Below are 72,089 nucleotides of genomic sequence, written 5' to 3'. Positions count from 1 at the left end.
CCACTAATCTTTTTTATATAGGTGTGATTGGTTACCTAATTGAATTTGTCCCATTTTTAAAAAATGCCCTAAGCTTGACTTAGGTATCTTTAAAAGGTAGATTCATATCTATGAAACCATGACTAGGTCTAGAAGTACAATTACATGAGATGAAGGTTATAGTAGCACCACATTGCCTACCTAAAGGATGGTACCAGTTTGATTTCGTGTTATCCAAAAGCTTTAAAATGTGTTTGTAATTTACTTAGTAAATTTAATATTGAAAGTTGTTCTTAAAATTACCCCAATTATTTGGTAGTAATTTGAGATAATTTTCTCACCTCTAGACCATTTATGGAGACTCATGTTCCACTTTAAAAAGGCTCCATTGTTTGATTCATTAATATAATTATTTTGAAAATAATTAATAAAATCCTCTAATCATTTGGTAGGATTTTTATTTGCATATCCCCCAATCGTTTGGTGAGAACTTAATTTGAAAACCTTATTTATAGAAATTTTAAAAATAAAGGTCATTAAATCCTTCAATAGTTTGGTAAAATTTAATAGAATTTGAATTCTCCAAACATTTGATAAGATTGAAAAATTATTTTTTCTTTAAAATTCATTATGAAATTCTCCAATCGTTCGGTAGAATTCATAATTTGATATTTAAATACTATAATTATTTGACATGATGAAAAATTATTTTTTAAAATTCAATATCAAATTCTCCAATAGTTTGGTAGAATTTTTAATTTAAAGATTTCTAAACCTATAAAAATCCTCCAATCATTTGGTAAGATATCATGAATTAATTTTTTTAAAAATTATATTATTATTATGTTATATATTTTAAAACATCCAAAACCAATAGCATAAAATAAAATAGAAGTAAATAAATATTATACCAATTGGACTAGGTCAAAGTCGAAATCCAAAATAAATTGAGCTTGGAATGGCCTAACAAAATTTTGACCAAGCTTGAAAGAGGAAGGCCTACTAGATGATTTGGACTTTACTATTGAGCTTGAATTTTCTTTAAGATGGTGAATGGGCTAGGCACTGCTGCAATTGAGCTCTTGCAGTGGAGTGTAGATGGTGGTGAGATAGTGCAATGGTTTTGCTTTTATCAATTACTTTTTCTTTCTTTTCTAATTATTGTGTTCCTCAACACAGAACTCCCAAAAAACAATCTTAATTATCTAAACCCAAAACACAAGAAATGGTTATAAAAAAAACTCTTAATTTTTTTGCTTTTTTTTTACTCTTTCTCTCTTGATATTTCTAATTGATTCTTAATTGTTTTTAATTGATCCTAATGGGGTTTTTTTACAAGCCTCTAATCCCAATTACAATAGGAAAATGAGTTTTCTTGGTTTGAATCTCCTAATCAACTTTAAACATGGATTTTAATTCAAATCTACCTCTCAAACCAATTCTCTTTTACTATTTTTTTTTTAATTAGAACACTTTCAATTCAATAACCCAATTAGAATTAAACCATTTTCAAGTTTCAGCAAAATAATTCTTTCCCCTATTTTTTAAATAATAATAATAACTCTAAATGAAATATAATACCAAAAATAAATTAAAAAAATTTAAAACCTAATTCAAAGATATAAATTAACCCTGGACTAAATAAGGTGTCTACAGCAATAATACCCGAAACATGTAATAGAAAATGATAAAAGGATTATCAGAAGCCTAGCTATGGGTTTTTTTTACGGAGATATTCTTTATAAAAAGGGTCAAGATTAGGTGCTTTTAAGGTATATGAATGCAGCTGAAGCAAAGATGATTCTTAAGAAGTGCTTGATGATGTTTGTGGGGCACAAGCAAATGGTTATATGATGGTTATATAAATTATAAGGGTTGGCTATTATTGGTTGACAATGGAGAGTAATTGTATTGATCATGAAAGAAGATACCATAATGTTAGATTTATGCTGATAAGATTTATGCTCTTTCATCTGCTTTATACGTTTTCGCTCTTTTATGGCCATTCTTTATGTGAGGCATAGATATCATCGGTCCCATCACTCCAAAAGTCTCAAATAGGTATAGATTCATCATTGTAATGATTGATTATTTCATTAAATGGGTAGAAGCTGTATTGTACGTTAACATGACCCAATTGGTGGTATGGAAGTTCATAAAAAAAGAGATAATATGTAGATATGGGCTTTCAAAGATGATTATTTTTAGTAATGCCAGTAAAATGATGAAACAAGTGTGCCCTCAATTCAATATCCATCATCGTAATTCGACACCATATTATCCAAAGATGAATGAGGTAGTTGAAGCTACAAATAAGATATCAAAAAGATCCTATAAAAGATTACTAATACTTACAAAGATTAGCATAAAAAGCTGCATTTCGCCTTGCATGCTTACACAACATCAGTTTGAACATTTATTGAGGCCACCCTATTTTCATTAGTTTATTGAACAGAAGCTATGTTGCTAGTTGAAGTGAAAATTCCTTAATTGAGAGCTTGATGGAAGTTGAGCTAAAAAAAACTTAATGGGTTCAAAATAGCTATGAGCAGTTTAACCTCATTAAAGAAAAAATACTTACAATACTTTGCCATTGCCAACTGCATCTAAAGATAATGATTAGGGTGATGATAAGAAAATTCACCCTCATCACTTTTGAGAAGAAGACTTAGTACAGAAAAGGATCTTTTTAAATCAATACAATAATCAAGAAAAATGGACATCAAATTGAGAAAGCCCATATATGGTGAAGAAGGCATTTTTTGATAGGGCATTAATTTTGGTAGAAATAGATGAAAATGATTTTCCTACTCCAATAAATTTAGATGCTATGAAAAGACACTTTGCTTAAAAAATAAAAAAATAAAAAAATAAAAAATAAGAGAAAATATGGATATATCTAAGCTAAAAACCTAAAAAGACAGCTTGGATATAAAAAAAAAGTATCATTAGGAGATGACCTCACAACACAAGGGCAAATGTAGTTTGATGAATTTTGAAGAATCAAGGATATCATTTGGTTGAGTTTTGGAGAAAGAATTTGGGAATAATATGTTCACGATTATCTTGTAATCATTATTTTGGTGCTTTTGTTCCTATCCAAACACTTTTATTGCCATGCACTTTATCTATTTGATAAAATGTGTTTTTTTTTCTTTAGAAGTATGTCGATCTATTCCTCTATCTCATTCGTTATCTTCATTTATCTCACAAATGAATAGGAGAAACCTATGATTGTGTTTTTGTTTGTCTTGAACTTAAAATGATGAAAAACTAGTAACATGAAATATGTGAGTATTACTTTTTAAAAGTTGATAAAGGTAGAAAATGACGAGAAAAGCATGACAAGACGTTGATATCACAGACTTCGGGAAAAATATTGTTGAGGAAGAATGCAATGGTCAAACATTAAGAACAGATTGGTCCTATGGCAATTATTAAGAATTTTGATGATCAAAACAAAAAGGCAAGAAATTTTAAGAACCTTTTTACCATAATTAGAAGTGAATAACTCTGATTACATTACATGTATTACATCTAGAGCATTCAATACATGCATCCATGAATAGTTAAGATCATAAGTTATGATAAGGATAGGGATTTTTTACTCCCTAATAAAAAATAAAATTTTGGTTTTCGGGTAAGGATAATAATCAAAGAAGAGACTTCAATCCTCAACAAAAAGAAATTTGCTTTTTCAAAAATGAGATCTCAATTTCAAAAAAAGATAAAAAATTTTAAAGTCATTGAACCTCTACTTTAATAAGCCTTTTTCAAAATGAAAATGTTTAAAATCATTGAGCCTCTACTTAGAGAAGCCTTTTTTAAGATGAGATTTTCAAAATGATTGAACCTCTGCTTAGATGGGCTTTTTTCAATATGAAAATTTTAAAGTCGTAAAACCTCTACTTAAAGGAGCCTTTTCAAAATGAAAATTTTAAAGTCATTAAGCTTCTACTTAAATGAGCCTTTTCCATAATGAGAATTTTTAAAGTCATTGGGCCTTTGCTTAGAAAAGCCATTTCAAAATGGGAATTTTTAAGTCATTAAGCACTATTTAAAAGAGCCTTTCACATGATAAAAATTTTTAAAGTTATTAAGCTTCTCTTTAAAAGAGCCTTTTCAAGATAAGAATTTTTAAAACTATTAAGCCTTTGCTTAAAGGAGCTTTCTTTGTCAAGATTCATAAGTCTTTTGGGAAGAATATTTCAATTTTTCAAAAATTGTCAAGTTTTTGTTTAAAGTAGCCTTTTAAATTTTTAAAATTTGTCAAGCATTTGCTTAGAGGAACCTTTTAAATTTTTAAAAGTTATTGAGCCTCTGTTCAAAAGAGCCATTTTATATTTTTGAAAGTTGTCGAGCCTCTAGTAAAAGGAGCATTTCAATTTGATCTTTAAAATTATTCAATCTCTAATGAGAAAAGCTTCTTGATGTGTAGAAAAAAAGAAAAAACTTTTGACTTCAAACAAAATTATTATCTTTGTCTTTATCCTATATTGATCCTCAATAATGTGCAAAGAAAAACTATTGTAGACACTAAATTTGTCCAGGTTTGTTGAATTGGGTTTTTTATTTTAAATTCGTGGGCTTGAATTTTTTAGCTAAGACCCAATTTTTATTTCTTGGGTCTAGAGCTTAAGACATGACCCATGTGAAGGCCTTTTGTTTGGCCTATTTTATTTTTGTTTAATTTTATTAAAATTAATAATTAAATATTAGTATAATGATAATAATAATAATAATAAAAAAGGATAAGGTTAGGTATGGTGCCATACACGGTACCATACCCTATCCTAACTATCAAACCCACTCATTTGAAACAATTGTCCAAACTTACTTGCCCCTTGAGACCCAGAGGACTTAGAAAAAAAGGAGATCGTGCCAAAAGAAAAACCAACCATAAAAAAAAAAAGAGTGGAAACCATTGTTAGAGAATACCCCAAAAAGAAAAGTGAAACTCTGCTAGAAAAACAAAAAATAAATAAAATCCCAAGCCAATGAAAAGCCAAACACAAAAATTAAAGAAAAAAAACAAAGTCCCTTAGGAATGGGAAACCTAAGGCCATTAAACCTAGAAAAGACAAAAAAAGAAAATAAAAAAAATGTTTGACCAAAAGTTGGAAGGTAAATCTAAGGTTTAAGATACAATTTTAGGTGAAAAAGAGGATGGATCTAGGAATAATAGGGGAAGAGGAGATTTTGGTTTTTTTGTTTTTGGTTCTTTGATGACCGACACTGCCGCCAGCAACCACCGACAGTGAACCAAGCCATGACTGGCACGATAGACAATGATCTATTTATGGAAGTAATCGACCCCATGGATTTTTTTAGTTAAAAGGTTTTTTCATTTTTTTTTTTTTTTTTGGAGAAACGAGGAGAAATATTTGAAAAAAATGGCTTTTATATTTAAGGCAATGGGTAAAATAGTTTTTTTGAATCCGTGCGTCAACCCGTAAGTACTAGCATTTGACCCGGCTCCCCTTTCAACCCCCAACTGGTCTGGTTGAACCGATGTTGATTGGATCGTAAACCAATCCAATTCAATTTTTTAATATTATTTTTATCATTTTGAGTTTTATTATTATTATTATTTATACATGTTTAAATTTTTAAATTTGCTAGAATAAATATTTGTTGTATTTTAAAAATAATAATCATAAAAATGAAAATAGAAATAAATAAAAATAAATAATGAAGAATAAAGTTTAAATTTTTTATAATTTTAAATTTCATTAAAAAAATTAAAATAAAATCTTATAAAGTACTATAATAAAAAGAATAACTAAAGATAATAATAATAATAACAATAACAAAAATGAAAATTGATTTTAAAAGTTTTGATAATTTTAAATTCAAAAAAAAAGAATATTAATAAAAAAATAATTAAAATATTAAAAAAGCGTAGGAATGAAAATTTTTGTCCAATGAGATTTTAAAGTACTCCGATAGCGATTCTTATGAATCTCTATGTGAGATAATTTTTTTAAATACTACCAATGTATTTGAGTATTTATAAAAAGTTTTCAATACAATAAATTTTTTTAAAAAAAATAACTAAAATAAGAATACAAAATGGAACAAAAAATTTCGCCTGATGATGGGATTTTAAGTATTCCAAGTAACGATGCCTTAAAATCTTCAGGTAAGAAAATTTTTTTAAAATACTATCAATGTATTGGAATGTCTATAAATAAATTTTTAATATGATAAAACTTTCTTTTTCCTTCAAAAAAATAGCAATAAATTAAAAAACTAATAAATTTTGTTAAAAAAAATAAAATGTGTGCATCAATATATTGTCATTTGCATGCATGATATAGTTTTTATGAAAAATAAATACAAGCCTTTGAAGATCAGATTCTAAGGTATTCCAAGAAACGATACTTAAGAAATCTCTAGGTGAGAAAAAAATTCTTTTAATGTTATCAACTCACTGGAATATTTTAAGAATTATTTCAATAAAAGGGTTCAAATTTATTTTTCTCGAATAAAAAAGAATAACCATAAAAAATAAAAAGATAATAATAAAAAAACCAAAATTTTGATAGTTAAAAGAAGTCAAGGAAATTAATTTTCAACACTAAAACTATGATCATTCTTGTTAAGATTAAAAGATAACACATAACTAATTGGTACTATTTTAAACGGATGTTAAGAGGGTGTTAATTCTTCCCCATGCATAACCAACTCCCATACCTAAACTATTTTGCAGACCTTAAAATTATTTTTTCAATAAATTTTAATTAATTTTAAGATTCTATTAAAAGGATATGCTTTAATGAGTGACCAATTACACCTAGTCAAAAAAGAATGGTGCTGACACTATTTTTTTTCCCTTTCGTTTTTAAATTCATCAGACAACTCCAAAACCATTACGATAACCAATAATGGAGTTTTTTTAACTCCACAAATGGGGTCAAGATGATAACACATTAACCTTAATGTCTATTTAAAAAAATAAAAAAACCTAATTAAAAAAAATACTTATGTCACCATTTTAACCTCACTTGTTGAGTTAAAAAATTTCACTATCAATGTGTCAAAAATTTATCATATAAAGACATTGTTGTTTTCTTTTATTGGTTTTTAATTTCTTTCTATAAGGTATTCACTTTTACCTAAAGATTTAGTTCTTACTTTATAATGTATTCAAATATAATATATATTAGAAATTTATAAAATCGAAAACCATAAGAGCTATCATATTATAAATAATTTCATTATAAAATAGATTAAATTTACATATGATGAAATTGAAATCTAAGATTTCAAAATTTCAAAACCTTCTCTTAACATTAAGCCAAAGTTTTATTAGCAAAAATATATATATTGGCACTATTAACATCTAATCAAGAATTCTTCTATAGCTTAATCTTAACCTATGATAATTGGTTTTTGTCGATTTCATCAGCCATTTAAGGTTAAATTAGACCCACTGATGTCAATGGCACAATCATTTGCATGAATTTATTTTTGTTACTAACTACTTTAATTCAATTTCCATATATGGGCACACATATAACGAAGCATAGATTTTATCCTATATATGAAACAAACGTATTAAATCCCTGATGGAACAACAACATTTTGTTTGGTAAGAAAAAAAAATGTGAAAATAAAAACTTTTTTTTACCTTTTCTTTCATTCGCTATGAAGGAACATAAATGAATGAATTTACATTTTTTTTCTTTTCAAATGTAAATTGAAAATATTCATTTAACTTAAATTAACAATTTTAATTTTAATATTTTTCTTTGCGTTTATTATGAACAATGAAAAGTGGAAAAAAATAAAGATATAATTATAAACAAAATCATCAATTTAAGTTAAAGAAGTGTTTTCCTTCTAATTTGAAAGGGTTAGACTTAGAAAAAAAAATGCATATTCACTTATTTTCCTTCTTTTGTTTTTTTCCTTCTTATCAAACTAAGGAAATGATAGAAAGTAGATAGTTTTTCCATATTCTATTCTTCTTTATTCTTTCTATCCTATCAAATATAGGGATAATATATAACCCATGATCACAAATTTATACATATATTGAAAAGAATCCTTAATGAAATTATAAAATTACCCTTCTTATTATTTGATAAGAAAATGACACATATCCAAATTGATTATTTTGTGCTCATAATAATTACGAAATATCCCTTCTTATAAACTGACTATTATGCTTTTATATTATAATTAGGAAAATACAAATTATTTACTATAATACCCTAATATCATAATTATGAAAATACCCATTCATTTATTATTGAATTACGAAAATACCCTTTCTTTTAATATTGATCAAAATTACTATAATATCCTCTTACCATAATTATTGAAATACCTTTCTCTCATAATTGATCAAAATTACTATATTACACTTTCTACCATAACTACGAAAATGCCCTTATGAATGCTTAATAAGAAGTTTACATGTGACATTTTTTTTTAAAATCAATAACATATATTAAAACAATCTCCTTGATAATTACTATAATATCCATTTGTTTATTTGACATAATATCAAAATTATTATAATGCCTTTCTACCATAATTACAAAAATGCCTTCCTACTATAATTGCTTGAAATTATTATGAAGCCATCTTACCATAATTAAAAAATACCTTATCTACCATATTTGGCCAAAATTACTATAATGCCTCTCATACCATACTTATGAAAATGTTTTTCCTACCATAATTAATCAAAATTACTATAATGCCCCTTATACCATAATTACGTAAATGCTCTTATAAGTGTTTCATAAAAAATTAACATGTGACATTTTGTTTTAAAATTACTATAATTTCTTTATTAAATTACATATTAAATTTTAACATAATATAAAATTAACCACATATTACATTACTAAAATACCCTTACTATTAAAATAAAAAAATTAAATAATTTATATTTAAAATAAAAAATACTTAATCCCTAACATAGTTGGGACCGCACACTAGTGTATAAAAAAATAGACCTATAATAAAGTATATATAAACCTTTCATAGATAACTTAAAGAGCAACCAAGATTTCTATCTATTAACATCTAAATTTCTATCTACCTTCTAGTTTGGAAAAGGAAAGGGAAGAAAAATATGAGGGAAAGAGGAATGAGGTCAATCTTGATGGTTTGTTTAGTGTTTGGTCTTCTAGTAGGGCAATCCACAGCTTTTTTCCAAAGTTGTTACAAAGGTTGCTTTGTTTTGTGTATTATTACCCCAAGAAATTCAGCGCTCTCTTGCTCTGTCAAGTGCCTCAAGAAATGTACCTCTCCTTTTGGCAATCTCCCAGACACACAATACTTCTGCAAGCTTGGTTGTTCTACTTCTATTTGCACAAGTCTTAGCTCCAAACAAGATCCTGGTAAATCTACTTTTTCATATATCTTTTTAAATAAAAAAAATTGAATGAAATGGTTGCTTCATATCAATATATATATTTTCTCATATAAATCATGTCGCATAATCATATTATTAAAAAAATTAGTTATTATTATATATCATATATGATAATTAAATTCTGAATATTTATTCTAACAAATTCATACATGTGATATTTTCTAATTATATAATTATAAACATGATTTGAATCAAAATAATAGATAAAGATGTACAATAACCATTCCATACTTTATATATATATATATAAAGACACAAATAAGCATAAATTGATCAAGGTTTTTCTTTTCTTTTCTTTATTTCCTTATTAGGTGAAGGAAAAGTTGAAAGCTGCGTTGATTCTTGCTCAAAGACATGCGCCACCAAGAACTAAGTCACTGTAATATCTAAGAGATAGTGTTTAGATTGTGATGTTTTTGATTAGTCAAATGAATAATTGATCAAATGGAAGGAGCAAAGGGTCCAATCCAAAGTTCCTATAAATTTGCCTTACAAATTAAGACCATGTATTTGTAACTTGGCCCTATAAATTTAATAAAAGTTTAATTTCACATTTTATATATAATTTTTTGTCAAGTGGGAAAAAGTAAACTTAAGAAGATTTTACATTTTTTGTACAAATAACTAACAATTACTTTGCTATGTTTGGGAATGTGAATTTGAAAACTTTTAATTTTATTGTTATATAAATTGAAAGGATGAAATACATATAAATTCGTACAAGTTTATCAAATTCACTATTACATAGAGATTGAACAAATTCATGAAATTAAAAATAATCATAAAAATCATCTTCTTATATGTATTTTATCGTACAAATTATATAAAAATTGAAATAAATTTTATTTTAAATTCGAGGCATAATCGATGTTGCTTTTTACTTTTGACCAAATGGAAGGAACCAAGGGTCCTATCCAAAGTTCCTAGAAATTTGCCTTGCAAATTGAGACCATGAATTTGTAACTTGGCCCCAAACTTTAATAAAAGTTTAGTTTCATATTTTATATTATTTTTTGTCAGGTGCAAAAAGGTAAATTGAAGAAGATTTTACATTTTTTTATGCAAATAACTAACAATTACTTTGTCATGTTTGGGAATATGAATTTGAAAAATTTTAACTTTATTTGTTATATAAATTCAAAGGATGAAATACACATAAATTTATATAAGTATTTCAAATTCACAATTAAATAGAGATCCAACAAATTCATGAAATTAAAAATAATCATAAAAAAGATGTTTATGCATGTGTTTTATTGTACAAACTATTAAATTTGAAATAAATTTTATTTTAATATATATATTTTTATACAAATCATACCGCATAATCATATTATTAAGAACATTAACTATTTATTATATATCATATCTAATAACTAAAATGTGAATATTTATTTTAATAAATTCATACATGTAATATATCATAAATTTTTTTTTCTAATAATATAATTATAAGACATGATTTGAATTGAAAATATATATAAAGATGTGCAATAACCATTTCATACTTTGGCTTAACCGTTTCGTATTATATATATATATAGACACACACACAAATGACCATAAACTGATCAAGGTTTTTCTTTTCTTTTCTTTAATTCATTATTAGCTAAAGAAAAAGTTGAAAGCTGCGTTGATTCTTGCTCAGAGACACGCCAACAAGAACTAAGTCACTACAATATGTACACTGAAATTTATATGTACACTTGGTACGAATCTATATAAGGAATATACGCCAATAATGCTTTTTCTTTTTCCTCAAATGAATGAGCTGTACTTTACTTATGTATATTTTGATCTTATCTTTTATTTCTTTTAGATATTGATGTGTATCCCTTATATATATAGTACTTAGATAAATACAAAATTCCCTACTCAATCAAAAATGAAATGCGAATTGTTTTAGTGGTCATGGACACAATAACCAATTGTTTATCATATATATGTTTTATTAATATAAAATTTTATAGCTAATGACTGAGTTATTTTAATGGTAAGGAGGAAATTTTAAAATATTGAAATCTTAAGTTCAAATTTCATTTTGATAGGGTTAAGTGTTATTTTTTAAAATTTAATGGGTAAATTTATTTTGACTTTAATAGAAGATATTATTAAATAATTTATCTTTTTAGAATTTAATATAATTTACACCTTGGCCAAGTAAAGTGGCCTATAGAAGGAATTCTTCTTCTCATAGATTTTTTTTCTTCGTACAAAAATGCTGCAACTGTGGGATATGTGTAAAGTTTTCGGTAGTAGGATATTATTAATTTTGAATTGATTTGTATTTTGAAATAATAAAATATTAAATTAAATAAGTTTAATTAAAATTTTTTAAAAATATTTATTTGGTATCGTGCTTAAATTTTATTATTTTAGATATTAAATAAGTATCATTTCTTTCAAAATTGTTATTTGATTTAAAAATATTTTTTAAAAAATTATAGAAGTTTGGTTTTAATGTTTATCTTAATACAAATTTTTAAGATTGACAACTAATTAAAAAATATTTTTAAGTTAAAACAAATTTTTGTTTATATTTTTGTATTTTTCAAACTAAATTTATTCTTTAAAAATTATTTATTTGAATTTAAATAAAAATCTAATTGTTGTTTTAAAGTAAATTAGATAAAAGCTCATGCTTTGTTATGGGAGTATGATAAAAATGTATTGAACATATATAAATGTTTCGATATTAAAGAACAAAAAGGAGAAAAAAATTTTGTTAATTTTTGTTGCTATGATATGTATAATATTTCATATATTTTGATAAAAAAAATTAAACTTAATATATATTATATTTCATAAATTGTAAGTACATTTTTTGTTCATTCTTATGCTACATTATGAGCATTGTGTTTTTAATGAATCATGAGATCATATATAATTTTTCAATTTATTACAAAATATAATTTTTTTTGTAATAATATTTAAAAAAGAAAAAAAGGAAAAGTAACTAAATTTTTATTTTTTTTTTTATAAATTTATATTATTTTTATTTATTTTTATTTTATTATAAATAAAAAATTATCAAAATTCAAAACCCATAAAATTTTACCCAATTAGAAACCTAAATCATACAAATACTAATGTGTTTTTTTCTAAATTCAATTCAACCTCCACTTACCATAACTAGAGATAGTGACGGGTCGAATCGGGGTGGGCTTTTGCTCGCTACTAACCTGACCCAACTTTATATCTATAAAACTTGAACTCGACCCGACCTAAAGAATTTTTATTTTTTTCATACCCGAACCCAATCTAACCCGATATTACATAAATTATACCCGACTTGATCCAACTCAAAATTAATAAAATATTTTTTAAAATATAAAATATTATTTTTAATATAAAGTATTATTTTTAAATATAAAATATTATTTTTTAATATAAATATAAAATTATATAAATAATTAAATAATTAAAAATAATTATATATATTTCGGGTCGAATCGAGTCAGATTTGCCTAAAACCCGACCCCAACCCGACCCTAACCCGACCCTAACTTTTCTCTATTATTATCCAACCCGACCTAACCTAACTGGACCCGAAACTCGATTTTCAAAAAAAAAAACTGACCTTATAAGATCAGGTCGGTTTAAAACCCCCAAGAGTGGGTTAAGTTGCCAACCCTAACCATATCTCAATCTAATCAAACCTTAATACACCATTATTTACCAAATCCAATAATTTATTTCACATTTTTATTAACCAATAGTTAATCAATTTAGTAAGAAGAGTGCACAAAGGCCAAAACATTTTGGAATGCTACCCGACATGAAATGATCAAAGGCTTATAAAAAATGATCAACCCTTTAGCCTACAACAGCTAAAATTTGAATCAAATTCATGATATAGCATTGATCCCCATATGAGCAAGATCGATTCCTAACACCTTGGCAACCTTAAATAACTAGTTTTTAAGGAAACAATAGCTTTTTTTGTCATCAACTCAATTCCCACAACTCCAAACTTATTTTAACTATAAAAACGGATTCTTCTAACACCCATGAAGTGAAGAAACAACAACCTAAAAGCATTCAATTCATCTTTTAGGAAAACCAAAAGCATAAAGAAAGCTCTTAAAGTTTTAATTCTTCCAATTCTTGTATCTAAAATATATTTGTTCTTCATTTATCATTCGTTGCAGTTCATTAGGCAAACACCTAAACACTTAACCTTTGAGAGGTATTCTATATTTTGCAAATTATTTCGTGATCAAAGAGGATTTTTGAGTCAATGAGTGAAGTATTCTCTTAATTTCTTAACTTGTACTCATTTATCGTCATTATTGTCTTAAACCTTTAAATCATTATTTTGTCAAAAACATTATCTTTTATTCAATTAACATATTTTTTAATTTATGTATTTTATTTTCATATATATTATTTGAAATAATCTTATAAAAAATAATTAAAATTTCAAAAATAAACAAAAATTATATCTCAAACTTTGAGTTAGACCCAAAATCTTATGCACCAAGAGTGCAGTTGGCCTTGATATGGGCTGGCCATCCCATTACTATTTGTTTTTTTCCTTTTTGTTTCTCATATTATCAAAACTACATTATTTAGACCAACTAATAAAAACCTAATCCTAAACCCTAGCTATAAAACCATTTTTTTAGTATTTCTCTTTTATCAATATCAACTAATAGCCACTCTTTTTTTCCTCAACATTTGCTTTATTTTGGCTGTCGACACTTGCACCACCACGCACATTGATTTTATCTACGATTGCTCTTTTTTTTTCCTTCACTTTTTCTTCCCTTTTCTTCTCACAACCTTTTTCACTCCTCAATATATTAATGCCATCCCAGTGGTGTTCAAACATAAGGTTGTCTGTGGTTTCTCTTTTCTTTTTGTTTTCTTTTTCATTTCCATTCCCCTTCTTTTTCTTTACCCTATCTTCACTTCACTCTTTTCTTTTTTCAAAAGAAAATTTAGTTTTGCCTTTCCAATTGTCCCTATTTCGATTTACTTTTTATTTAAATTTTATTTTGGTTAAATTTGATATAGGGTTATGTAATTTTTGTTTGACTTTTTTTATGTGTGTGTTTTTTTAGTTTCTTTGTTGAGATTATATTTGAGTTTAATTTATAGTTTGTATTTTGATTTTATAACGTTTTATTTGAAAATTTTAGAGAATTTTTGCTTGAAATTTTGAAAAATCTATTGTTTTATATGTTCATTTCTATTATTATTACCATTGTTGCCATAACCATTGTAAATGGCAGAAAAGTGGCCATGGCTTTCTACATTCTTTACCTTTTCCCATTTTTCTCATCTCTCTTTCTCTCTCTCTTTTCAAATTTCTTTACCCCTTTCTCAAACTTTCCACATAAGTCAATTTCACAAAAACTTTATAATACCCTCAACAGCTGAAAAAAAAAGTATCTTTCTTATCTTTTTTGGATAACTGTCACATTAAGATGAGCTTGTAGATAAAAATATATAAGAGATATTAGGTTAAATATTTCATTTTTCTTTTATAGATATTTATATTATCATAGTATTTCCAACGATGGTGAATTTTTTTTATTAATGATTATATGGGGTCATAATGATTTTGTTAAAAAATGTGACTGCTAGACGATTTTTAAAAAAATAAGGTAGTCGTCACTAATATTTTTGTTTAGATGAGATTAGTCACCTAAGAAACTAACTTTTTAATAAAGTTTTAAAATTATTTAAAATTTATTAAAAAATTTTTGAGTCTACAAAAAACAAAGTCATGGTCGGGAGTATGGTTAAGCATAGGAACGATTAGCACTCTTATAATGCCTGTTAAGAAACAATACTAATTAAACATTTGTTATTCTTTTAGCCTTCATATAAATAGTCTTAAGTTTAATATTTAAAAATAATTCCTTAATTTATTTTGTTTCAAAAATATTTTTCATTTCTTTATCAATTTTATTTGTTTGAAAAATCAACAAGTACGTTATATATTGAAAAATTCTCTCAATATTCCAATACTTTAGTAATCTTAGGAGAAATTTTCTCTTTTACAGATTTATAAAGAATCACAACTTAAACCCCGGTAGTATATCATTCTAAGACATTTTTGTTCATTTTCAAAATTCATATTCATACACAAATATAGATTAAAAAAATATGATGCTTATGAATCAATTTATACAAGATTACTTTTTATAGTTTTATAAAAAAGTTATTTTTTCTTATTTTTAATAAAAACAAATAACAGGAAATTTTTTATATTAAAAATTATTTTAAATATCTCAATACTTTGGTGACATTTAAAATATTTAATCTCTGAAAGATTCTTAAAAATCACTACTTAAACTTTTTTAATAATCTCATCCTCAAAAATATTTTCCCTTTTTTTAATGAAATTCTTAAATTATGCTAAAAATAAATAAAATAAATTTTCCATTTTAGTAAGTTAAAAAATTTATTTTTATTAACACTAGTTTTTAAAAAAACACATATTTATTTTAGCAATTTAAAATTTAAATATACAAGTAAATACATAGGTCAATAAATAAATAACTTAATAATAACATATAAATGCCATAACATACAACTCCAAAAACTTATCATTAGACACAAATGAAGAAGTCAACATCAATCTTTTTTTGTTTAGGTGTGATTCACTACCTAATTAAATCTATGCCCTTTTAAACAGAAGTCCAAAACTTGACTCAAGTTCCCTAAAAGTGTATATTTTAATCTACCAAAACCACATAAGGTCTAGAAGTATAGTTACATGTAAAGAATGTTATAGCACCCCCACAACATTTATCTAAAGACTGATACCAAATGATTTTCTATTATCCAAAACCTTAAAACATCTTAAAATTTTACCAAATAATTTAATATTAGAAATTGTTCTTACAATTACTTAAATAATTTGGTAGCAAATTAAGAATATTTCCTCACCGTAAGAAAATTCAAAGAGATTATTGTCATTCTTTGTAGAGACTCTGTCATGGGATTCATTAAATTTTCAAAAAAAAACTTATTTCTTTCTAAAATCAATAAAACCCTCCAATAGTTTAGTAAAATTTTATTTTGAGATATATCTTTTAATAGTTTGGTAAGATTAATTCAAAATTTTTATTTTTTAAAAGATCATTAAACATTCCACTAGTTTAGTAAGATTTAATTTGTAGATTTAAAACCTCAATAGTTTGATAGGATTAATCTCAAAAATTTTATTTTCTTTATAAAAGATCACTAAATCTTTCAATAGTTTGATAAAATTTAATTTTAAGATTTAAATCCTCCAATAATTTGGTAAGATTAAAATAAAATTTATTTTTAATTCATAAAATCTTTCAATAGTTTGATAAGATTTTAGTTCGAGTAAATCCTCTAATAGTTTCGTAATATTAATTCAAAATATTTTTAATTAATAATTTTAAATTTTTTATGAAATTTTTCAATAGTTTGGTACGATTCATAATTTTAAAATAATTTTTAAATTTATGAAAATTCTCCAATAATTTTATATGATTTTATGAGTTTAATTTCAAATTTTATTTTTTAACACATCAATTTTTTTAACTTTTTCATCAACGAATAAATAAATTTCCAATCCAAATAAAATTAAAACAAAAAAATACCAAAATTAGGACTGTCAACCTTTGGTCAATGATGGTTCAAGTCAAACTAGTTTGGCAATCAAAGGAGTTTTAGGTCGTGATAAGGAGGGTTGACACATGGTTTCACGCACAAATCCTCTTCTAAACAAAATGACATGTTTTTGTTTGTCTATAAAAGGCCAAAATTTTCAACTTTTTCTCATTTTTCCTTTTCACTTTCTCTATCTTCTTTTTATTTCAAACACTCTCTTCTATGATTTTTGTCCAATACTACTAGTCGCTGTGCCACATAGGTCACTATACCTCACTATTGGTTAACTTCTATTTAATCCTAAAATTTCACCGTTGTTTTCTTCTGACCTCTTATTTTACATGCTCTAACTAGATTTTCCAAAAACTCACAAGATTTTTATAAATTAGAGTATAAAGTTGTCATGGTCACATTTCAAGATCAACTTCTTTGCCGCTTTGATGGTTGCTGCTTTCAAGTATATTCTTAACCTTGCCTTTCATTACCCCTTAACAAATTTTAAAAACTTAAAACCTCCTAGAAGTAGGTTAAACCAAAACCCAAAAAATCTTTTTTTTTGTTTTTAGTTTACTTTTTTTTTGCATTTTTTTCTTAGATTGGTGTTATTGTGGCTTATGTGTTTGAGGCAGATGGCGATTGAAAATGAAGATGGCTCTAGTGGTAAAGACCGGCATCTCAATGGATGCATGAAGGTTGGTGATTGACATCATCTTTGGCTTTTTTTATTTTTAGGTGTAGGTTGGCTATGATGATTAATGGTTGTGGCAGATTCAATAAGGGAATTTGTAGTGAACCTTTTGCTTATTTTAGAATGTGTTTGTGTTTTTCCTAGTCATTTTGTTACATGTAAGCTTTAAAGAGAATTAGATGAAAGAGGCCTCTATAATGGCTTTTGGAGTGGGGAAAGATTGAATGATGGTGTTGGGCTAAGTGATGATGGCAATAAGCTATTAAGGTGTGGTCATGATTGAAGCTAGATTCTACCTTATGTATAGTATGATCATGGTTGAAGCTAGATTCTACCATATGTATGAGTTGAGAGTATTTTCGTTAAAAGTTGTTTATGTGACTTTATGTGCTTGTATGCTTGCTTTTTGTATCACATAAAGCTACTGACGACTAATGGTGATTATGGTTTGTTAGTAGTAGGTGGTGGAGACTATGTCGGCACGGGCGGATTGGTGTTGATATAGGAGTTAGAGGTAATGGTTCAAATATGGCAGTGGTGGACTAATGGTGATGTGCAACAGTGTTGAAGTTGGCAAGAGGATAATGAAGGTTTATGTAAATGAAGATAGAGGTAATCGTGAGCTAGGTTGAACATTTTTAACTTCAACTTCTTTTTTTTTTTTAATCTTCTAGATCAAGGACCTAGATTAGTTCTAAAGCTTTTTCCCCAAATACTGGATTAATATAACTTTGGAAATGACCTTGGGTAGTAATAGATTGCATTCTTGGGGATAGGCCCTAGGGAAATTTGCTTGTACTCTTTAAGAAGGTTGGCCTTGATAAGGGTTGAATCCTGGAGGGTACAGAGGATCAATTACATCATACACTGAATGCTCTAGCTAACTTGGAGCTTCTTTCATCTCTTTTCCTTTATTCAATTTATTTAAGGCTTCTAAGAGTTTATTCAACTCTCTTCTCAGGTCTTCTAGGACTCTTTCTATATTGTCAAAATGATTGAAATTTTCTTGTTCCAAGTATTTGGCTTAGACTCTAGTGTTGTATTGATGGTGAGTGGTGTTCTTGGACGGTGGAGCTATCCTTAAATCTTATGTAATACAATTAGCATGCACATAATAAAATATTTATGCCAGAGTTTTCAAAATTAACCTAACTTGTTTAAAAATCCTATACACATAAATGAATAAATGCATTGAATGCTTAACATAACAAATTATGATATATAAACACATGATTGTATACACAATAATGTATGAATGGGTAAATGAATGCATGTACTGATATTTATCATATTATGGTGCATTGATGAATACATATGTTAGTGATGCTAGATTAGAATACAATACACAACATACAACAACTTAACAATAAATAAGAGATAAAATAAAGCACAAAAAGTTCACTCATATGCCCAAACAAGGGTTATATTCTAACAAAGGGTACACATAGCTTTAACCTAAGGTTGGTTTCTTATGTTTTACTACATGTGGATTGGGTTAACTCTAAAGGTTTTCAAATTGTTCCTCACATCATTGTCCATCACAAACTAGTAAAGCAATCCAATCCTTACCCATTATAAGTTACAAGTAGAAAGGGTTAAATTTGAGTGAGAGCGTTTCGCTAGCCTAGGCAAAGACATGAAATCTCATGAAAGCATAGGTACTTTACTCTTTTCTAAGGGACGGAGCTTGGGTATAGAGCTCATGTTATGCAGATGCAAGTGAATGACAAAATATGGGATAATTAGAAATAGATAAAACATTCAAAGAAAAATTCTTAATTTTAACTTAGGCTTTAGATAACATAAGTTTATTGGCCTAACTCTTAGCATCCCCAATGGAGTCGCTAAACTATCATAACATCTAGATCCATGGACCTATCACTAAACACAACTATAGCAATTACCACCAATCTTTTTATATAGGTGTGATTGGTTACCTAATTGAATTTGCCCCATTTTAAAAAAATACCCTAAGCTTGACTTAGATATCTTTAAAAGGTAGATTCATATCTACGAAACCATGATTAGGTCTAGGAGTATAGTTACATGTGAAGAAGGTTATAGCATCTCCACATTACCTACCTAAAGGATGAAATAATGATTTCATATTATCCAAAAGCTTCAAAATGTGTTTGTAATTTACTTAGTAAATTTAATCTTGAAAATTGTTCTTAAAATTACTCCAATTGTTTGGTAGTAATTTGAGATAATTTTTTCACCTTAGGAGAAATCATGGAGACTCGTGTTCCACTTTAAAGATGCTCCATCATTTGATTCATTAATATAATTATTTTGAAAATAATTAATAAAATCTTCTAATCGTTTGGTGTGATTTTTATTTGCATATCCCCCAATCGTTTGGTGAGAACTTTATTTGAAAACCTTCTTTATGAAAATTTTAAAAATTAAGGCCATTAAATCCTCTAATAGTTTTGTAAAATTTAATAGAATTTTGAATTCTTCAATCATTTGGTAGGATTAAAAAATTATTTTTTCTTTAAAATTCACTTTGAAATTCTCTAATCGTTTGGTAGAATTCATAATTTGATATTTAAATACTCTAATCATTTGACATGATGAAAAATTATTTTTTAAAATTTACAATGAAATTATCCAATAGTTTGATAGAATTTATAATTTAAAGATTTCTAAACCTATAAAAATCCTTGAATCATTTGTAAGATATCATAAATTAATTTTTTTTAAAATATTATTATTATTTTATATATTTTAAAACATCCATAGCAATAGCATAAAATAAATAAAAGAAAATAAATATCATACTAATTCGACTAGGTCAAAGTCGAAATCCAAAATAAATTGAGGCCTAACAAAATTCTAACCAAGCTTGAAAGAGAAAGGCCAGCTAGATGATTTGGACATTACTATTAAGCTTGAATTTTCTTCAAAATGGTGAATGGGCTAGGCATTATTGCAATTGAGCTCTTGCAGTGGAATGAAAATGGCGATGAGATAGTGCAGTGATTTTGCTTTTGTCGATTACTTTTTCTTTTTTCTCTGATTATTGTGTTCCTCAACACAAAACTCCAAAAAGAAAATGTTATTTATCTAAACCTAAAACACAAGAAAAGGCTCTAAAAAACTCTTAATTATTTTGGTTTTTTTTACTCTTTCTCTCTTGATATTTTCAATTGATAGTTGATTGTTTTTAATTGATCCTAATAGGGTTTTTTTAAAGGCTTCTAATCCCAATTGCAATAGGAAAATGAGTTTTCTTGGTTTGAATCTCCTAATCAACTTTAAAATTGGATTTTTAATCTAAATTTACCTCTAAAACCAATTCTCTTTTATAGTCTTTTTTTAATTATAAAAAAGTAGCTAAATCACTAGCAATAGAGGCATTAAATAAAAATAGTAAGGATAATATCTTATGTGTTGTAGTTTGTGTCAAAGGGCAAATGAAAACTAAATGCAATAGAAGAATAGTTCCTCGATTGCATAAGATTCGAATCAATGAGCAAACACCATTTATCTAGTAAAAAAAGCAGTAAAAAACCAAAAAAATTTATTTTTGATCTTGTAATTTTGAGATTTATTCAAACTATAATTTTTTATCTCTTGTTCTAACCTTGTTTTGCCATTAAATGAACAATAAGATATGAAAAGTCTAAGTAGACTTATAATTGTAATAGGAATTTATAGGCATGTAATTGAATCAAAAAAAATTTTTTAAAAAAAACATGATTAAAACCATAATAATAAAGTCAAAATCTAAAAGGATAAATTACAAACTAAATTTATATATGAAAACAAGGAAAATACAATAAATTAATAAAAAAATCTTACATTTTTACCTTTCATTTTTACCCATTTTTCTTAGGAACCAAATTAGTCTCTAGCAAATTAAAAAAAAAAATGAACAAAATAAAGAATACAAAAAATTTTTGACTAACCACTTGAAAACCACCTCTCTCTTCTTTCTTGCTAGCCAACAAACTTTCTTCCCTTTTTGGCTTTTTTTTTTACCTCTATTTCTTTTTCTAGCTGCTAAACTCCTAACTTTTTCTCTTTTTTATTTTCTTTGGTTTTTCTATTTTGCTTCCTTTTTTTTCCAACTTTTCTTAAATTTTCCTCTATTTTTCCTTCTTTCTCTTTCTTCTTCTAATATTCCTTTCCCCTTCCACCTTCACATCTCCTTTCTCTTCCATTTCTTCTTTTTCATTTTTCTTTCTCTTGAATCTTCTTTAATCTCTTAAGATTTTTTACAATAAAAATTTAATAATATCCTTAACAAAATAAAAATTTTCTTCTATGTTCTAACATGGATAATTGTTGCACGAAAATGAGCTAGGAGACAAAAACATATGGTAATTAGACATGAATTTAATTTATTAATTTTAATTATTTTTATAAATTGAAAATTTATGAATAGGATGATAAAACTAATTAGGTCATGAGGATCTACATGTCATAACATCTTAGTCAACTGGATCACAAGTACAAAATAGAGTAACTGTCAATCTTTTTAAATTAGGTGTCCTAAGCTTTACTGAACGTTCTTAAAAAAATAAAATTTGGCCTTTTAAATAAAATTAAATTTGAGAGTTTGATTATATATGGGAAAAGTTTTAATATCCTTACAATGCTCATCCCAAAATGGCAATAATTTTATTCTAGGACTAGGCTTAACTAAATAATCTTTTACTCTTAATTTTTTTTAATTTTTGATTTTGATACCTAATATTTATTTTTTAAAAGTAAATAAAAATCCTCTTTTAGCATGAAATTTCCTCAAAATCCTACTAAAACATTTGGTAAAATTGAAAAAAAAAAATTCACTTAGGATTTTTCGAGAAAATCATCGCTTGTGTTTTTGTTTTAATTCCATCATATGAGAAAGTTTTTACTCACTATATAAATTTATTAAAGTCATTTTTAGAGAAATAAATAAATATGTTTTTATTGAAAAATTTCTCCAAAATCTTCCTAACTCTATTGGTAAGATTGAAAAAAATTTCCTTATCTAAGAATTTTAAGAAAATCACTATTTGTGTTTTCATTTTAATATATAAATTTATTAAAGTCATTTTTAAAGAAATAAATAAGAATATTTTTATTAGAAAATGTATACAAAATCTTTCCAACTCTCTTAGTAAAAATGAAGAAAAGTTCTTTATCTATGAATTCTCTAAAAAATCACCACTTATGTTTTCCTCTTAATTAAGAATTTTTACTTACAATTAAAGTTTATATATTAACTATTAAATTTAGGGTAAATTTCATCTAGGTCTTTTAATTTTGAATATAATTCAACATAAATCCATTAGTTTAAAAAATTGACAACTTGTCACAAACTTTTCAATTTTACAATACAAGTAGGTCATTCGATAAGTGATTTGTTAATTATTTCATTAAAAAACTCCTTTAACGATCATTTTACCCTTAAAAAAATCAATATTATCAAATACTCACATAAAGTAATGTTTTATATTAATAAATTATTTTTATTTTTTTCTCAAAGTATACTAAACTATTAATAACAAAAAAAATTTTAAATATAACACACAAAAACAAAACTTACAATTATAAATCCATTAATATTTAAATATATGTATAACAAAATAAATATATTAAGCATGTACTATTATTTTGACATATAAAAATTTAAAAAAATGAAAAATAACTATGAAAAAAGTTTGGTTAAAAAAAAAAAGATTACGATTGGATTTTTTAAATTCGATTTAGTTATTATAATACTCGTGTGTGTGTGTATATTAAACTTAAATCTATAGGTTTATGAAATATAATGATGACAAACTTAAATTGACAATTTTTATAATAATTAAGCCTAAGTTAAAGGGGTTAATATTTAAATACAAACAATTTGGTTATTTTATATCAAATAGATTTATAGAATAAAAATAATATATAAATATAATAAATTTAGGTTTAAGAGGTAATTTTGTATTTACTTAAATTTTATTAATGGAGTTAAAAACTTTGAGGTAGGTTGTTTTTTTTTAAATTAATAGATTTGTATTAAATTATATTCAAAATTGAAGGTTTTAGATGAAATTACTCTTAAATTAATTATGAAAAGTAAATAAAAATTATTTTGTTAAAAATTTCCAAAAGATTATGTGAAGACTTTTGACGGCATTATTTTGAAAAAATTCCTTAAAAAAAATAATAAAAAATAAAAAAAAAAAAAGCTCCTTGTTGCCAAAACAGCTTACAGGTAAGAAAACTGTTGGCTGCGCTGACATGGCAGAATATTCCAAATTCTTTAATGCTATAAAAAACGCAGAGTCCGGTTTGTGCCACCAAAAGATTTTTTTTTTTTCACAAGACTAAAAAATACAGAATTTAATTTTAAAGAGAGAAAAAAAATTGAAAAAAAAAACATTTTCTCTCTCGCGAAAAGTCTACACTTCCTCTCTCTAAAAAAGTCTGCAAAATTTCGCAGATATAAAGAGAGAGAGCTTAAAGCATTTTAGCTTTCCTTCTTTTTTTTTTTTTTTTTCAGGTTAATGGCGGTTATCCGGTATCGCTGCAGCCGTTGAAAACGGTATGTGTAATTAAAAAAATTCTTATAGATCTAATTATTTATTTTGAGGATCAAATCATGCAATACTCTGAATCTAGGACTTTGGCTTTGGATCTGATGTCCTTATGTTTCTTAGGGAGGCTCCTTTATGTTCCGTCGTTTTATTGATGAAATGTCGGGAATGAGAATTGTTTGGAACCTGAGAAAATTGAAATTTAGTAGTTGTTGGTCTAACTCGGATTATCTTTTTCTCGTTCATTGATTCCTATTTTTGCTATCGTAATCATTCATGGAGGTCCAAAAATGGGAAGAAAACCAAAAAAAAAAAAAAAAAAGAGAAAAATATCATAATTCATGAATGTTGAACTGAGATTATGCAGTTTAGTTGAATTACTATTGTTATTGTTTATGCCAATGCGAAACAATATATTGTTGGATTCTTGCAAACAGGTGGGTTAAAAAATAGAAATTCTACTTTATTTTTGACTAACCATTAGCTTCTAATGGCATTTCATTGTTAATGCAATGGAGGACAGTGAGACGGTTAATTGGAGATTAGATAACATTTTGGTGGTCTTGTAGGAGGATGTTTGAATACTTTAGGTTGAGGCTTTGATTGGTGGGAATGATGGAAAATTTTTAATCTAATCATTATGTTTTATTATCACCTTTCAACTTTTTAGCTTAACCACTGGATTCAAACTTTATCCTTCTCTCCGCTTCCCACCCCCCTAACCAAGCAAAGCTTGAATCGGCATTTTAGGCGATTTGTTGACAGCAATTTGAGATTTTTTAAAAATATTTTTTGATTAAATATTAATTTTCAGTAGAATACATGAGTCTTATTTTCTTCCTTCCAGATCTTTTAGTCTAAGTAATTATTTTCCACCTTTTCTTGGGTTTGGGTTTTTTATTTATTTACAATCATAAGTAGGGTCTTTTGCTGCTTAATATTGAGTAAAAGAAAAGTGAGCATAACTACAAATGTTAGATTTTCTTCTGAGCAGTGTAGAGTACTTCCATGGTCTCATTGCTAGGCCTATGGACCTGGAATTTTGGGCTCCTCTATATTTCTTTCCAAAACAAGGCACTGTATTGAAGGTATACCCCCCTATTTTCCAAAAAGCAAAAGGTATAATCTCCTTGCCCTTGTGCATAGGGCTAGAACCTAGTGTTTTGCTAGTATTTAACATCTTCCTTTTGCTTAGAATAAAAAAATAAAAATTAATGATTTTTTTATTACTTCTGAATTTATTAGCTATCACTATATGAAGGACTTTGTTGTGAATTTAGAACCACTTTTCTATTTATATGGCTAAAAGTGGCTTATTCATTAGTTAGATATTGTATTACTTCATCAAAATGTTTGTAGTTTGTGCTTGGTCCAAATTTATCTAACTCCAAATGTTGGAAATTTGTGTCTGTTTTCTTATTTTATCTAGTTTTCACTACTAATTGTTTGATTTGACCTTTATGCAGGAATATCAACTGGTGTCTAAAAATCCTTGGCCTGAATATGAATAATTTTTACTGGATCTAGAATTTTGGAGGGAAAGCCAGAGTAGAAGCTATTGAACCTAGAATACATCAGCTGTTATTTTAAAGACCCATAACATCTCAGGTGAATTCATAGTCTTTCTCTGGACAAACTAAATCATTAAAAATTCAGCAACCAAGTTCAGGGGGTGATTTGCCCTATACTGGGGAGTATAACTCTTTTCCTGTTGTTCGGAGGGTGAATTCTACCAGCACCACAATGATGGGAGATGATGTCGAGAATGGTAATTTGGGGCCTTACCAAGATAGGCCAAGGACATTTCGTAACATGCGTAGCAAACCCTATACCCCCTTGGTAAGGACCTTATGTTTGTCTCAGCATGTAGTTGTTAGTTTTGGAGTATGCATTTTGAGTTTTCGGCTAATGTCTTTTTTCTTTCTTTCTCATTTTCCCTTTTTCTTGATGTAGTAATTCATTTTGATCCTGCATTTGTTGTGACCTATACCTGGTTTAACTATTTTGGGAAAACAGGAATTAGCTTGGCATGAATTAACGATGTCAAGTGTCTTATTGACCACTGTTGGTCATCATTTTGCCCAATTTCAATATGCAGTGGCATAGGAATAATTGAATAATGCTTTATATTATTTGTATTTTACCTATATACTTTCAGTAAGCTGAGATATTTAATTATTACCCATTTTGCCCAATTTCAATCTGCAGTGGCATTGGTATAATGCTTTATATTATTTATATTTTACCTACATACTTTCAGTAAGCTGAGATATTTAATTATTACCCATTTTGCCCAATTTCAATCTGCAGTGGCATTGGTATAATGCTTTATATTATTTATATTTTACCTATATACTTTCAGTAAGCTGAGATATTACCAGCAATGTTTTGAAGGCTTCCTTGGCGAGAATGCTCATTCTAGCATTTCTCTAGGACAATTGGTATTTCGAATTCCTGTTATGAAATCCACAAAATTATATCCTATTTCTTATTGCCATATTACTTCCTTTTCAACTGCAACTAAGATCCTTGATTGTTGTCTTGTATATATATGTCTGTGTGTGTGTGTGTCAACCTGTTTCTGGTGTTATGGCACTTGACATAAGGTGTCATTTCCTTGTTGTGGTGTTCTGGAATTTAACATGATAGAAATACATCCTTGCTTAGAATTTTCTGGTCTTAGCAATAAAAATGGAAAAGAAGTTTAGCTTGAGATTCAGAGAGACTGTTGAATTGATGCGAATGGCAGTTTGACTAGTACCGGTAGAGTTATACAAACAAGTTAATAAAATGTGCAGCTGAGTATTTTTGTCAGAAAAATAACCAGTGATGCCAGCCCTATAGGTGGGATTTTATGGAGAATCATGTTATTTTTCATTGCTATTTCCATGTTTGGCTAGGCATATGTTTAATCTGTCTTTCTCTCTCCTTCTGGCTTGTAGGACACACTTTTTCTCCTCATTATGCTTACTTTAATTAACTAATTCCTTTGTGCAGATTTTTCGAATTCTTATGGGAATGAATGTTCGTGTTCTTGTTATACTTCTCCTTTTGGGCTTTGGATATGTCTTTTATGTTGGAGCAAGTACTTCTCCAATCATTGTTTTTGTCTTCTCAGTTTGCATCATCAGCTTCCTTTTGTCAATATATCTTGCAAAGTGGGTACTTTCAAAGGATGAAGGGCCTCCAGAGATGGCTCAGGTAAATTTCTCTGAAAAAGAAAATTTCCCTCATAATATCAAGCTCTTTTTATGCTCCTAGAATAATTTTAATGAATGCTTCTCTAGATAATTTTTTCTTTTATAACTATCAATTCCTTCAACTTGCTGGTTTTTAAGTTAGTAAATTTTATGGAGACATTTGCTATGATATTTACTTTCTCTTTTCAAACAATTCTTCAAATTTCAAACCAAATATGATGACATTGATCATATGATTGCATTGAATGTACTGCAATATTTAGATACTAAGTTTAGTTTGGGAAAGAAAAGAAATGGACAACACGCTGAGTCTTTGGACATCATGAAGTTTGCCAATATACAAAATGTTTGGTTTGTTGCTATCAAATTTAGCATGGCTTTGATTTCTAGTTGCAGTAGCTTTTAATATGGATACTGGACTTATATACTGGACTTACTGGCTCAGTAATTATGAACATGATATGATATGCTTGGTACGTGGTTAAAGGACATTATGCTTTTTTAAATTTAGCTACCATTTGAAGTGCACTATTCATGCAGAATATTGCTGTTTGGCTGTTAAATAACTGACTGTAAAGGGGGAAGATGGATAAGCAAAACCAAAGCTTTCTTCTCGAATCAGTTATTAAAATATTTTATTGGAGAATTTAGTAATAAGTGCTTTATCTAACTGTTTGTTTTATTGTTGTTATATTTACTTTTTGATATTTATACCATCATTAATTATTAAGTTTTCAATGTTTCTCCAAATTAAAAATGTTTTTTATACCTTGAGATTGTATTTGGAACTGTTAATTAGAAAGTTTTATTGTCAATGCCTGATAAATTTTTGCTTGTTTAATTTAAAATCAATCATATCCAAATAAAACAAAATTTTCAGAAAGTTTTTTTGTACAATTCAGGTTTGCAGGTAGTTTAATTGGTGCAGAACAAGAATGTTCTCCATCATTAATTTTTGTGATGAAGCCTTATGTCAAATTCTAACATAGAACAAGAAAAATCTAGGCTTTCTTCATTGTTTGAATTTGGAACAAAGAGAAATTTTAAAGGCTAAGAATACCATGTTTCTTACTGCTTTGTCACATTTTAAATATATTGGTCAAAGGGAAGTAGGCTCCCCTCATTGTTTATCATCTTTTTGTTAATCCTTAAAATGATACTAAGAACTTATTATTTGTTAGCTACCTCCTTATCACTTTACTGAGCTTATCACTTTTTCTTTCTAGATATCAGAGGCTATACGTGATGGAGCAGAGGGATTCTTCAGGACACAGTATGGTACTATCTCCAAGATGGCATTGTTGCTAGCGCTAGTGATTCTTAGCATATATTTATTTCGCAATACAACTCCTCAACAAGAATCTTCAGGCCTAGGAAGGTGATGATATATATGAACAATATGTAAAAACACATTCCACTTCCTTTTCTTTAGGTGACAAATTTTTTATTCTTTTACTTGCTGCTGCAGGGCAACATCTGCATATATCACTGTTGCTGCATTTCTTTTGGGGGCTTTATGTTCAGGTGTCACTGGGTATGTTGGGATGTGGGTATCAGTTCGTGCAAATGTCCGAGTCTCAAGTGCTGCAAGACGGTCTGCAAGAGAGGCATTGCAGGTTGTATCCCTGTCATTTCATATTATTCTGGATGCTTGCAGATTTGAATACTAAGTGCAAAAGTGACATGCAGATAGCTGTCCGTGCTGGTGGTTTTTCTGCCTTGGTGGTCGTTGGTATGGCTGTGATTGGTATAGCCATCCTTTATGCAACATTTTATGTTTGGTTGGGTGTGGATTCACCTGGTTCAATGAAGGTTACAGATTGTATGTAATTAATTTCCTCTTTCTTTAATTGATTTGAATCAATGCATTTTACGCAGATGAATCTTCCTATTGCATGGTTCCTATCTTTTTCTACATACAGTGGTATATTGAGAACATCTTGAGATTTCTTGAATGTTCATCTTCCCTAGGTGAAATTTGATAAGACTATAAGCATGACTCTGTTGGTTCTGTTTTTTCCATATTGATGGAAGTAGGTAGTAATTAGTTGTCTTAGCCATCTAAGATAGGTCATTGTCTTATAAATTCATCAAGAGTGACCATTAGGCTTAGAATAGCTAAGAGTTGGGTTTTAGTTATATTTGTCAGTGGCTTTTAGTATGGACTTCTTTATGGTAGTTGTTGATTGCCTACATTTTTCCTAATGAATGAAGGTAGCGTTTGATATCATTTTCAAAATCTCCATGGTAATTTAATCATTGAGGTGATCTTATTAGCAAGGTGATTTTATCACTTATGATTTGTAATTGCTTTATTTGTTTAATAATAAGTAATTCTTAGAAATTATAATTCACTGGATATGCTATTCTTAAAAATAGAATATTATTTTTAAAAGTACCAAAATAACCATGCGTATTGTAAATTTGTAATAGTTATACAAGTTAATAATTTCAATTTTGTTTAAAGATAATAATTTGTAAAATATTAGTAATATTTTATTTAAATTAGCAAAAATATTTTATTTATTAAATTAACAAAAAAATTTTATTGATAGATAAACTAATTTTTATAATATAAATTATGTAAAAAAGTTGAATTAGAAAATAAAACTAATTTATTAAAATCATAACAAAAGAGAAATAAAAAGATTATATATATAACATTAAAAATTTAAAAGAAAGCACACAAATTGTTTTTGAATTTGTTACAATGAATATTAGTTTGAAAATATAAAAATTTATAATATAAATAATTAAAATTGAGAAGAAGTAAGTTTTTAATTCACATATTAAATGGGTAATATTGACTGTTGTTAAATTTACTTATCACTTCACCTCAGTGATAATTGTTTTCCATCCTTTTGAAAGGAAATTAGATCATCTAGTGATCTGATCACTTTTGATGATTCAAGATCACCACCACGTAGGATCACCGAATGCTTACCAAACACGGTGATCTAATCATTATGTCTAGATCACCATGGTTTTTGGGGTAATCACCCTGTACCAAACATCGTCGAAAAGAATAGTGCAGATGAACATTGTATGAATTTCTAACAAAATACAAAACTATGGAGAAAGGTGGTAGGATTGGACATTCCTTAGAATTGGAATAAAAACGTGCTACAAGAAGACAATATTCTTGATGATGTAACTGTACTAAATTCTTTGATGTTCTGTGTAGAAGTACTATATTCTTGCCAAAGTTAATGACTTGAGTTGCTCTCTCTCTCTCTCTCTCTCTCTCTCTCTCTCTCTCTCTCTCTCTCTCTCTCTCTCTCTCTTTAATTTCTTGATTTGAGTTAGAATGACTGTAGAAACCTTGAATCTTTCTATCAATTTAATTTTACCAAATATTGTATGTTTTGGAAAAATCTGTCTCACGTGTCTGCTTTGAAACCTATTGCTATATGATTTAATATCTTATGTATAATATTATTGTGTTTTGGTAACATGTTATTCTTGATTCTTGACATATTGTTGCTAATATTTATTCCTTATTTGCTTTTTGTTTCTGAATTTCTGTGTTTCTTTCGCAATACAGTTCATATTGTTTAATTTTGTCTCAAATGGTGAACTGTTTTGATTTAGAAATTCAAGTGCTATCTTGGCTTGCAATAATGAACTGATCTGTGTATGTATATTTGCCTGTATGTTGGGTTGTATGCATGCATGGCTGAATCTGATGTGAGGCTGTTTGATTCTGTGTGCACCTCAAGCTAGCATTATCATGTGTTTCAGAATCATTGGTACTGATGATACCTTGGTTGATTTCTTTTGTTTTCTTTCAGTGCCTCTTCTTCTGGTGGGATATGGTTTTGGAGCTTCATTTGTTGCCCTGTTTGCTCAGTTGGGTGGTGGGATATATACAAAAGCAGCTGATGTTGGGGCAGATCTTGTTGGAAAAGTAGAACAGGGGATACCTGAAGATGATCCTAGAAACCCGGCTGTAATTGCAGATTTGGTACCTTTATTTTCAACTTCATTCAATTCCTTACTTTGGGTCAATGCTTAAGATATGACTAATCATTTGGAGTCTGCTGTAACATGGTTTTATTCCCCTCATATTTATATATTATTAGTTTAGTTTTGAGTTGAAAAATGTGAATGTAAAGCTTGTGCGTATTTCATTTAATTTCCTGTTTTCATATGCTGAAAATTTTTTCTCATTTATGCACTGGACTGAAGGTTTATAGTTGTAGTAGTTGACAGTAATGGTGTGCATTGTTTCGAAGCTGTTTTTTAAAAGGAATTGTGATTTTGTTAAAGATTTAATTATGATAGCACAACTGTATGTGAGTTATAGGGGGAGTGGATTTTTTTTTTAAATTTTTTTTAGAAGTCTATATTGCTTTACCATAAAGAATTTAAATCCTCTAGTTTTAGAGAAAACTAGAGTAATCCATATGAAAATTGTTTTAAGAAAAAATTAAAGGTCGAATGCAGTTCAATAAGGTGGATGAACACACGTACTGCAAAAAAATATTGGAAGAAATGTGGTCAAATAAACTTCAATATCGTTTCTGCTTTATCTTTATTTTAACTTTTTAAATTTTTACACATTTTATCTTGTTGGTTATGTTTGGTACTTGAATCTTTCTTCTTGCATTGAAGGTTGGGGACAATGTTGGTGATTGTGCTGCTCGAGGTGCGGATCTTTTTGAAAGCATTGCTGCAGAGATAATTAGTGCCATGATACTTGGAGGAACAATGGCTCAGCGTTGTAAAATTAAAGGCAAGTGCAAGTTACCACTGATTTTCAATGTAGTTGTAATATTTTTATACCGTTAAATGTTGTGAAATTTGCTATTGCTTAACTAGGATGACTGCAAACTGTAGAATTTATATCATTTTATTGTTTTTAAAATCATTTACCATAAGATGAAAGTTTAAATATAACCAGACTGGTACAAGGAATTGAAATCTCCAATTTGGTGAGACGATTTTCTTGTGTCCTATTTCATGTTTTGTTAGTGTGGTTTAGTGAGGTTTAAAAGATGGTAGTAAAAATGCATAACTAGTGTTATTTGGCTGTTACCCGATGGACAAGGGAAACAAATTAAAATATGCCTCTAACTAGGAGTCAGACATCCCTTGTCTTCATTGGTAACATTTGCTGTATTCAAACCAACCTTATCAAAAAGTGGGTCTGCAGAAGTATGCATCCCTATGCTGTTAGAACTAAGTTTGTTGGTTTTTGATAGTAAGTCTATTGATTGTAGTTATAATAAAGATTCATACCTGCATCAATCTAACTGAGAGACAGCATCAAAAACATTTCCCATTCAGTTAGAAGTTTGGTTCTTTCTTTCAGTTTATATTGCTTTTGGCTTTGGCATATTCCTTATGTTGAATGGGTTCTCTATTTTTTTTTTTTTCTTTTGGCTGTGGTCTCATCTTTGATATTTATGCAGATCCATCTGGCTTCATCCTGTTTCCTCTTGTTGTGCACTCATTTGACCTGGTGGTATCATCAATTGGAATACTTTCAATTAGGAGCACACGTGACTCCAGTGTGAAAGCTCCAATAGAAGATCCAATGGCAATCCTACAGAAAGGATACTCTGTTACAATAGTTTTGTCTGTTTTGACATTTTCTGGGGTAATATATCATCTATAAGTGCAACATAATGCTGTAATTTTTCTGTTTTCTCTGATAAAGTTTTGAAATATAGCAAATTTTATTCCTTTATTTTGGTTAAAACCTCATTCATGACTTTTTGTTCTTTTTTGAAATTATTGTAGTCTACATGGTGGTTGCTTTATACTGAACAAGCACCTTCTGCGTGGTTGAACTTTGCCTTGTGTGGGTTGGTTGGTATCATTACAGCGTATGTTTTTGTCTGGATAACCAAATATTACACTGACTACAAGCATGAGCCTGTACGCACATTAGCTCTTTCTAGCTCCACAGGACATGGGACTAACATTATAGCTGGAGTCAGTTTGGGCCTGGAATCAACAGCTCTTCCTGTTCTCGTGATAAGTATATCTATTATTTCTGCATTTTGGCTGGGTCACACCTCAGGACTGGTGGATGAAACTGGAAATCCTACCGGTGGGTTGTTTGGCACTGCTGTAGCAACAATGGGAATGCTCAGCACTGCTGCCTATATTCTAACCATGGATATGTTTGGCCCAATAGCGGATAATGCTGGTGGAATTGTAGAGATGAGTCAGCAGGTACTATATAGTTGATTCTCTAGATTTTCCTGTTATCAATCTATATATTCCACTTTCTTCTTTTTGTAGTATTTATGTTAGCTACTTATGTCTTGTACAGCCAGAGAGTGTGCGAGAGATCACGGATATCCTTGATGCTGTTGGGAACACCACAAAAGCTACCACCAAAGGTTTTGCGATTGGATCTGCAGCACTTGCTTCTTTTCTTCTGTTTAGTGCATATATGGATGAGGTCGCATCTTTTGCTCATGAATCTTTTAAACAGGTCTGTGTTACTGTACTTCTGCTTTAATGAAGGCTCTGTTTGGTTTACCACTTATGCGTGCAAAAAGGAAGAAGCAACATTTGAATAAATTAGTAAAAGGAAAATGCATGTCTTTACTTATAGGTGCAATAATAATGTTTGAATTAGTGCTTCTGAGAATCAAATAAAAATGTAAAAAGCATGTAGCAAAAGTGGCATCCAATGGAGCCTGTGGTTAGTTATTCTGCTAAGTCTTTCATTCTTTTCTGATATTCATAGTTCTATTCAACTCTCAGGTCGATATTGCCATTCCTGAGGTTTTCATTGGTGGATTATTGGGCTCCATGCTTATATTTTTATTTAGTGCATGGGCCTGTTCTGCAGTTGGCCGAACTGCTCAGGAGGTTGTTAAGGAAGTAAGAAGGCAATTTATTGAGAGGCCTGGTATCATGGTGGGTTGAAGTTTCTGACTGCTATTCATGGTTTACTTTGACCTTTGGCTTTTATATTGTATTTGAATTAGGAGCAGCAAGAGATATTGGAAAATATTTCTTGTGTGGATAAGAATCGTGAGAGAAGTGAAAAGAAGAGAAAAATGATGTAGGGCAATCTTTTTTCCATAATCCACTTTTGAAATTTTTATCCTTGTCAAATCTTACCTAAGGGAGAAAGATAATAGAGAGATTTAAGCTTTTCTATTTTATCAATAAGCTCCAACGTAGACAAATGTAGATTAATTGATTTTTGCTTTAAATCATGTTGCTTCTACTATCATTTCTCTCCTTTTCTCTTATGTAAATCCAGACACTGTTGTGCTTTTTTTTTTTGTCTTGACATGCTGGCCGCAGGACTACAAGGAGAAGCCAGAGTATGGTCGCTGTGTTGCTATTGTGGCATCTGCATCTTTGAGGGAGATGATAAAACCCGGTGCTTTAGCTATAGTGTCACCAATAGTAGTTGGTGCGTCAATTGCTCTTTGCTGATTATTATTTACTTCTTCAGTCATGGGTTGGTTTGTTTGTTTCTCTTATTAATCCTTCTTTCGTTTCCTTCTCATTTTTCTTGTAGCTTTTCCTTTTCCTAGTGTTCCTTCTTTGTTCTGTTTGCTTCATTAATCATTATTTAGATTTAGCCGTCTTGTTGGTATGCAGTAGTCGTGTTAGTGGTAGCAGCTGTGCATTCTAATCCTATTTCCTTCATTTGTTTGTGGTAGTATTGCTTGTTTGATCTAGTGGAAATTGAATTTTTTCTAAACGCCTTCAAGCTTTAAAATATTTCTTTTTACTACACTGTAATACACTTGTGGAATCATATTCTTGCTGGAATCAGGCATTCTGTTAGCTATGGTTGCCTCTAGAATCATGTCAAGAATGTAGGAGATTATTTTACCCAAAAGAAAAAGAATGAAGAAGATTAGATGATTAAAGTGATTTCTTGAATTTTCTGGTGACTTTAGTTTATTTTTAGGTGATCTAAGCATTAATTATGGTGCTACTTTAATGCTTTTTTTTTTTTTAAATAAAGTGCCCTCTCAACTTATGTAATTTCTACGTAACCATTTGCAGGTTTTCTATTCCGTGTTTTGGGTCACTATACCGGACACCCTCTACTTGGAGCAAAAGTTGTAGCTGCTCTGCTGATGTTTGCAACCGTTTCTGGTATTTTAATGGCTCTCTTTCTAAACACAGCTGGTGGTGCATGGGATAATGCAAAGAAGTTTATCGAGACAGGAGCTCTTGGTGGCAAAGGCAGTGATTCTCATAAAGCTGCAGTTACTGGAGATACGTAAGTTCTTTGCACCTTTTTTTTTTTTTTTATCCCCTTATATTCTTCTTTCTTTCATAATGGTGAGGTGCTAGGCCTGGGAGAAAGAAGCAATTAGTTTAGTAGTGTAGTTTTGGTTTATGAATCTGGATTGTTGGCAGGGGCTTGTCTGGGGTGATCAAGGCGGGGTAATTCTTTGGTTTGATGTTCACCTAAACAAGAAAAAGAATTAAGATACTGATATGAATATTAGGCATAATTGTGCTATGGAAACCTCAGTGATCTCTGGTCAACCTGACTGTCTCATATGTTTTTCTCGTTCTGCACAAACTTGCAATGTTTGAAGATTTCAATCCTTCTCCCTTGCTTGCTATTTTTTATTGTTAAAACCATGAATGAAATACTAATAGGAAATGAAGAAAAAAAAGCATTTATCATAATTGAAAATTTCAGCAATAAAAATTATGATGTTTGAACTTGGATTGCAGTGTGGGAGACCCATTCAAAGATACAGCTGGACCGTCGCTTCATGTGCTCATAAAAATGCTTGCTACGATAACGCTTGTTATGGCGCCAGTGTTTCTGTGAAGAGTTTGTTTAAATCTAATGGCGGTGCTCACTATCATACACCACCCATTACCTTTAAGTTCTTAGGTATTTTGCACATATACATCTAGGTATTTTGATGTATATCATTGGTTTTCTCTATTTTTTTTTTTCTTATAATCTGAAATAAGAGAGATGTTAGTATTTTTGGTTGTAGTTTTTGACGTACCATATTGAGGTTTTAATGCAATTAATCACTTGGCCTAAGCCTTTTTTTTTTTTGTTTCTTTTTTAATGCTTTAAGCAAATAAATGTATGAATATAATAATGAACCATGGAAGGGTCATGTATTGGCATTATTATTACGAGATAAGATTGTGCTATAGGTACATAAAATGATACCCTTCGAATTGGTTCTCGTCATGTATTTGAATTCATGGTAAAACTCCTTTATTAATTTTAATGCGTAATTTATAAAGGAAATGAAATTGTGCTGGGTTCATGAGAGTTATTTCCATTTGATGAAACAGATATTATGGGTCTTAATAACTAAAAAGTGAAAATTAAAATGCTAGACACCTTTACGAAGTTTCGAGGGTGATATTATTATTTGGCGCTAATGTGTGAATTGGTCTCTGAATTTTATTAAATTTTCTTATATGGCATTTATTTTTTAACAAAAAGTACCATTAAATATTTGTCATTTCCTGAGCATTTTCGTTAAAAAAAAGTATGACGTTTTTTTTTCTTTCAAGAATTGAAAGTCGTGTCACGCGTAGTCTAAATAAGTTGAACGAGGAAGGTCGCGCTAGATTAGGGTTCACATGCCACGTTGGATTAGAAAAAATGGATGAGAACAAGTGGTGAGAGTAAAAAACTATGTTTAATTTTTTTATGGTTTTGAGCATAGAGAGATTTAGGGCCTTGAGCAATAAAAAAGAATACAAATTTAGAGATTTGTATCGAGAAAAGAAAGATATTGAAGAGGATATTCATAATTTGTTTAGAAAGTCGATTAAGGATTAGGATTTTGGTATAAACAATTATTTAGGATTTTGGCATACTCAAGTGATTCGGTTAGTGACCAATTCGCCTAGAGATTAAACTGAAATTTTTATTTCAAAGTCAAAACAAGAAGCGAAGGTAGGGTTTCCAATTATTGTCAAAAAAGAGTTCATTTTTCGAAAAGGTAAGCTCAAGTCTCAGTGGGTTTGGGTGAAATCTAATGCTTTTTGTGTTTGAGTTAGGAATGTAAATAATATATATGTATTCGTAAGTTATTTGAGTTCAATTTAAATAAAATTTGAATTCAATTTGATCATTGTTGAGTTATATTTAAACTTGAATGACTAGATTTATTGATTAATTAAATTCAAAAATCATAATCACTCAAGTAATCAAATGACTCATGGCTTAATAAAGTTTTTTATTTTAATATATATTTATTATTTTAATTAAAAATTATAATTTTACCTTTGAATAATGTACCAAAAAATCCTAAACATTACTCTTCAAACTCTTTCCATATTCTTAAAATCTCATATGCTTCCTTTCTTAGTCTATTTCCCTTTCCAAATCCCAATAAACGGCGCTCTTATACTCCTCCCCAACCCATCCTAGATTCCAAGCATCTATCATTTTCCTTTCCTGCCTACTTCTTTGAGCTTTCATCACCAAAATTTTCTCTCTATTTTGATTCTCGATCCATTAACCCTAACTCCAGCCAATGATGCTCCTTCCAAGCTAGTAGTAATAATAGCTATTCTTTGTCAATAACAACATGTTTGATTACAACACTAATTCGAGGCAATGTCTCTGAGTTTAATTAGTTTTCTTTTATTTCTATTTTGAATTCATTGTCTTGTCTTCTAAATAAGCCCTTGAAAATTGTTGTTTGATTCCCTTGTGCTAAAACTTTTGTTAATGATCATGTTAACTTTTGCTCCATGAAAATGAAACTAATTCTAAAAGAATCATCACAAGAAAATAGAGTTTTAGTGACAAAATTTTCCATTGCTAATACCCACTTTATCAATGAAAAACAGTTTTAGTGACAAAAATTTCACCATTAAAAGTTGCCAAATATTGTGAAGTCGAGAAAAGTATTCCATCACTAAAATGCCATTTACAGGAGGTTATCCCTATACATATTGGTATGCCTTCGATTGCTGCTCCTACTCATTTTTAAAGACATATCACTCTTTTTCCTAATGTGCAAACATCTGATCCAATTCAAGTTTTTCATTTGGATTATCCAAAGGAACAAGAAAAGCTGAAAATAAGTACACTAGAAACCAAAGAAGGCTATAAATCTTAACAAAAAATAGATCTCATAGAGGAAAGGCTTTGAGTTATTAAAGGGATGGATTTTTATGGCTCAATGGATGCTACTGGATTATGCTTAGTTCTTGAATAGTGATTCCACCTAAATTTAAGGTGCATGAGTTCGAAAAAATATGATAAAACTAAATGTCCTATATAACACATGTCATAAAGTATTGTTATAAGATGGTTGTATATGTACATGATGAGAAGCTATTCATTCATGTTTTTCAAGATAGTCTCACTAGATCTGTTGCAAAGTGGTATATCCAATTAAATAAAACTTAAATCCATTGCTAAAAAAACTAGCAAGAGCCTTTATTGCATAATATAAGCACATCATAGATTTGGCATCAGACGATCTGTCCTTACAAAGCATGGAAAAGAAAAATACTAAAAGCTTCAAAGAATATGCTTAGAGGTAGAAAGATGCTACTACTCAAGTCCAACCACCACTACTCACTGAAAAAGATACTATAATTCAGTTTGTTAATAACTTTAAAGCTCCATACTATGAAAGTATGATTGAAAATGCCACCAAAAATTTTATTAACATGGTGATTTTTAGGGAGATAATAGAAAATATAAAAAAGAATGGTAAGCTTGAAGGTAGTAATGCAACTAATGCAAATAAAGGGGTAACACTGAAGAAGAAAGAAGGAAATACTCAATTTGTAACTTATAAGGAGCAACAAGTATGAGGGTTTTACCCATACCACCAATACCCAATATACTAGCCTTATTATCCTTCGATAAGTAATGTGTCACAACCAAATCCCTATTAGCCAATACCTTAGCTTTTCAACCAACTTGTCATCCTCAAATACTTACATAGATGCCTAGCCCTACCACTATACTAGCTACAAGACTAGTTTCAATAACTAATACCCAACCAAATGGTTCGAGGAAACCTTGAAACAATTGAGAGAGAGCTCACATCGATCTTATCCACATGACATATACTGAGTTATTCTTGAAATTGGTTAAAAATAACCTAATATCACTAATTCATTTAGAACCTATGAAGCAGCCCCATCTCAAATCATATAATGCCAATGCCACTTATGATTATCATAATAGAAATATAGGCCATTGCAGAGAAAGTTGTCTGCTTTCAAACACAAGGTGCAAAGTTTGATTAGAATAGGTTTGGTGAGCTTTCACAAGCCAACAAGGTTAAATGTTATTGGAAATCATTTGCCTAACCACACAAGGCATTATTCTAATGAAGCTCTTATGATTGTCTATCACTTTAGAAATGCAAGTCTTTAAATATTTATGAATGTTTGAGAGTTCTTTTATTTATTGTCTTTTTTTTATCTTTCGTCATTTCAATAAAATGACAAATGTATTTTCATTACATTTTCTCTTTCATTCTACTGCCTTTATATACATTTTCTTATTTCACCTATTCTTATACTCCAAATAACAAATATTCTGACAATCATGATCATAATATAGGATTCAATTTTGAAAGCATCATTTAATATGTTGAAATTGATTATTCAATATTCTTAATCTGTTGGGATTATTAAAGTAAAAAAAAAAAAAAAAGATAAGTTTTATGAATGAAAACTAGCGAGGAATTTTGCCCATTGAAAGATGAATGTAAGATACTATATATTCCTTTATGATGGTATTCAAAAGTTTGCCCTTATTTAATAAATATTTTATGAGAGTATTTACTTTTAAGATGAGAAATAATAGTCATCTTTTTTTTTTTACATTTTACATAGAATAAAATTATCCATTTACCACCACTTTAAGCCTATTATGATTTTTCTTTAAAAAAAAAAAACCCACCAAGGATCACCCTTAATACTAAAAGGCAAATTTTAGAAAAAAAGGACATTTTCACAAAAGGAAAATTTGAAAGTCTTAAATTATCTAAAATGGAAAAAAAGAAAGCCCTTTTAACATTTGAATCTTTCTTAAAAAATGAGAAAAAATACAAAATAAAAAGATGAAAGATAAACTATGAAAAAAATGAAAAAATGAAAAATGAAAAAACTGATGAATGATAGGGCAAAATGCCAAGGTGTTTCATATGATACAAAATGATAATTTAGTTTATAACCCTTCAAATAATAATTTTGGCCTATTTATCCATTTTTCATAACCTCACACTTTAGTCTACATTATGAACCTTAAAATTCTATTTTGATTAAATGTAAATACTTAAATTAGAGAATCATATATTATTTTAAGGCATGATTGTGACGCTATCAAAGAACAATGAGATTGATTAGGTTTTTGATGGAGATATCAACGATAAATGAAGTGAAAAATAAATGAAGAGAAGGAAAATATAAGAAAAAGATTTGTAAAAAATTAATAAAAAAAAAGAAAAAGTAAGACTTAAATTGAAAACCCATAATGGTGATTTAAGTACAAAATATATATATCTAAGCTGAAAACTTGAAAAATAGTTTTAATGCATGAAGATTAATATCATTTGAAGATCCCATGTAGTAGGGGCACCATTTGAAGTTGATAAGCTAAAAAGATTAAGAACATCAATAGAATGGGTTTTTGAGAAAAACTTTGAATTAATTTATTCAAAATTATCTGAATATTCATTATCTTGGATGACGTAAACTTCTTCGAGCACTTATCTTGTTGATTACTTTGAAATTATTCCTTTTCCTAGTTGTTCCTTGCTAGACTTGTTATCATAATAAATATCATTTTTTTTATTAATTTCTCTTGTCTTCACCATTTATTTTTCCTTTTGTGTAATGAACTAAGAAAGTGTAATGGATTACATTTGTCATAGAATTGTAATGATGATGAAGAACAAATCACTGATGATAATATGAAAGATCTTTGTATTATTTTGAAAAAAAAAATTAAAAGTGAGGGGGGCAAATCAAAAATGAAATGAGATTGATTAAAGAAGCGTAAAAGATGTTTATCCCTAAGGCTTGTAAATGAAATAAAAAACATTTGAAGGTTCAAATTTGTTGATCAGATGATGGCATTTTAGTTCACAAATCAATTGATACACTTAATGGTTAGTTTTGAAAAAGCTGAAGAAGAATAGAATGAGAAATTGAATTTCTGCTAGATGTCAAATAAGGATATAATATTAAAAAAATATAAAATTTTGGATTCAATCCCAAATCTAAAACTCCTACCATTGTTCAAACTCAATGTTATTATCTATTATATATAAATTATCCCATATATTGACAATGAAATTTTTAGATTTTATAGTTAAAGTTATGAATATATAATTAATTAATTAATATATTCATATTTTTATACAATAGTAGTTTTTTTTTTATATATAGAAATAGTAGTTTTACTCTAAATATAAGACGGAATGACTAATAACAGCAAGAACAACTATTTTTACCTTTTTATCATTGAAAACAAAACACCAGTAATAAAATTCATGGCTGTTATAAAAATTTATCATTAGCATTGCTGGTTTATTGGGAGGAATATTTGAAGATCGGTGATAATACAAGAGCAAAACGACATTGGTAACATTAGATCCTCTTATATATATTTATAGATATATATATTTATTTATGCTTAATTAGCTGTTTGATTTGTCATCTATAGTATGTTAAACCATCTCCTAAAAGAGGGAATCTGTTTGCTATAATTTCTAATGAGCTTCTTCCAATCAAGAAAGAGCTTTTTTTTTTCTCTTGTAAACGCATCATACCATGCACATAATATGCATGAAAGGCATGCATTAGTGAACAAACCTTTCTTGTAAAATTCAATCGCATGAAGTTTATGAAGAACTTTTGATTTCATGATTCACGTGAATTAATTTCTGCCTTCTCTCCTTTTTAACAATATTGCACTATCCATGAAAACCAGTGCTTCGCATGTCTCCTGAAGTTTCCTGCTTTAATTGGCTACGAATCATACAAAGATGATGAAGCAAAAAGCTGCTCATATCACCCGGCGGCCAAAGAACTTCCTTCGGCTATGGCAACGGCGGGCTGATCAACGCCACCTAAAACTTCCAGCTATTACTGGCAAGAGCCATAAAATCTTGGGAAGCAATTATGAGGAAATGTCGAAGGAATCATTGTTGACCGGAGAATTATCGGATGGCAGTAGCCGGGGTTCGATACATGTTCCAAAAGGGTCCATAGCGGTCTATGTAGGGCCAGTGCGCCGTAAGTTTGTGATTCCGACGAGCTACTTAGCAATGCCGGAATTTAGAGTTTTGATGGATAAGGTGGCTGATGAATTCGGATTTGAGCATGAAGGGGGACTACAAATTCCATGTGACGAACAAGATTTTGAGCAGATATTGCTTAGATGTGGCACTCCACCAAAATATCTGACAGGAGCCATAAAAAGGTTTTGAAGCGTTGGAATTAAACCAAACATTATATTTTGATTATTATTTATTTTTTTTATTATGAATAATATTTTATTAAAAGTTGTTTTATTAGTGATTCTTTTATGGATTTAGAGTTTTAGTATAAATTCGGTATTTTGTTTAGGGTCTGTAAGAAACAAAGAGGATTTATATTCAAAGAGATTGAGTGTTGTTTTGTGTAAGAATTTGAGTATGGCTCAAAGAATGCCTATGAAATCCAATTGACTTAAATAAAAATTGTTGGGTTAATATCATGAATGGTTTATAAATTATAATGAAATATTAAATATTAAATATAATATCTGAATTTTAAAAATTATTAATATAATATTAAATTATAAATATATTATTTAATATAGTATTCACCTTTAATATGGTTATCTTCAAATGATGATGCATAATGGATAAATTATCCTCCAAGATCAAGTATCACATTAATTAATAGATTCATTATTTATGTATCACATTAGAAGTTTTTAAAATTTAAGTATCACATTGAACATTTACTATAATTTAAGAGTCTATAATGATATTAATCCAAAATTATTTGATTTTATGATTGGACAGATTGCCAATAAAATTATTTCTTATTTGATTTTTTTAGAGTGTTCAGTATTTTACTTCCAAGGAGTGATTAGAAGGAATCATTCTGAATTTTTCGATTCCAAAATTTAGTAGAAGAGCTAGATCCAAACTGACTACGAATGTAAAATGCAATAGTTTGTATCAGACTCAAAAATGACAACGGAATAAGTCGAAGTGAGTTTTTTCTCGCTCCAAATCTAATCCGACTTTATATTCATAAAATTTAAATTTGACTCGACTTGAAATTTCTTTTATTTTTTTCATATCCAAATCTGACCCGACTTATTATTGTATAAGCTATATCTGATTCGACCTGTAATTAATAAAATATTATTTTATAAATATAAAATATTATTTTTTAAAATATAATTATATATAAGTAAATAATAAAAAAAATAAAAAATTTTATATAATATTAAATCGGATCAAATCAAATTTATTTAAAATTCGAACTCCACTCGATCTCAATTTTTTTTTAATATTACTTGACCCAATTCAACTTAACTCGAAACTCGATTTAAAAAAAAAAATTGATTTTATAAGATCATATCATATTAAAATCTATCAGAGATAAATTGGGCTTACCAACCCTAATCAGACCGGGATATTGATCCTGTAGTGGAGGTTGAGACAAAAGGAGAATATCGAAGATTAGTTATGCTCGGTTAATTTCATATCACGTTTCAAGAAAACAAAAGATTTTTTAAAAAAATAGCTTTTGATAACTATGGAATACAGTACTGAATTTAAAAAGTATTTTGAAGAACCTGCTTGATGCCCTTGAAATAGATGCCGGAAAAAGCTCTGTCAAAAGAGATTTGGGATGTCGAGAAAAAATCGTTATTTATTTTTTTTAAATATCTTCATTTTGCATTGATGTTTTTTTAATTATGATGATTTAGTAATTACTCCGTATGATTTTGGCAAAGAGTTTGATTAATTTTTTGTTATAAAATAATATCACGCCCCAAAATTAATATATAAATAATTATATTATTTTGAAGTAAAATTTTAAAATAATATGAAACTTGCTTTCTAATAACAATCTTGAAACATATATTATCATTTCAAATTTTTTTTAAGTAAAATCCATATTTAGAATTCAATACAATAATAAATAAATTATCCTAGAACCAATAAAATACTCCAATATCAATATACACCTCATAAAACCTCATCGACCAACAATGTCTCTAATATTATAGTAATCTTCTCATTTGATTTTTTAGTTTTTCATTAGTCTAAAATAAATTTATTAGTTAATATTTATAGAGAGAGATAAAAGAGAATGAACAAATCATAAGTTAACAAGTATAGCATACACACTTTATCGAATAAGGTATTATTTTTATTCATATTACATAGAACATTCAAGAATATTTGTCAAATCATAATACTAAAACAATTTAAAAATCATCCTTATGTCAAATAAAGCATTTTGTAAATTGATAAATTAATATCAAATATTTCATTTCTTAAATAATTGGCAATCAAATGCCATCATTTAAATGTTGTAATCAAACCAAATCTTTAATTAATTTTTAGAAATCATCATAATTATTTTCATTATATTTTTCGTTGTCCATTAGTAGTTACGATTATTATTATAACATATGATAATAGCTGTATCAAAATATTATTTCATGATCATTATTAACTACTATAATCCATTAACAAAGTCTTATACTAATTATTATAACCCACTAGCAAAGCCGGATAATTATAGTAACTATTATAATTCGTTAGCAGGGTTGTGTGCTAACTATTATTATCCATTAACAGAGTTGTAGAACTAGTTTTAGTATCGATGATTTCACTACCTAAATATGTAACTTCATAGCTTTTATAAATCAATCTTTAAAATCTTAACAACCATTTAGTATTTCATTCATATAAGCTCACATTTCACCGCAATCGTTTATTGAAATCATAGCTGCGAAAATATTGTATCTTTCTATCTTTCATTCATCAGCTCATAATTCATCATTTATATATCAAAATATAAGATAATCATATGCTAGATCATGTTTTTATATATGAAAAACAGTAAGACATGCATTCATCATTTTGAGAAACTTACAAGCATACAAAGGTTTAAAACAAAGTGTATGAGATTTAGCCTACCTCGTTTTAATTTTATCACTTAGTTTTTCTCTAAAAATAATTAACAACTTATTCAAAACTATTTCAATGTATTAGAAATTGATCAACCTTTTTAGAAGCTATATACACTAAATCAACTAAATTTTACAAAAGCTAACTCAACTAATTAATGTTCATTGCATGCACTATTTTCACTAAAACAATTATATCTCAAGATATGAAATTCGAAATTAAGATCCTTTTAGTGCATTAGAAAATAAACTCAGTAAGATTCCTAACAATATATGGCTAACCCTTTAATTTCTTGTAAATTAATTACAATAATTTTTTCAATTCATATCTCATGCTATTGTCAGACAACATGAGGCTTAGAATTCACTTTCATTTGTTTTGTTAGAAAATAAACTCAATAAATTTTTCATAAATATATGATATTCATAGAAAAAATATGTAGATTAATACAAAATATTAATAAAAATCCACTGTCATAGAAAACTTGTTCTTACAAAGCACATTTCTCCCTTTAGTCCACAATAATATGAGTTCTTCCATTATCAGCCCTAATGTTAATCCAATAATCAATCTTAACTCATAATTAAATGAATAAAACAAGATCTAATAATCTTAATCCTATCATATACGATTATAAGAAATTTCTAAATTTCTCTAATGAACTTTAACCCCAAAATTTCAACAGTTAACAAGCTTCTTCTTCAAATTAAAGAGGATTTTTACTCACCTTTAAAAGACTAATATGGAGGTAGATTTTAATTTTTAATCAACTTTGATCTTCCAGCCCCAAGCTTTGAGAAAGAAGAGAAAGAAAAATAACCCTCATCAAAAAGAAAAAACAGCCTGTTTTCTTTATTTTTTTTCACTCTAAACAAAGACTGTTAGATTTTCCTAACAAATTAGCTCAGCCTCTTTTTCTTTTAATAAGTATTCTCTTAAACAAATTAATGGGTTTTGGTAATACTCTAATCCAATTATCATTTGGGTTGGGGTATTATAAAAGAATACCCCAAAATTATGTTTTATTGCATCCTCATCCTGTTGAATATTAGGACTATCAATTGCATGATGAAAAATTTGTTGATGAGAAAGAAATTACTTTTAGTGAGGAAGTTTCTCAATTGTTATTTGTTAAAAAAATTAAGATTGAAGAAATGGGTTCACTGAATTTTAGTTTGAAATCTATATTTCCTAATGAATATTTTTTTCTTTCTACAATTAAGGTTGAAAAATTGGATTTAGCATCTTTTAATTTGGATGCCGAATTTTGTGAAAAAAAAAAATCAGGATTGCCAAAATTTGACGTTGGTTTATTGTTTCAAAATCTGTTTTTGAACACCATGACAGTGGTGTTATTAGGGAAGTTGGTTTAGAAAATTTTTGATTGGTGATTCTCTTGTTGCAGATCAAAAGTTTAGGTAAGTCGGAATATGAAATTCATGATTTTTTGGGTTTCGAGAAATTCTTGTCAAAATATAATGATGGATTAATTTGTTGGGTTTGAGTTCTTTGCAGCAACAATTGCTTTGAACATTCTTGCTATTGATGGCATTCGTTTGTGGTTTCTTAAGAGCTTGGTTTAAGAGAGGCAGCATTGGAATTAAACTAAACTTTATATTTTTTTTCTATTATTATTTACCTTATTTACTATCATTAATATCTTATTTAGTTATTTTATTTAGAATTTGTAAGAGTTTAAGAGGCCGGGAAGCTCAAAAAAACTCAGTGTGGCTTTATGTAAAGCTTCAAGTGTGGCTCAAGAATGCTTCTGAAACCTTGTTGAGGTAAATAAAACAAAATTGTGTGATTGTGATTAATAAAATTTTTTTCTTGCATGATAATTTGTAGAGCTTTCAATATTTTTTCGGTTGCGTTGATCCAAAGGAATCACTCCGAATTTCTTATGTTAACATGAAGTAAACCTTTTCTCCCTAGCTTAATTATGAAGTAAACCTTTGGTTTAGTTTTAATGTTATTAATTTTTAGCACTTGAGCATGCATTTGATGCAATGGTGGATGTATATATTTTCTGAAGCAAGTTTGAATTTCCCTTCCTCCAAAATAAAATAAAATAAAATAGTATTTCCAAATTAATTCTTTTAAACTTGAAAGGATTTATCAAAGAAGATAAATAGAACGCAAATGAAACAAAGCTTTGAAAGCCAAAAAAAAAATATGCAAGAAGGGAATTTATGCCTTTTCGCATTCAATCGATTGCATGTGTGAAGAAGCTTACAAGAAGCAAGAAAACTTCCGAAAGGTTGATGTTTTTAAGAGTAATTTAGTTCGCGAAATTTAGAATTTTATTTAAGAATTTATGTTTTGATAGAGTGATTTCTTTTATTTGGTTCAAGAAATGTAATTTTGCAAAATTTTTTAAATTTTTTAGGAGCGTTAAAATAATTTAGAATCGGAAAGTTTCTTCTTTTTGAAGCTTTTTCAAATCTTTTATGAATTACAAAATTTATCTCACTTTTATCTTAAATAATTGATAATAATAATTGATTGTATCTAGGGGTGTAAATGATATATTAGTACTCACAAACATTTGAGTTCGATTCAAAGAAAATTCGAATTCGGTTCGATTATTATTGAGTCGAGCTCGAGTAGCTCGACTTATCGATCAAGCCGAATTCGAGTATTCTTATATCTGACTCGAATAGCTCACAAGCTTAATCGAGCTTTTATATTTAAATATATTTTTATTATTTTAATTAATAAAATATTTCGAGTTCGAGTTCGAGCATGAATAATCGAACTATTGTCGAGTATACGAATCGAGCTTATTTTTACATATTAATCGAGCTTAATTGAGCAAACTCGAATAACTCGAATTCGATCACAAATCGAGCTCGAGCTTGAAAAATAAAACTCGATCGAGCTCGAGCCGAATATCGAGCTCGAGCCAAGTATCGAACTCCAAGTTGTGAGTCGAGCTCAAACTCGAGCTTCTTACTATTCGACTTGACTCGACTCGATTACGTCCCTAATTGTACCCTTCAATAAAATAAAAATTGCATTTTCATTACATTTTCTCTTTCATTCTACTACTTTTATATACCTTTTCTTATTTCACCCATTCTCATACTCTAAATAATGAATGTTCTAACAATCATGATCATAATGTAGGATTCAATTTTGAAAGCATCATTTAATAAGGTGAAATTGATTACTCAAGATTCTCAATCTGTTTGAATTATTAAAGAAAAAAAAATGACAAGTTTTATGAATGAAAACTAGCGAGGAATTTTGCCCATTGAAATATGAATGTAAGATACTATATAGTCCTTTATGATGGTATTCAAAAGCTTGCCCTTATTTAATAAATGTTTTTTTATGAGAGTCTTTTCTTTTAAGATGAGAAATAATAGTCATCCCTTTTTTATATATTTCACATAGAATAAAATTATCCATTTACCACCACTTTAAGCCTATTATGATTTTTCTTTAAAAAAAAAAAAAAAAACCCCACTAAAGATTACCCTTAATATTGAAAGGCAAATTTTAGAAAAAAAAAAAAAAGACATTTTCACAAAAAGAAAAAATGAAAGTCTCAAATTATCTAAAATGGAAAAAGAGAAAGCCTTTTTAACATTTGAATCTTTCTTAAACAATGAGAAAAAATACAAAATGAAAAAATGAAAGAGAAAATATGAAAAAAAATGAAAAAATGAAAAAAATGATAAATGATAGGGCAAAATGCCAAGGTGTTTCATATGATAAGAAATGATAATTTAATTTATAAACTTTCAAATAATAATTTTGGCCTATTTATCCATTTTTCATAACCTCACACTTTAGTCTACATTATGAACCTTAAAAGTCTATTCTGATTAAATGTAAATACTTATATTAGAGAATCATATATTATTTTAAAGCATGATTATGATGCTATCAAAGAACAATGAGATTGATTGGGCTTTTGATGGAGATATCAATGATAAATGAAGTGAAAAATAAATGAAGAGAAGGAAAATATAAGAAAAAGATTTGTAAAAAATTAATAAAAAAAGAAAAAGTAAGACTTAAATTGGAAACCCATAATGGTGATTTAAGTAAATATATATATATATATAAGCTGAAAACTTGAAAAATAATTTTAATGCATGAAGATTAATATCATTTGAGGATCCCATGTAGTAGGGGCACCATTTGAAGTTGATAAGCTTAAAAGACCAAGAACATTAATGAAATGGGTTTTTGAGAAAAACTTTGAATTAATTTATTCAAAATTATCTAAATATTCATTATCTTGGATGACGTAAACTTCTTCAAACACTTATCTTGATGATTTACTTTGAAATTATTCCTTTTCCTATTTGTTCCTTGCTAGACTTGTTATCAAAATGAATATCTTTTTTTTATTATTATTAATTTCTCTTGTCTTCACCATTTATTTTTCCTTTTGTGTAATGAACTAAGAAAGTGTAATGGATTACATTTGTCATAGGATTGTAATGATGATGAAGAACAAATCACTGACGATAATATGAAAGATCTTTGTATTATTTTGAAAAAAAAAAATTAAAAGTGAGGGAGGGCAAATCAAAAATGAAATGAGATTGATTAAAGAAGCGTAAAAGATGTTTATCCCTAAGGCTTGTAAATGAAATAAAAAACATTTGAAGGTTCAAATTTGTTGATCAGATGATGGCATTTTAGTTCACAAATCAATTGATACACTTAATGGTTAGTTTTGAAAAAGCTGAAGAAGAATAGAATGAGAAATTGAATTTCTGCTAGATGTCAAATAAGGATATAATATTAAAAAAATATAAAATTTTGGATTCAATCCCAAATCTAAAACTCCTACCATTGTTCAAACTCAATGTTATTATCTATTATATATAAATTATCCCATATATTGACAATGAAATTTTTAGATTTTATAATTAAAGTTATGAATATATAATTAATTAATTAATATATTCATATTTTTATACAATAGTAGTTTTTTTATATATATAGAAATAGTAGTTTTACTCTAAATATAAGACGGAATGACTAATAACAGCAAGAACAACTATTTTTACCTTTTTATCATTGAAAACAAAACACCAGTAATAAAATTCATGGCTGTTATAAAAATTTATCATTAGCATTGCTGGTTTATTGGGAGGAATATTTGAAGATCGGTGATAATACAAGAGCAAAACGACATTGGTAACATTAGATCCTCTTATATATATTTATAGATATATATATTTATTTATGCTTAATTAGCTGTTTGATTTGTCATCTATAGTATGTTAAACCATCTCCTAAAAGAGGGAATCTGTTTGCTATAATTTCTAATGAGCTTCTTCCAATCAAGAAAGAGCCTTTTTTTTTCTCTTGTAAACGCATCATACCATGCACATAATATGCATGAAAGGCATGCATTAGTGAACAAACCTTTCTTGTAAAATTCAGTCGCATGAAGTTTATGAAGAACTTTTGATTTCATGATTCACGTGAATTAATTTCTGCCTTCTCTCCTTTTTAACAATATTGCACTATCCATGAAAACTAGTGCTTCGCATATCTCCTGAAGTTTCCTGCTTTAATTGGCTACGAATCATACAAAGATGATGAAGCAAAAAGCTGCTCATATCACCCGGCGGCCAAAGAACTTCCTTCGGCTATGGCAACGGCGGGCTGATCAACGCCACCTAAAACTTCCAGCTATTACTGGCAAGAGCCATAAAATCTTGGGAAGCAATTATGAGGAAATGTCGAAGGAATCATTGTTGACCGGAGAATTATCGGATGGCAGTAGCCGGGGTTCGATACATGTTCCAAAAGGGTCCATAGCGGTCTATGTAGGGCCAGTGCGCCGTAAGTTTGTGATTCCGACGAGCTACTTAACAATGCCGGAATTTAGAGTTTTGATGGATAAGGTGGCCGATGAATTCGGATTTGAGCATGAAGGGGGACTACAAATTCCATGTGACGAACAAGATTTTGAGCAGATATTGCTTAGATGTGGCACTCCACCAAAATATCTGACAGGAGCCATAAAAAGGTTTTGAAGCGTTGGAATTAAACCAAACATTATATTTTGATTATTATTTATTTTTTTTATTATAATAATATTTTATTAAAAGTTGTTTTATTAGTGATTCTTTTATGGATTTAGAGTTTTAGTATAAATTCGGTATTTTGTTTAGGGTCTGTAAGAAACAAAGAGGATTTATATTCAAAGAGATTGAGTGTTGTTTTTTGTAAGAATTTTAGTATGGCTCAAAGAATGCCTATGAAATCCAATTGACTTAAATAAAAATTGTTGGGTTAATATCATGAATAGTCTATAAATTATAATGAAATATTAAATATAATATCTGAACTTTAAAAATTATAAATATAATATTAAATTATAAATATATTATTTAATATAGTATTCACCTTTAATATGATTATCTTCAAATAATGATACATAATGGATAAATTATCTTCCAAGATCAAGTATCCCATTAATTAATAGATTCATTATTTATGTATCACATTATAAGTTTTTAAAATTTAAATACCACATTAAACATTTATTATAATTTAGGAGTCTATAATGATATTAATCCAAAATTATTTGATTTTATGATTGGACAGATTGCCAATAAAATTATTTCTTATTTGATTTTTTTAGAGTGTTCAGTATTTTACTTCCATGGAGTGATTAAAAGGAATCATTTTAAATTTTTCGACTCCAAAATTTAGTAGAAGAGCTAGATCCAATTTGACTATGAATGTAAAATGCAATAGTTTGTAATGAGTCGAAGTGAGTTTTTTCTCGCTCCAAATCTAATCCGATTTTATATTCATAAAATCTAAATTTGATTCGACTTGAAATTTTTTTTATTTTTTTCATATCCAAACCTGACCCGACTTAATATTACATAAACTATATCTGACTCGACCTGTAATTAATAAAATATTATTTTATAAATATAAAATATTATTTTTTAAAATATAATTATATATAAGTAAATAATTAAAAAAATAAAAAATTTTATATAATATTAGATCGAATCAAGTCAAATTTATTTAAAATTCAAACTCAACTCGATCTCAATTTTTTTTTAATATTATTTGACTCAACTCAACTTAACTCGAAACTCGATTTAAAAAAAAAAAATTGATTTTATAAGATCATATCATATTAAAATCTATCAGAGATAAATTGGGCTTACCAACCCTAATCAGACCGGGATATTGATCCTGTAGTGGAGGTTGAGACAAAAGGAGAATATCGAAGATTAGTTATGCTCGGTTAATTTCATATCACGTTTCAAGAAAACAAAAGATTTTTTTAAAAAATAGCTTTTGATAATTCTGGAATACAGTACTGAATTTAAAAAGTATTTTGAAGAACCCGCTTGATGCCCTTGAAATAGATGCCGAAAAAAGCTCTGTCAAAAGAGATTTGGGATATCGAGAAAAAATCGTTATTTATTATTTTTAAATATCTTCATTTTGCTTTAGTGTTTTTTTAATTATGATGATTTAGTAATTACTCCGTATGATTTTGGCAAAGAGTTTGATTAAGTTTTTGTTATAAAATAATATCACGCCCCAAAATTAATATATAAATAATTATATTATTTTAAAATAAAATTTTAAAATAATATGAAACTTGCTTTCCAATAACAATCTTGAAACATATATTATCATTTCAAATTCTCTTTAAGTAAAATCCATATTTAGAATTCAATACAATAATAAATAAATTACCCTAGAACCAATAAAATACTCCAATATCAATATACACCTCATAAAACCTCATCGACCAACAATGTCTCTAATATTATAGTAATCTTCTCATTTGATTTTCTAGTTTTTCATTAGTCTAAAATAAATTTATTAGTTAATATTTATAGAGAGAGATAAAAGAGAATGAGCAAATCATAAATTAACAAGTATAGCATAAACACTTTATCGGATCAAGTATTGTTTTTATTCATATTACATAGAACATTCAAGAATATTTGTCAAATCATAATACTAAAACAATTTAAAAATCATCCTTATGTCAAATAGAGCATTTTGTAATTGATAAATTAATATCGAATATGTCATTTCTTAAATAATTGACAATCAAATGCCATCATTCAAATATTGTAATCAAACCAAATTTTTAATTAATTTTTAGAAATCATCATAATTATTTTCATTATATTTTTCATTGTCCTTCAGTAGTTACGATCATTATTATAACATATGATAATAGTTGTATCAAAATATTATTTCATAATCATTACTAACTACTATAATCCATTAACAAAGTCTTATGCTAATTATTATAACTCACTAGCAAAATCGTATAATTATAGTAACTATTATAATTCGTTAGCAGGGTTGTGTGCTAACTATTATTATCCATTAACAGAGTTGTAAAACTGATTTTAGTATCGATGATTTCACTACCTAAATATGTAAATTCATAGCTTTTATAAATCAATCTTTAAAATCTTAACAACCATTTAGTATTTCATTCATATAAGCTCACATTTCACAGTAATCATTTATTGAAATCATAGCTGCGAAAATATTGTTTCTTTCTATCTTTCATTCATGAGCTCATAATTCATCATTTATATATCAAAATATAAGATAATCATATGCTAGATCATGTTTTTATATACGAAAAACAATAAGACGTGCATTCATCATTTTGAGAAACTTACAAGCATACAAAAGTTTAAAACAAAGTGTATGAGATTTAACTTATCTCGTTTTAATTTTATCACTTAGTTTTTCTCTAAAAATAATTAGCAACTTATTCAAAACTATTTCAATGTATTAGAAATCGATTAACCTTTTTAGAAGCTATATATACTAAATCAACTAAATTTTACAAAAGCTAACTCAACTAATTAATGTTGATTGCATGCACTATTTTCACTAAAATAATTATATTTCAAGATATGAAATTCGAAATTAAGATCCTTTTAGTGCGTTAGAAAATAAACTCAATAAGATTCCTAACAATATATGGCTAACTCTTTAATTTCTTTTAAATTAATTACAATAATTTTTTCAATTCATATCTCATGCTATTGTCAGACAACATGTATATCGTCTAGTAAAAATTAGATATTTTTTCATATGAGGCTTAAAATTCAGTTTCATTTGTTTTGTTAGAAAATAAACTCAATAAACTTTTCATAAATATATGATATTCATAGAAAAAATATGTAGATTAATACAAAATATTAATAAAAATCCACTGTCATAGAAAACTTGTTCTTACAAAGCACATTTCTCCCTTTAGTCCACAATAATATGAGTTCTTCCATTATCAGCCCTAATGTTAATCCAATAATCAATCTTAACTCATAATTAAATGAATAAAAGAAGATCTAATAATCTTAATCCTATCATATACGATTATAAGAAATTTCTAAATTTCTCTAATGAACTTTAACCCCAAAACTTCAACAGTTAACAAGCTTCTTCTTCAAATTAAAGAGGATTTTTACTCACCTTTAAAAGACTAATATGGAGGTAGATTTTAATTTTTAATCAACTTTGATCTTCCAGCCCCCAAGCTTTGAGAAAGAAGAGAAAGAAAAATAACCCTCATCAAAAAGAAAAAGCAGCCTGTTTTCTTTATTTTTTTTCACTCTAAACAAAGACTGTTAGATTTTCCTAACAAATTAGCTCAGCCTCTTTTTCTTTTAATAAGTATTCTCTTAAACAAATTAATGGGTTTTGGTAATACTCTAATCCAATTATCATTTGGGTTGGGGTATTATAAAGAATACCCCAAAATTATGTTTTATTGCATCCTCATCCTGTTGAATATTAGGACTATCAATTGCATGATGAAAAATTTGTTGATGAGAAAGAAATTACTTTTAGTGAGGAAGTTTCTCAATTGTTATTTGTTAAAAAAATTAAGATTGAAGAAATGGGTTCACTGAATTTTAGTTTGAAATCTATATTTCCTAATGAATATTTTTGTCTTTCTACAATTAAGGTTGAAATTTTGGATTTAGCATCTTTTAATTTGGATGCCGAATTTTGTGAAAAAAAAAAAAATCAAGATTGCCAAAATTTGACGTTGGTTAATTGTTTCAAAATCTGTTTTTGAACACCATGACAGTGGTGTTATTAGGGAAGTTGGTTTAGAAAATTTTTGATTGGTGATGATTCTCTTGTTGCAGATCAAAAGTTTAGGTAAGTCGGAATATGAAATTCATGATTTTTTGGGTTTCGAGAAATTCTTGTCAAAATATAATGATGGATTAATTTGTTGGGTTTGAGTTCTTTGCAGCAACAATTGCTTTGAACATTCTTGCTATTGATGGCATTCGTTTGTGGTTTTTTAAGAGCTTGGTTTAAGAGAGGCAACATTGGAATTAAACTAAACTTTATATTTTTTCTATTATTGTTTACCTTATTTACTATCATTAATATCTTATTTATAGTTATTTTATTTAGAATTTGTAAGAGTTTAAGAGGCCGGGAAGCTCAAAAAAAACTCAGTGTGGTTTTATGTAAAGCTTCAAGTGTGGCTCAAGAATGCTTCTGAAACCTTGTTGAGCTAAATAGAACAAAATTGTGTGATTGTGATTAATAAAATTTTTTTCTTGCATGATAATTTGTAGAGCTTTCAATATTTTTTCGGTTGCGTTGATCCAAAGGAATCACTCCGAATTTCTTATGTTAACATGAAGTAAACCTTTTCTCCCTAGCTTAATTATGAAAGTAAACCTTTGGTTTAGTTTTAATGTTATTAATTTTTAGCATTTGATGCAATGGTGGATGTATATATTTTCTGAAGCAAGTTTGAATTTCCCTTCCTCCAAAATAAAATAAAATAAAATAGTATTTCCAAATTAATTCTTTTAAACTTGAAAGGATTTATCGAAGAAGATAAATAGAACGCAAATGAAACAAAGCTTTGAAAGCCAAAAAAAAAATATGCAAGAAGGGAATTTATGCCTTTTCACATTCAATCGATTGCATGTGTGAAGAAGCTTACAAGAAGCAAGAAAACTTCCGAAAGGTTGATGTTTTTAAGAGGAATTTAGTTCGCGAAATTTAGAATTTTATTTAAGAATTTATGTTTTGATAGAGTGATTTATTTAAGAATATTATCTATCTTCGAAAAGATGACATTTTAAAAGATAAACGTCATCTATCGTTTAGTGGTTCCCATATGGTTCTTTAGCCCTTTTAACATCAATGCCTAGCCATTCTTTAAACCAAAAAGTAGTCCTCACAATTTAAAACACAATTTTATGATATAATATTAATATGATAAAAAAATAAAATATAAATTAATACAACTTAAAATTATAACCATAACTATATATATGTTTAACAAAATAAAAAAATTATATTTTATATTTTTATATCGATATAAATTATTATACGTAATTTTTATATAAAATATAATACGAACACATAAATTTTCATATTTTACATGACACAAATATATAAATCGTTAAATTTATTAAAAAGTGAATGGTGCTTTTGTCAAGATATTTTTTATGTTTGAAATTTCTAAGTTATCTCGGATACAATATTTTTTTATTTATAAACGTAAAATATCAAATATCAAATTTATATGTTAAATTTACGTTATAAATAATTTATAAGTAAATAGCATAACATATTATATAAATAAATAAATTTAAATAAATTATTTTTATGTTAAATAAATAAATATATTTTTAAAATATTAAATAAACAATTTTTTTTTTTTTGTTCAAGAGGGGCACTTGCGCTACATCAAATGGGAGCGGGGGACCCCAGCCCCATGTCTTCTTTAAAGCATGCTTGGCCTCTAGATAAGTAGCTGAAAGCGTTAAACGTTAATCGTTATGTTACATAGAAAATGATTGTTTTTGTAGTCTTCTACATAAAAATCGACAATGGTTAGATAGAAACAAGCATAGTCTACATTCAAATAGACGATGTTATCTTAAAATTTTGTATTAGGAAATTCAATATTTACATTCTTAATTTATTAAATTAATTAGATGTATTAAGTTGTCTATAATAGAATTGGTAATTTTAGCACAATAATATAATACGAAAATGATACAAAAAAATTATGTGTTTTAAAAAAATGTATTTCATAATTATTTATATTGGTACGAATTTCGAAATAATATAATTCATATCGTATATGTGTTGGCTTGTTTAAACATGGACATAACATGAATAATATATTTAATTTAATCTTGTTATATAAGTATACGTTTAATATATTTAATACATTTTTTATATTTATTTTAATTTAATATAAACATATAAAGATTATTTTAATTTTTAATCTTTTAATTATGATACTTAATTAGCTATTTAATATCATATAAAAATTATTTAAAATATTTAATTATGATATTCATTTAATAATTATTATAAAATTATTTTTTATATTAACAATATAAATATAATATAAATATAAATATTAATATTAATATTAATCCTATACATTATTATTTTATTCTTTAATCTTTAATAATTTATCATTTTAAATTTGATGCTAAAAATTAATATAGTTATATAATGTAAATTAAATTTTAAATATATATATTAAATACATATTAAATGAGTATTAAAATTTTTATATTTTTTTAATATGTAAGTATTTTTTATATTATTAATATGCCAAATTTATTAAGTTGTAAATGATGAATAGTTTATAATTATTTATTATTTTAGTCATGTTCTTATATATATTCGTGTTAGTCATGTCTATTTATGTACATTCGTATTAATTATGTCTATTCGTGTATATTTATATTAGTTATGTCTATTCGTGTATATCCGTATCATTATTATTTATTCATGTCATGTTTAAATGAATTAATTGTACATGTATTAATCATATCTTATCGCGTATGACACTTATATTAAATATGTCGTGTTTATATTTAAAATTTAAACACATTTTATAATTTGTGTTCGTGTTCGTATTTTAATAATTTATGTCATTACAAGTATCAAATATGACACAAGAGACAACACAAAAACACGAATTGTCAAGTCTAATATATAAAATTATATATATTAATGTATTAATGCATTATAAAATTCATATATTTTATATGTAATGTATTAAGTAAATTAAACATTATGTAAATATATATATTAATTTACTTGAATCGCTTGCAAATTAAATAAATATATATTATGAAAATGTTAAATAAATATATTATAAAAATGTTAAATAAATGATTTTATGAATTTCATGTGTTATTCATGTATAATTAAGGGTAATGTAGGAAAAAATTCATTATATAATTTTATATTCTACAAATCAAATACACAAATTTTAAATTTTCTAAGGTCAACAAAATACAAAAATCATTCATTCTTTTTTAATATCGCTTTCTCTCAAAATCATTTTTTCACTAAAAATCTAAAAGTCCACAAATCAAATATTAAATTTTGAGAGAGTGTAATTCCCAAAAAGTGTAGATTCTTGGCAAAAGATGATTAAGTCTTGGCAAAATATCCTTTTATACATATATATATATATATATGAGTGTGTGTATTTGTGAATTATATATAAATTAATTCACGTATATAAAATTAAAAATAAAAATTATAAATGCTTTATTAAACTTAATTTTCATTTTTAATTGTTATATATAATTGAATATAATTTCATTAAATTAAATTTAATTATTTTTAATATTTTATTATATAAATTAAATTTAATAGATGGATTTGAAAATTTTTTTTAAAATTTGGATTGAATTTGAAAAGATTTTGAGATTTAAAATTTTGAGTTGAACCGAACTTAAATAAATATATAAATTATTAATATTAAGTATAAACTTAATCCGATCTGATCAATAAACATCTTTATTTTCAATGTTTTGTGAATTTTGATAGAAATTCACTTTAAATGTTAAAGTTTTCTACCTTAACAATGAACAGTAATAAATATAAAAGTTATTATTAAGTTTTGACAATATATTTGTAATTTTGAAAAAAAAATAATAAATTGGATTTCTTGACAAAAGAAAGTCATAAAAGGCTAAGGAATGATTGAACCCTTTATAAATTATTGTGGCTAAATTTTGTATCTTTTTCTATTTAATTTCAAATTCTTTTGTACTTAAATCTTTATATATAATTTTAAAATTATAACTTTTACATTTATGCTTATTGAATTTTAATTTTGAAAAGAATTGAAATCAATGTAATTCACTTCTCTGCATTTGCAGTAAACATAATTACTTTAATATTTATTATCATGGTTAATCGACTGTCATAGAATAGTCTTTTATTGTAAAAAATTTTAAGGGAAGAGAAAACATTTCATTTCAGGATCAAGATAAATTTAAAAAAAAAAAAAAACAAAAAAAACTAACATTAAATTTACAAATTTTTCACAAAAAAAAAAAAAAAGATGATAAATAGCATAGAATAGCCTGTTTTAAAATGTATTTCGACTTTCTAAACCCTTTATCAATAATTGGTAAAAAAAAAAAAAAAAGGCAGAGCAGGAAGGGTAAGAACATAAAATTGTTGCAAACAATAGCTTCATTTCATAAACTGCTCACCAGGATGTATTATTGATTATATGCCTCTTCAAAATGGCGACTGTAAAATACAATCTTTAAAAAGGGCAGTAATACCCAAATCAAACTTTTGGTTTGTGAATATCTTAAACCACTATATAACATGGGGGCACGCAACATTTCATTTGAGTGTAAATATAACAATACAAAATACTTAACTAATCCGATTGAGCAGAAGTGGGTTCTGATACTCATCCTCCTTCAGATCACTTGGTGACGCGGTAGCTCTGCATGATAGGAAAAAATAAAAAGTCAAGCTTCATATAAGCTGAAACTGGCACAGCCTGTCAACTGCTGCATGCCCCATGAAAAGATCATAACTAAAATGCAGCGATTGAAAGAGGAAGCAACAATACCTTAACCCGTTTCAGCAAATCCTTGGCCTTGGCATCTTTGTTAAAGTGATCACGTACAGGCTGTAGATAAAGTATAGATTAAAAAAAATTAGTTCACTAGCAAGTAAACAACATAAGGTGTTCGGCCAGGATCATCAAGCTAACACGAGAAACCTCATTTTCTACATGTTAAAGCCCACTATCTTGCAGTGCCGTGACAGGATATTTGAGGAGTTAGAACAGCAGTTCAATATTTGATTAGAGAAATATTAAGACAAGCTGATTGGCATTATCCTTCCTAATGACAAAACCTCAGAACCACTATATGAGCAGCCACAAGTTCACTTTATTTTTCAAACCAGTGGCACCAATATTAAGACAAGCTGATTGGCATTATCTTTCCTAATGAAAACTCCTCAGATACAATATATGAGCAGCCAAAAGTTCTCACACTTTATTTTTCAAATAAGGGGCACCACATGAATACCAACACGAATACATAAAACACAGCAACAATGACAACAAGCCAAAAGTCTGTGTTGTAGAGCCTGTTTTACCCAAGAAATTTGCCAACATTTTGCTAGAAAGAATGGGAAAAGAAGAAACAGCAATATCAGGGAGTGACACAGAATGTAATTGAATAATCATTCATTCAAAAATTTCCCATTCAGGTTACTAAGAAAATAAATAAAAGAGTGCATCTTCCATTATACAAAATACCAAAAAAAAAAAAAAAGAAAAGGAGAATAACTGTAAACTTAGTGTCTGTCAAGCCATTACTTTGAAAAATAGTGTTCTTTCTTTCAGTACATATTACTAAAACTCTTCGACAAATTTAACTACCTTTTGTTTTCTTTATCAAATAGCTGCATAAGCAAAATTTCTTCAAAGTGATAACAACATAGTCCCATGCATCATTTTTGGCTGTCCTGGGATGCAGGACTATAGCATTTATGCAATGCAGTGCAACAAATCTCTGCCCATTATAAAACCCCATAGTAGGCAAAAAGAAAATTCAAATCAAGATATCGAATATCAAACCTCTTTATATTACAGAAGAGAGAACAGGTGCACAAAAAAAACTACTCAAAAATGGAATAAATCAAGGATAAAATAAATGCTCATAAAAAGCCTGGTATAGCTAATCAAGCATAGGTAGTCTATCCTATTAAAATTTGTTGAGTTTAACCAAAAGATATAACGCAGTGGTTATCTCCTGGAGACCTGACTCAGTTGCAACAGGGCATTTTGTTCAGGTATTACCTAGTTATTAACAGAAATAAATAGGTAAAATGTGCTTACCTGTAGAATCATGTTTAAAGCTCTAGAAAGAGCAGGCTTCAAATCACCAGGATGCAACTCCCCACTCTCATAGTCAGAAACAAGCTCCTCAAAATTTTTAAAAATCCTGAATGAAACGATAATACATTAATGCCATGCCACTCCAAAATAGTATGATAATGACAAATTACAAAAATATGGCTTATTAAACAAAAAAAGTGAGTTAAAGGAGTTTCCAAACTTCCAGTGTGAAAGCGTAAGTATTAATTTCTAAAGTGGCTCATTCATTCTTATGCTGGAATATAAACGAATAAGAAAGGTATTGGACCACTAACTTGTCACCACCATTCTCTGCACTGCGTTCCACCCTGAACTCATTAAACCATGGAAATATGATGTATTTGATATATTCCAAACATGGATTCGCCTCAACAATTTTAGGGGGGCAGTATGCCTTCTTTATTTTCACATTCACTTCTGCCTGTGACATGAATCACAAGAAAGTATCAGTCAAGATTCAAGTTACTTTTTATCCTCTTTCTGAGTACTTTGATAGAAAGACAGCCACTTATTAGTCCCCCAGACTGAAGGACATTCTACCTCCTCATCCTCCATGAAGATTGACGATGATGGATCACTCTTGGACATTTTCTCTTGCCCCTGCTGCAGACCTGGTAGCATATCTGCATGTCATGAAAACCAAGAACGACTAAGATAAAAGGAAAAGAAACAAGCAAAAGAACCAAAATTGATGTTGAAGTAGGACAATACGATGAGACAAGATAATTGGTTTGTTTTTCCTCTTTATGTCATCACAATACTCTCTTGCAAGCACATTGACTTTTCTTTGATCCATGCCCAACTGGCAAATGTCGGCCTGTTCACATAAAGTAATTCCACTTGCCCTTAGATAAATAAAAGTTTGAAATTAACATTACAATATATCAGAAAACGTACAATGTAAACAAGCATGGGCACAGCTTGTAAAAGATAATCCAGCATTGCACTGCAGTGAAACAGAAGGAGATTTATAGCAAAAATGCTGGAGATCCTAAACGGTTGTTCTTCACTTAAAACTTTCATGGTTTTGTAGCTGAAAATTTATAGTACATTTGGAACTTCAATCAGAATTCGAAACTTTTCTTGATTTTGACGGGATGGGAACAAATTGAATCAAAGAATAACATTGAGAAAAAACAATGCCGAATGATGTCCTAGAGAAACTTCTCAATTAGAAAAAATAACCATTGATGTCCCAAAGAAAATACCCCTATTAAGATTTTATATCGTTGATGTCAAGATATTCCTGCTACACACTATAGATCCAGTTTCAACAATACATTTTGATATTTTTCCAAATTTTAAGAGATAAATTTTAATCTATAATGAGCAACTGACAACAAGGACAGAATAGAGACTTCATAACATAAAAAATTCAGTTTCTCAGAAAGTCACCCTTGTTGATCTAGAGAAAAATGTTAAAAAGAAAAAAAAGTAACAAATGCAAGGACCAAAAGCAATACTGAGAACGGTCCAGCAAAATTGCCCATCAAACTTTTTTTCTTTTTTTTTCCAACCAAAAGAGGATCACTTTACAGCATGCCACCACAAATATTGACAGATAAGTCATTAACATAGATAAAAATATTACACAAACATTTTAGTGCGTCAGTATGCAAGTGTAATAGAGAGAAGGTGAGTAATTACTAGAAATAACTCAGGATACTGAGTGTCTTTCGCACTTTCATTAAGCTTTGCATTTATATCTGACTAAAATTCTTTACTAAAAGACTGGGGATCAGAAAAACATAACATTCATAAGCAGAAGCACCTTAAGGAAAAATATGTCAGCACACTGCATGCATGGATAAAGAATTTGGGCAGCTGACAACTCATCTTGCTCACTACGGCCCATAATTTGACAACACCTAGAAAGAACAAATTGTGTTTGTGGAATCAACCAAAGCATTACTACTAAAAGTAAGAAAAGAACAGAGAAAAAGATCAAAATTTTATTATCCCCCACCTCATTATCCTGGGAAGCTTGTTTCTGCGGGCTATATCCATCACAAGTGGCCAGTACTCTGATGACCTGGAGTTAATTTCGTCCGAAGACCACAAGAATTCAACCTTTCCATTTAGATCCATGCCAACCGCCTTCCAGATTTCAATCAAATATTGTCCAACTATTTTGATTTTCTTCAAGTCACCACCCATTTTATTGTTTAGCTGTGCAAACCAATCTGCAATCCAAATTTTTACTCTACATCCGGCAGAAGTCAGTTTGTTAACATTTATCGTCTTCATGACTCCCTGTTTACAGGCAAATAAAACAATAAATTTCAATGGAAGAGGGAGAAAACATAAAAAAGAACAGCCAAACTCAAATTATATTCTACAATGACATCATAACAGAAGAAAAGTTGCCACAATCTCATCCTGGATACATGATATGAGTAAACATTGTCCATGACAGAAGCATGTTAGATCTGAAAATGATGATGAAGTACAAGTATGGCAAGCAGCATACATTTATCAAAAAAGAAAAGGAGGGAAATATTCTAAAAATCTAGAGTACTTATTCAAAACCAATTAAATCAGCAAACCACAAAGAGGAAGCTAAAACTTTGAAATTAAATCACGAGAGCAATGAAATTTGTCTTTTTTTTTTTCCTTTTGATGCAATGTGTTAGGCATAAATGAATCCATAATTAGCTTTGACATATTAATTAAAGCCAACAAAGCATTGATTTCAATTCAAAGATCAAATTTCTACATTTAGAGAGAATTTAATCGAACAAAAAAAAAAACCACGGAGATTATAGAAATGAAAGAAAAGGAGAATACCTGAGCAATGTGCATTCTGCCAGAAGGCTCGAATCCATCGTAGCAAATGGGTTCAGGCTTGTGGGTAAGAAGGTTCAACAGCTCATCCTCTTGAATACATTCTTCCCCAACACTTCGTATAATCTTAAACCTTTCTTCTACACTCAACCTGAAACCATAATTTAAAAAAAAAAAAACCAATTCTCATCTAAAACTAACCAAAAAAAAAAAACTGACTGAAATTCCAACGGAAATAACTTACTGTGGAGTTGAAGAAGAAGAAGATTGGGAGTTGATAGAGAGGGATTGCATGGCGGTGGACGGTGGGGTCTGGTCGGCAGGCGATTGGTCCGCCATCGGTTTTAAGTATATCGCAACGGCGGCGGAGGCTTTACAAGCTTGAGTAATCCAAATTTTGCTAAGCCCTAGTAGGAGAGCTCTATGCTTTTGGCGAAATGCGAGTGAATTTCATCCCTTCGATTCGGTGGCTTTTATTGCGGACCGTTGGATGAGTAGCCACCCTTCTTTAATAACTTATTTTAGAAAATTCATTCATTAAAAAATTTTCAGTCAAAAAATATTAGAAGTACAAAGTAATTAAATAATTGAGTAAAAATATTATCATTTAATTACATTAATCTTATATTCTTTTCTTATCATTTAATTACATTAATCCTATAGTCATTAAAGTTAAGCTCAATGGTTGGTCGATCTAATTCTTCGAAATTCACGTTAGGACAACGCAACTATCACGGGCCGAGACTCCTTGGGACCGTGACACGACCAACCATCTGATCATATATAATTATGCTGAAGTATCATTCGCACATTGAAAGTCAACCTACCATGAACTCAAACCAGGCCATGTCTGCATATAACCCAATTAACTATTAATCAAGTCATTTAGACCCGATCGCATCTTCCCTCAGGTATAACTATGCCTCTCATCCTACGTATTGGTATTCTACTCTCCACATTTCTCTCTACTTTCTTATTTCCTTACTACTTTTTTAAGCATTATCAAAGATAACTCAGGTCTTTACTTCTAATCGATCTCTATCCTTAAGATTTTAGGTTTTTACCTTCCAAACCGAGCTTAGTGCAGACATTTCGACGTGCTAGGTAAGAGGTTTATTCTTTGCTAAGTTCGAAGTGGCACCTAGAAAAAGAGTCATTGAAGAAGAAGATAATCTCGCCACCATTGAGACCTCCCACACTCAACCCAGCCAGCCCAACCCAAACTGACCTCTTCAAGCCACACAAGCAATGGAATAATTTGAAGCTATGACCCAACAATTGCAAAGTTTAAAGGAGCTCATCCAAAATCTAACCCTTTCACAAACTTTTAAAATGCCGATCATCACTCATAGGAACCCACAAACCCAAAAAGCGTCAACCTATGAAGATAGTGAATCCGAGTGACCCCTGAAGAAGAAGAGACCTCAAAAGGCTACTACTGGACCAACTCAAAAACTCAAATCACTCAGAAATCGAAACAAAACACTTCCGAGAATGTGGCCAATAAAAAACTGGAAGCTCGAATGAAAGCTATAGAAAAAGAACTTAAAAACAAAGCTTCTATGCTCATAGACGAGTTTAAATTCTTGGAAACCTCTCCATTCATAGAGGAGATTGACCGAGCTCTTTCCGCAACTAGATTTAAGATGTCGACTATGAAGCTTGCTTTTGATGGTACATCCGACCATTTTCATCACCTCAGACTTTCAAGACTAGCATTTTGATGCAGGGGGTCGATAAGTCGCTAATGTGTAAAGTCTTCGTGGCAACACTCAAATGAGCAACTTGATCATGGTATTCTAGCCTTGAACAACATTCAATTTCAACTTTCAAACAGCTTGGGCATTTTTTCCTCGTGCACTTTTTATAAGCAATTGATCACTAGGAAAACCACTTTCAGCCTGATGTCTATCACGTAAGAACCTAGAGAGTCTTTGAAACAATATGTTATGTGTTTTAACCTTTTGGTGTGATTGATTGCCTTCACAAATGGAAAGAAAAAATGTAAAAGAAATTTATGACTGGAAAAAGAAGAAGAAGAAGAAAGGAAAAGAAGATGGATAGAAAAAATAATTTGTTTTTATTTTGTTTTAATTTTTTTAATGCCATGTCATCTTAATCATGTTACATTTTTATGACATGGACACATCACATGGCTATTAGCATCATACATGGTGTGCCCATTAACATTCAGGTAGAGATTAACGATTGGCTAATAAAAAAAAATTTACTCAAACATTAGCAACTAAAACGTAATTTTTTATAGTTTGGTTAATTGAAGCTTTTATTTTGGATGGCATAAGCTTATCCACCTCAATGCCAAACAGGTTTTAAATTTAATGGTTCTTTTAGCATTGCTATTACAACTGAAAAAAACTTGAGAAAAATGAGTTTAAAAAATATAGTTAAAATTTTTAAATGTTTATTATTGCTATGTAAAAATGTTGTGAGTAATTGAAATTTTAAAAAAAATAAGTAGAAAATAATAAAATATTAAAAATATAGGGATAATATAATGATTTTCTATTCCAAATACACTTTTCATTGCAAAAATACTTTTAAGAAAACTTTTTAGTTTGTGTTGGAAAACTAGACTTTTAAGGTGTGTTTAGAGGGTGCATTTCACTTACAATTCTTTTTACTATAATTTTACAATTGTCTAATCATAATAAAAAATTATGTAAGGATCTGACACATATAAGTACGAGCTTTATATAAAATTTTGACAAACATCATATAATTTTAAATTATAATTAATTAATTATAATACGATGATTATAAGTGATATGATCTCATAATTGAATAGTGCATTTGGAAAAGGAATTTCATCTCAATTAAGATTTTTAAAATTTCAAAAATAAAAATACTTATTTAGGTAAAAGTAAAAGAATTTTAAAATTTAGAAAGAATATCAATAAGGAATTTGAGCACCTTAAATTCTCTCTTGAAATTCAACCTAAAGAGGTGGCTTTTGAACATTTCTCAAATAAAATACAAAACTCAAAAATAAAATATTATTTTATTTAACTATAATGTATTTTTTTATTTTTTATACTATTAATAATATCTATATATTTTTACAAATTTAATGAGACTCATATTACATATTTGTATGTATATGTATTTTTATCTTTAATATCATTATTCTTCCTTTATTATTATTTTTTATTCATCAAATTGCCACAGACTAAATTTTCTTTTAAAAATATTTATCTAAATAAAACAATTATAGTCTTTTGAAATTATGCATTTTAAAATATTTTTATTTTAAATTGGATTAAATTGAAAAATAGTCCATATAATATATGCATTTTATCAATTTGATATCTAAAGAAATAAAATTAGCGATTAGGTACCTAAATTTTCATTCTATCATACACCTTAATACTTTAAACTAATACCGTTAGTAAAGTTATCTACGTGGTATCAATACTAAATAAAATTATAATATGTATAAAAAAAATTCAGTTATCGTCACATTATCATTTTTATGTCTAGAAAAAATTTAAAAATCTTAAAACATTTAAAAAACCTAAAAAAATTTTAACAATTCAAATAGACATATGGAAATTTTAAAAAAATTAAAAAAACAATTTCCAAAAAAATTATGAATTCAAAGAAATAAAAAATTCTAAAAATCTCCAAAAATCTGAAAATTTACAAAATTCCCAAAAAAATCTATTTTTTTTTAAATTTCAATTTTTGAAAGAATTCAAAATTTCAAAAATAAATACTAAAAAATAAAAAAATTAAAACGAACTAAAAATTTAAAAACTAGTAAATTTAAAAAAAAAATCCAAAAAAAGAAAATTTTTAAAAATTCCAAAAAATGTCAAAAAATATGAAAAAATAAAAAATTGAAAATTTCCAAAAAAAGAAAATCTGAAATTTTTTAAAATCCAAAAAAAAATTAAGAACTAATATTTAAAAATCTTAAAAATTCAAAAAAAGAAAAAAGAAAATTGCTATCATCCCCAGAAAATTGAAAAAATCCAAAAAATTTTCAATTTTTAACAAAAATTCAAAAAAGAAAAATTTAGAAAAATTTTAAAAATTTTAAATATATGTAACATTTCAAAAAACTCAATATATAAAAATGAAAACTAAAGCTTTGCCCTGTACCATTTTTTTAGTTTTTTAGATTTTCAGATTTATTATTTTTACTTTTTATTTTTATTTTTTTGTTTTTTCTGATTTTTCTTGGATTTTTTAAAAAAACTTTTTAGATTTGTTGATGTTTTGGGATTTTATTTCAGATATTTTTTGAAAATTTTATATATTTTTTAATTTTCAGATATTTTCTTCAAATTTTCAAAATATGTCGTTTAATTTTTTAGATTCATTTTCCTATTTTTGGAATTTTTTATAAATTGATTTTTTTTATTTTTTTAAAAATTTTGACAATTTTTTAACTTCTTCAAAATTTTGGAAATTTTTAGGTTTTTTTTTTTAGAATTTTTCAAGAAATTTTTAAATTTTTCATATTTTTTTTCTTTTTGTGGCTTTTATAGTAATTTTTTGCAATTTTTACTATTTTTCAATTTTTAGTATTTTAAAAAATTTTAAATTTTCAAAAAAAAATTTTGATTTTTGATTTTTTCCTATTTTCTATTTTTGGAATTTAAAAAAATTCAGATTTTTTAAATAATTTTTCGAATTTTTTAACTTTTTCAAATTTTTGTAAGTTTTTAGTATTTTTAACTTGTTAGAATTTTTTTTTAATTTTTCTAATTTTTCATAAAACTATTTTGAAACTTTTGGATTTCTTAAAAATTTTTAAATTCTTTCTAAATTTTTTAATATCTTTTAGATTTTTTCTAAATTTTTTATTTCTTTTGAATTTTTGAATTTTTCTTTTAATGCTATCGTAATCATAATGATATGGCAATAATTGAACTTTTTTTACACCTGTCATGAATTTAGTAGGAATATGATGCCATATCAACAACTCAACTAACGATGTTAATATGAAATATTATTACTAAATGAAAGTTTGAATACTTAATTACGAATTTTATTTATTTAAGTATCAAACTGACATAAAATATATAGTATACGAGTCATTTTTATATTTAAATCTTTTTTATTTCTTTAAATTTTCAAAATTTCTCATTCAAACACAATTTTAAAAGAAATTTATATTTTATTATTATTTAATATTAGATTGGACCAAAAGCAACTTTTAAACACAAAAATTATTTCAATAGCAACATGAAAATGGACGAAACTCAAATCAGTTTTGATTTGTGCATTGTTCGGTGCATTTAATTTGTTTCTTGCTTTCATTACTTTTTTGAAAGGGATAGGAGATTGGATGATGGGTTCGAAGTTCAAACTCCCACTTTATATGTCTTTTCAAGTCTTCTTAATTGATGGGTCAAGAAGTTAAAAACTCACTTTCATTTTTTTTGAATGATATAAAAGCTTATTTTATATATATATATATATATATATTAGTTTTTAATTCGTGCGATGTATATAATTTTTATTTTTTTTATAAAATTATTTTAATTATAAAAAATGTTCATATACAATTGCACTTAAAATTGGAGAGCATATTTTATTCTTATTTTTTCCCTCCAACCTATGATTTGTGTTTGATAACTTAAATTTTAAAAAGAAAAAGATATTTTGATTTTAAAAATTTGTGTAAAATGTGTGATAAAGCACATGTAAATATAAACATTATTTCATTATTATTTTTTAAATTTAAGGTTTGTCGGATGTCTATTTAATGGTGACGTTGAAATATTTATATGTATTTATGAATTTGAAATTCATCTTTTTATATCATTCAAATTAAATAATAATCATATTAAAATTTATTAATTTATGCATAATGTGTATATTTTATTTTTGCAATTTGTATAATAAATAAAATCCAAATTCACTTTCTTAAATTCACCTTTTCAAGTGTAACAATAGTGTTTTTCAATTGGACAATCACTTATTTTAAAATAAGTTATTTTAATTTTTATGAATTTATCTAACAAATGACATTAAAAATTTTATAATTTAAGAAATATATGCTAAAATTAATTTTAAATTTTATTTTTATATATTAAAAACATAATAGTTTGATCGTAATCAACATGTTTATCTATGTCAAATAACCATTAAATAGTCAAAAATTTTAAATGAAAGCTCATACTTGTTCATTAGCCACTTTTTCCTATTTTAGTGTACATGTATTTAATTGATATTTTTAATTGATATTTGTTTACTATTTGAGGTTATCAAAATTTGAATCTTGATCATTAAAATTAAGAATTCAACACTTATAAATAATCTACGAAGTTGTTGGTTATTTTTAGATTATATTTGATGCTAAATTATAAATATAAAAGATAGCACGATATAAAAAATCAAATCAAAATTAGGTGGTACTAATTTAACTATAGGTGAAATTTGTTTAAATAAAATAATGAAATTAATATTTTTTTTATAAAAAAAATATTAATTGTTTTAATGACTATATAGTTATATTACAGGCTTTTGTACAAATATCAAATAATTGATAGCTAATAAGTTTTTAAAATATGCCTTTATATGGATTCGTTAATTAGAAGTAACTCAAATTCTTTCCTCACATGCTAGTACGTCTTCCATTTAATGTAGTATAATAATATTAAAACATAATATATAAAATTAAATTTTGGTTTTCTAATAATAATTTAAATTTAAAATTTTTATTTCATTATTTTATATAAATATATAAAAAAAAAGCCTTTGACAGGAAAAAAAAAAAGGAAAATATTTAACGTGAATGGTTTATATTATTAACATGTGAATGATCTTAAAAATTATCATGTAAAATTTTTTTATTTTATTGATATATTTTTAATTTAAAAAAATAATTCAAAAAACTAAATTGAATATGTTTTTTTTTTATTATTTATCTTAAATCACTCCCATTAATTTCATATGAAAGGTATTAAAACTTTAATTGTCATTATTAATAAATAAAATAATTTTACACTTATTTTTTTAATTAGAAATATGCAACTCTCAAATTATATTTATTAAAAATATACACTTTCTAATATTTTAAAAATATAACGTTTTGGCTCTACCTTTGAAGCTATATATGTGTGTGTGCATATATATATATATTTAATATATTAATTTTAAAATGATTAATAAATTATCAAATTAATTAAAATTAATTTTAATATGTCAACTCAAATTAATTTTATTATCATTATTATGCTAATTTCAAAATCTCTCTTTTCATTCCTCTTAATCACATTGAAAACACATTATACTTAATTATTTGAATTGTCAAATATAAATTACTCTCAATTAAAATACTATTGGTTTTAAACCTGTGATATATACAAGTAAACAAACAATTATAATTTTCATTATATATAAAATTATTAACACTAAAAGAATTGCATGAGTAAAATATTAGAAGGTTTATATTGGTAAAATAAATATATGGTTATATTTAACATATCCATTTTTTTTAAACATTGGAAAGTTAAGTTTTGATTTCTATTGAATATTTAAGAATGTTATGTAATTTCAAAAAATTATGGTAAAGAAATTTTTTTTTCAATTCAAAAAATTAATTTTCAAATAGTACTTCCTTAAAATTTTAAAGTTTTATA

General features: G+C 27.5%; 2 protein-coding genes and 2 pseudogenes across 5 annotated transcripts; 3 read left to right on the top strand and 1 right to left on the bottom strand.

The window, feature by feature from the left end:
- Positions 1–23,989: 23,989 nt before the first annotated feature.
- Positions 23,990–36,385, top strand: LOC111280290 (pyrophosphate-energized membrane proton pump 3-like). Of its 4 annotated transcripts, none has more exons than XM_022867500.2 (16): positions 23,990–24,189; positions 25,648–25,789; positions 25,918–26,020; positions 27,179–27,382; positions 28,608–28,759; positions 28,850–28,997; positions 29,071–29,203; positions 31,173–31,345; positions 31,996–32,116; positions 32,796–32,983; positions 33,127–33,564; positions 33,665–33,829; positions 34,105–34,260; positions 34,657–34,768; positions 35,374–35,593; positions 36,061–36,385. In XM_022867500.2, the coding sequence occupies exons 3-16, from the start codon at positions 25,925–25,927 to the stop codon at positions 36,158–36,160; spliced, it is 2,406 nt and encodes an 801-aa protein (XP_022723235.2). In that variant the 5' UTR covers positions 23,990–24,189; positions 25,648–25,789; positions 25,918–25,924; the 3' UTR covers positions 36,161–36,385. The 4 variants fall into 4 exon arrangements, with proteins under 4 accessions (XP_022723235.2, XP_022723234.2, XP_022723239.2 ...); XM_022867499.2 differs by having other exon boundaries at positions 25,903–26,020; XM_022867504.2 differs by lacking the exon at positions 36,061–36,385 and having other exon boundaries at positions 25,648–26,020; positions 34,657–34,816; positions 35,374–35,513.
- A 5,926-nt stretch (positions 36,386–42,311) lies between these two features.
- LOC111280659 (protein SMALL AUXIN UP-REGULATED RNA 51 pseudogene) lies at positions 42,312–42,894 on the top strand (annotated as a pseudogene).
- Positions 42,895–51,037: 8,143 nt separating this feature from the next.
- On the top strand, positions 51,038–51,502 carry LOC111280657 (protein SMALL AUXIN UP-REGULATED RNA 51 pseudogene; annotated as a pseudogene).
- An 8,479-nt stretch (positions 51,503–59,981) lies between these two features.
- Positions 59,982–64,878, bottom strand: LOC111281048 (tyrosine--tRNA ligase 1, cytoplasmic-like). Its single transcript, XM_022868608.2, has 10 exons — positions 64,721–64,878; positions 64,480–64,627; positions 63,659–63,945; positions 63,464–63,560; positions 62,404–62,509; positions 62,233–62,315; positions 61,968–62,113; positions 61,654–61,759; positions 60,373–60,432; positions 59,982–60,243 (listed from the first exon to the last, which is right to left on the bottom strand). Exons 1-10 carry the CDS (start codon positions 64,813–64,815, stop codon positions 60,223–60,225), a joined length of 1,149 nt encoding a protein of 382 aa, XP_022724343.2. The 5' UTR covers positions 64,816–64,878; the 3' UTR covers positions 59,982–60,222.
- Between the last annotated feature and the right edge of the window lie 7,211 nt (positions 64,879–72,089).

Source organism: Durio zibethinus, chromosome 28 (genome assembly GCF_047325235.1).
Source record: "Durio zibethinus cultivar Kanyao isolate XHJ-2024 chromosome 28, ASM4732523v1, whole genome shotgun sequence".
Taxonomy (NCBI): Eukaryota; Viridiplantae; Streptophyta; class Magnoliopsida; order Malvales; family Malvaceae; genus Durio; species Durio zibethinus.
The sequence above is the reverse complement of the archived record's forward strand: the minus strand, read 5'-3'. Positions and strand labels throughout refer to the sequence as shown.

Excerpts from the sequence above, each read along its gene's own strand:
- LOC111280290 (XM_022867500.2), top strand. The coding sequence starts at position 25,925 with ATGATGGGAGATGATGTCGAGAATGGTAATTTGGGGCCTTACCAAGAT. Across the intron at positions 26,021-27,178 it reads GCAAACCCTATACCCCCTTG|ATTTTTCGAATTCTTATGGG; the intron begins GTAAGGACCTTA and ends TCCTTTGTGCAG. Across the intron at positions 34,261-34,656 it reads TTGAGAGGCCTGGTATCATG|GACTACAAGGAGAAGCCAGA; the intron begins GTGGGTTGAAGT and ends TGCTGGCCGCAG.
- LOC111281048 (XM_022868608.2), bottom strand. The coding sequence starts at position 64,815 with ATGGCGGACCAATCGCCTGCCGACCAGACCCCACCGTCCACCGCCATG. Across the intron at positions 62,316-62,403 it reads ACCAATTATCTTGTCTCATC|ATATGCTACCAGGTCTGCAG; the intron begins GTATTGTCCTAC and ends CATGACATGCAG. Across the intron at positions 60,244-60,372 it reads ATTTGCTGAAACGGGTTAAG|AGCTACCGCGTCACCAAGTG; the intron begins GTATTGTTGCTT and ends CCTATCATGCAG.